Here is a 60,445-nt window from a genome sequence, read left to right on the forward strand (position 1 = left end):
GTTCGGTTTCGGTTTTTGAAATTTGATAACCGAAATTATTTCGGTTATCAAATTTCGGTTATTTCAGTTCGGTTATAACCGATTGAACACCCCTACCTTTCCTTGCTTCTCTCACCCAAGATCGCACACGAGAAATTAAAAAAAAATACCAAGAAAAAGCCCAAGAAGAAACCCCGAGAAGAACCCAAGAAAAACTCACTTTCTCCTTTTCTCTCTTTTCTCCTCTTTTTCTCTCCCTTATCCTCCTCTTTGCAACCGGACACACAAAGAGCCTCTCACCTAAACCCACAAAGGAAACACTGCTCTCTTTTATAAACCTAAGTCATTTCCTCCTCAGCTTCCCATAACAATCAGGAAAACTAGTTATCTAGGAAACAAGACAACTTTCCTATTTCAGCCTTCCCACCATATCATGGGAAATAAGGTAACTTTCCCAACAGAAGCTTTATATGGCGAAGAGCTTGACACTACAATCGTACATAAAGTATGTAGTGGATCCTTCAATGATTGGGAGAAAGGCTGTTTAGAGTCAGCTTCAAGATAACAAAATCTACTATATGATGGGAAGCTTAAACTTGTAGAGAAGCTTTACTTATTCCTCCTTGTGCCATCTTTTTCCAAAGAACAGAAGGAAGTGGGGTCTTCCTGATGATCGATACCTATCTTGCTCATCATGAAAGTCATCTCCTGACGAAAGAAAGTGTGCCTCAACTGAATATTTCTTCAAGATAAAGACGACGATGAATAACAGACCATGAAATGGAGTAGTTAAGGTGGTTGGAGTGGGTCCCGTGGGCCTTTTTGATTTTTTTTCTCCATTTGGATTTTCTTGTCGTCTTCTTCACCTAATCGAATCATTAAACTATTACAGTATCGAAGCAATACTCAACGGCCAGTCCTCCTGTTCGTTATATATATTTTGAGAATACATTGTGAGCCCCAAATTGATTATTGGGTTGTTTGTTTTGTATTTTGTGTCCAAAATTGATTATTGGATTCAAAATTACTCGCAATTTTGAGTCCAATAATAAGTTTTGGACGTGCAATGGGTTCTCAAAATCCAAAACAAACCCAGCCTTTTTTGCGAAAACAGTCTTCTAGTTGGGCGCTGATTTCTTTCCCCCCCCCCCCCCCCGGGAGGTTAGATTCCCTTTATTTTTTCTTTTTTTTTAATGACGAGTGTGTCCCCACCCCCCTTGTATCATGTTAGTGCACGTTTCCCACCTCTCTCTCCACAACGGGAACAGTTAATGGGCCTCCAAAATTCTCCTCCTTGGTGCCCAAATCCAACCCACTAACTATGACAGTGTACCGTCACCATAGGATGATTCAAGCGGTCCATTTGATAGGCCACATCGTAAATAGGTTGTGTCCCAAAAAACCATTCCATATGATGATCCTAGCCCTCAGATATAAAGAGAAATTGCTTATTATGGAAACCTCTATAGATTGGAGGGTTGTGATCATCCTATGCAAATGGCTTTTGGGGCGCAACCCATTACTTTATGGCCCATGAAATGGACGGATCAGATTATCCTATGGTCTGGACGGTACACTTCATTTTCAAAAATATGGGTGGGGCCTAAATTGAACCTTAATGTTACTGTACAAACCACACCCTAGGATGATCCAAACCATGGATGGTTTGGATTATCCTATGTTGTGGACGGTACGCTTCAATTTGAAAAATATTGGTGGGGCCTACGATTGAGCCTTAATGTTACTGTACAACCAACTCCATAGGATAATCCAAACCATTCATTTGATGGGCCACAATGTAAATAGGTTGTGCCCCAAAAATCATTTCCATAGGATGATCACAACCCTACCAATTTATAGAGGTTGCATAAGATGTAGTTTCTATTTAGATCGGAGGGCTAGGATCAGCCTATGGAAATGATATTTTGGGACGCAACCTATTTGCGTTTATCTCCCATCAAATGGACGGTTAGGATTATCCTATGATGTGGTATGGGCGGGGCCTACGTTGTTCAAAGATGGCCCTACCATTCCACCAACGGTTTCTGTTGGGCCCACCAACTGTTTTGTGTGCGGGGAGAGAGAGAGAGAGGTCAAATGATGGGAAGCGTGACATATACGTTAAAGCCTCCGGTCAAATGGGAAACGTGACATATACGTTAAAGCCTAACGTTGAATAGCCTACAAGGGGGCGGGGGGAGGGGGCGGAATATCAGCGCCCTTCTAGTTTGACAATTTACAGATAGAGTTTTTACATTTGAGTGAATTTTGCAAATCCCATCATGCCGTCGATTTTTGACCAAAATACCCATGATAGATTTTTATTTATTTTTAACTTGGAAAAGAACAAAATATCCTTGGACAGACGAAAATTACCCTATAAAGGACCAAAATACACATGCTGCTCAATGAAATGTTTTGAATCAAGGTAGTGAAAATATCATTTCTATAGATATTAGCATTCTTGGGCCATGCTATTCATGGGTGCAAAAAACTGGGCCCCACCCTCTACATGATATGAAGTGGAGTAGAGGGAGCTACCCCATCATATTATGCGGTAAGTAAAATGGTGAGCCCCACCCGATGCATGAGTTTGAGTTGAATTAGTGGGACTCACCCTATCAAAACATTCATTGAGCATCACAGGTATTTTGGTCTTTTATAATGTACTCTTCTTCTTTTCACATATAAGGACATTTTGGTCTTTTTACGAGTCAAACAAATCTAGCATGGGAATTTTGGCCACAAGCTGATGGCATGAGGATTTGCAAAATTCACTCAAATCTGATGACTTCTGTAAATTGTCAAACTAGAAGACCCTTTTTTTCCAAATAAAGCCAAAATAGAAGACTTCGTTTGCAAACCAACCCCCGCCCCCCCTTTTCTAATCCCAAAGGAGAAGAGCACACTGCCATACCTACCATTCCCATAGATGAATGATAGGATGAGCTTGATCCGGGCCCACACAGCTGATGTCTAAAATGATCCACACCTTCATTTAGGGGGCCCACTTATTAAATAACATACTTTGAAAATCTCCTTGATCAAGTGTTCCTCACCAATCAGTGGATGGGATGGCCCTGGGAGATTAAATTATGTTGGATTTACATGGTGGGGTCTACCCGGTGAAGGGTTTCAATCAGAATTATATAACAATGTAGATGATGAAGTATTACAAATCCCTACAAATCGGAGTGTTAGGATCATTCTATGAAGATGGCTTTTAGGGCACTCTATTTTCTTTTCTATAGTTACACTGTTTGTATTTTTTACATATACACTGCCTTTTCTTTACTTTAATATTTTTTCAATGGGTGTTTTAATGTTAAATCCTTAGTTCGAGAGTATCTCTTAATTAGTCCTAAAAAATTATGAAATGGGCAAAAATTTCTACCTTTTAGCTCGCATTTGGATTGTTGGATTAAGGCACTGGAATCGGTGACTGATGATGTTGATTCCACCCAATCCTGGCATTTGGTTAAATAAAAAAGGAACAATTGCAGTGGGGGACACCAAAATGCGAGAATTGCCAATGGGGGGACAACACTCTTTGGAAAAATTATAAATGGGGTCGAAAACCGAATTTGCGGGAAAACCTGATCAAAATGCCCCTACGGGTTATCAAGTCTAAAATGGGATTATCAACTGGTTAACAAGTCTAAATATGATTTAACAACTCTAACTTAAGCAGGGTTATCAATTCTCGCCCGGGGATAATTGAGTCTTACATGGGGTTATCAAGTCTTTATGAACTTGATAATCCCTGTTTACGTACTTGGTAACCCTTTTTTAGACTTGATAACCCCTAGGGGTATTTTGGTCAAGTTTTCACTGTTTCCATTTTTAGACTTGATAAGCTCGTTTTCGACTCCCCTTTATAATTTTTCAAAAGAGTGTCCCCGTTGGCAATTCTCATATTTTGGTGTCAACCATTGGCAATTTTTCCTAAAAAAAAAAAAACAGGTGATTACTTGGGACACCCAGCTACAGTGTATCTATGACTGCTTTGCAAATATCAAAACATTGTCCTGCTGATATCATTTCCTTGTTTGGCCTTGTGGTTGGCTCACAAGACCAACTTCCCAAATCACCAGGCAATGCCACGTATATGGTGGGGCCTCCCCCAAACTACCGAAAACTCTGACTATTGTGGGGCCCGCAGACACGAGTTTCCTAAAAGATAATCTCAGCTGTCCATCTATATATAGGCTCCGTCCGCTGCAAGCATTTATTTCCAATTAAGACGTCCACACCCTTCAAAATCGCACTCGAAAACGAGTCTTGAGACTAGGGGTGTAAAGGGTCGAATTCGAAGCGGATATGGCTATATCCGAATTCGATTACAGTATACACTATCCGAATTCAGATTCGACGGATATTTAATATCTATTACTGAATTCGATTCTGACGGATATTGTTCGAATTCAGATATTATCCGTATCCGTTTATCCGGTAAATTCAAACATTTTATTGCAGCACTTTATCTTTCTTCTCCTTCTTACTCCTCGAATGAATTTTTCAAACCCTAAAACCAGACTGCTACCTTCCCTTCTCAAAATTAACTCTCAACCCCTAAAATATGTGAGATCCTTTTAAAACAAAGGTAGAGACAGAGAGATAGAGATAGAGGCGGTGGGGATGGATGATAGTGTTGGTCGTGGTTTTTGGGTTTTTTCTTGTTATTTTTTTGGTGTATATGAAGTATTGGGTTTGGGCTATTTTTAAGAGGGGAAGTGGGAGTGCTGATGTCGAAGATAAAGAGAAATGGGAATAGATATGGGGATTGGGTTAGAGATGGAGGTGACTGGCGGTGATGGAGGTGACTGTGAGAAGGTGGAGAGGGGCGACGGTGGATTTTGGTGGAGGTTGGGGGCACCGAGGAATGCCGGAGATGGTGTCTCGGCCTCCTCTTTTCTCCTCTCTCTCGCTTCTCCTTACAAACCTTAGAAGTCCCCTCTTTTAATTGCATTTTGGGTTTTTATATAACCCTAAGTTGGAAAATTGATCTGAGCCGTCCATTTACCATCAATGATCTAGATGGCCTTTTTGCTTTAGAATTCTCTAGAAGCTATGCCATCTCCTTTCAATCGTCGTAATCCATTTGTCTCTTTCATCCTACATCCCACATTTGTTGCTTCATAAAGAAGCCATGTCAAACTCCAAGAATGCTCTTAAAATTAGAGATTACTCCATTTCCCACCCAAAACACTTTTTGTTTTTGTTTCTTTTCTAAAAAGAAAATTCAAAACAAAATTCACTTTTTTTTTAGAAACAAAAGATAGTGTGTCATTAATAAAAATAAATATTGATGCTATTATTAATAATAAATAAAAAGATGTACTTCTCGGATTCGGATGTTAAACTGATTGGATATACTATTTACCAGATTCGCATCCGCTAAGAGCCGGATATCTAAAAAACGGATTCGGATAATATCCGCTTGAAACGGATTCGGATAATATTTGCTTTAAACGGATTCGGATGCGGACTGTAATCGAATTTTCGAATATTTATTTACACCGCTACTTGAGACTTCCAAACTAGGAAAGCTAATAGATGTATTTCTCGAACACCACTTTTATTAGCTTCGGAAATGACAGAATTACCCTCAGACTCGTTGGTATTTTTTAAAATTGGGTGAGATTCTTGTCAAAAAAGAATACACGCAACAGTTTTTATATGGTGTCCCCAAATACATGCAAGCATACCAAAAATAACATAGTGGGGCCCACATTATTGGATGATCCAAACCATTGATTTGTTGGGCCCGACTTAAATAGGCCGTGGGAACACCATATCAAAACTCATAGAAGCAAAATCATAGTTTGTTAAATGTACTTTTGTTAATTTCTTCCTGTTTGGATTCCCCAACATTTGGATTTAATTTTCTGTTTGCTACAACTTTTAACGGCTAAAATTTGGATTTGAAACAGATCCTTGATATTTTCAAATCCGCGCTAAAATTAGTAGGGAGATGATATTTTCACCCCTCTGGAGTACGCATTCGCCCCCTTATAACATGAACAGTAGGCAACTTAATGCTTTTTGACGTCAAATCACGTTAAAAGGGGGCGAATGCGCACTGAGGGGTGAAAAATCATCTCCCAATTAGTAAAAAGAGATATTAAGAAATCTATTCGTTAAGTAGTTATTTAAAAATTCAAATACTCACAAATCTCTCTTTTTATTCTCAAAACTTGGTGTGTTGGGAGTTTCTTTAAAAGATTGGAAACTTAGCCCTAAAGTTCCTTTTGGATTTTGAGAAATAATTTTGACTCCAAAACTTATTATTGAATTCAAAATTAAACACAATTTTAAAGCTAATAATCAGTTTTGACTCAAACTCAATTCTCAAAATTCAAAACGCATTAGGGTTGCCCTCTTTTCTTTTTATTTATTTATTAATTTTCACTCAATAGGTTGATAATATGGATGGCTCTGGTTTTTATAAGGGCACTCCCTCTCTCTGACTTGAAAGTATAATGTGAAAATAATAAGGAAATAACACCCCAAAAGGCTCCTAATTAATATGGCAAGCACATCAGAACTCTACCCGGGCTCACCCACATTATGTCAAAGATGCCGACCACAACGCAGAAACTGAGATTAGCTTTGAATATAATTGCCATTTAGTTACTAATCTCTAATCTTCTGATCATGTAACTTATTAATCTCTAGACCAATTTATTTTAGAGAAAACGGGTTCTACACACGTGTAGACAAGTTATCTACACACTAGCTTAAAATACAGTGGGCGGCATATTGTTTGGATGATCCAAACCATTCATTTGATTGGCCCTCACATAGATAGGGTGTCCATAAAAATTCAGCTTCATAGGATTGTCCCAACCCTACGATTTGTGGAGGTAAAATGGACGTGTATAAACCTTCACAAATCTGTCCATTTTTTGCCTCCACGGTTCGAAGGGTTAGGATAATCCTATGGAGCTGATTTTTTGTGGACAACCTATCTATGTGAGGGCCAATCAAATGAATGGTTTGGATCACCCAAACAATGTGGGCCTCCACTGTATTTTAAGCTAGTGTGTAGAAACCGTTTTCTCTTTATTTTATTATGTTGCTCCAAATAATTCAAATACCATATGGTTTTGAAAATGTGGCCTTTAAAAGCACATTTTAGGTCTATTTTTGTTGAGTACAGAAGAGTCCCTTCTAGTTTTCTTGGAAAGATTTTGCGATTCCACGATTCCTAGAATGATTTCCAGAATGGTTACTAAATGCACCCAAGTTTCCAACTTATTTTAAACTTTGAAAACATGAGCAAACCAGTTTTCATAATTAAGCTAGCCATTGAAATGAAATTCGGGCATCATAAAAGAAATGGACGGATCCCCACTTCATAAAATATAATATTGTCACCTGCTTATATAATATAAAGAACTATACAAATCAACGGTTTAGGGGTCAACATCAGGGTTTGGTGTTCATATAAAAGAGATGGGCACGCAAGTGTTCACATAAATTAAGAAGGGGCATCCTTGTCACCTCCCTTGGAAAAGTTTAAGTTGTCAAATAATACCTAGATAAATAGATTAGATTAGATTAGAAAAAATCAATTGTCATGACCCACGTTTTTTCGTTTTTCATGCAAACCCAAGGTTCATCTTCCTAGGAAAAAAAACCTATGTTAATGATTTTTGGGTCACAACCTATTTAGGATCTGGCCCATCTAATGGACGGTTCGGATCATCCTATGGTGCGGGCCATACCGTACTTTTAATAAAGTGAGGAATGCCCTCATCAAAATAGAGTAGTGCTTCATTTTCTCTTGATTTGAGGGGAAAGTCAGACCGAGCATGATGACTTGCATTTGGAAAATTTATGGCCGAGAAGTACTCCCATAGTCCCATGTGAATACTTAATGGCAACTAAATTAAGCGAGGCAATGAAAAATATGTATTTTACTTTTACCTTCCCACTTTTGTGCGGATCCAAAAACGATCCCAAGCGTCCATTTAGTTGCCACAAAAATATTGTGTCCAAAAAAGAAAGTAAAATAATACCAATTTCCATGTCCTATAGTTGTTTGGTTGCCATACATTATTCATCAACTTTCCTTGTTTCTAAAAAAAAGAATTTTTCATATGATAGCTTTTCGAGTTTCCTCCCAAATCAAAGACAGAGGAAAGTAAATAGGATTTTAACTTTTACTTTCTCCTTACTTGTAAAATGATGGCATTTTAATTCTTCTACTTAACCTGCATCCAAACAACCCACCGCTGTACACAGGTACTTAAAACAAGAAGGAAATAAATATGAAAGAGGAATTGCTAGCGTCCATCGCAAAAGGGTTTTCGCGGCTGGTCTGTTGCACTTCAGACCAACAGACCAGCCATCTTGTGAATGGAGTGCAACAGACCAGCCGCGAAAAGCCTTTTGCCACGGACCTTAGCAAATACCATATGAAAGATACATAATAATAATAAAATCACATGCTGCGGAAAGCAAGGAGAGAAACTTAAAACATAGACAGAGAGAAGGGGTGTATCTGTCAAAAAAGCAAGGGTCTAAATTCAGATTTCTGTCTATGTATGTACATACTACATACCCAGTAAGCCTAAAAGTAGACTCTCCAACTCCAATCCACATCCCAGTCCGAAATTAGGCAAGATATACGTCTCCAACCTTCTTAATAGTTACACACAGAGAGACCTTTCTTTCTTCTACTTTATCCTTTTATTCTACTTGATACCCTTTTTCCCATCATCTAGTAACAAACTTCCAAACAAAAAAAAATTTCATCTCTTCGAGAAACCCAGAAATGGCCGGAGGTAATAAACCATATTCTGGTGTACAAACACTCTGTTACCCATATTTGAAAAGGGCCCACATCCTTCGTCTCACAATAATCACCATCCTTTGCTCCCTCTCTTACATCCTCGGCCTCTATCAACACAACACAACGTCCCATCTCCTCACTCGAATCCCCTGCTTGACCGAAACCCAACAATTATCAATTAACCCCCCCTTAATCCTCGATTTCGCCCCCCACCATACCCTCAACATAACACCCACTGCCCCCATTAACCCATTCCCACCCTGTGATATACGATATAGCGAGTACACTCCTTGTGAGGACAAAGACAGGTCTTTAAAATACAATAGGGATAGATTAATCTTCAGAGAGAGACATTGCCCGGAGCAAGGAGAGCTACTCAAGTGTTTGATTCCGGCACCTTACGGGTACCGGAATCCGATTCCGTGGCCGGAAAGTAGGCAATTTGCATGGTTTAATAACGTTCCTCATAAGGAGCTCACGGTGGAAAAAGCTGTTCAGAATTGGGTTCGGGTTGAGGGTGATAAGTTCAGATTTCCCGGTGGTGGGACCATGTTTCCACGTGGGGCTGATGCTTATATTGATGATATTGAGAAGCTTATTCCTCTTAGAGATGGTTCGATCAGGACTGCTCTTGATACGGGTTGTGGGGTAAGAAAAATGTGTAGATATTAGATGGGATTTTGTTTTATTGCATGTATCTTTGAGATTTTTTTTTTTTGATCTGTTCTTTGAGATTGATTTTGCAATGTCTGTAAATTTGTTTCTGAAGATTTCTTTCTTATCGGATTTTTTCGGATGTTTGATTTTGCAAAGCTTTCTTTGATATCAGTTTCTAAGTAACGAGTCAAAGAAAGATCTGGTTTCCGAGTTGACTTGTGCACAGACTCGGGAACAGGCCTTATTGTCAAGGGTGGTCTCACGTGAATTTAGCAGGAGGTGGTTCCCACTCTTCTCACCTCTGAGAACTTAATAGCTAACGGCCTCATGAGTTAATTAATTTATAGACACCGAAAGTTCGGTGCAAGTGATTATGGGATACAATCGTATTGAGGAAAATGGAACAGAAATATATGGCTTTTTTATCCGATTTTCCTTTGATTGTAAGAATTGCCTACCATTTAAGTGCACATGGTTTAAATGTTTTCAACAAAGTACTTTGATTTTGGCAGCTAGAGAAACGAAATCTACTTGCTTTTGGGAAAGAGAAATACCAGAATTCGGCCGGAATTTTGAGATTTCGTCTGAAACATAACTTTTGCACACAAACAATTCATTTTAAGTTATTTCTAAGAAACAACTAAAAATAAAAAGAAAACCAGTAGCAAAGAATTGTACCTAGATTTCGGCCATGATTTTGTACTGAAATGTTTTCGTGATTTTACAAAATTTTGGCTGAAATTTCATACTTATACTGGAAAATTTATGTTTTGCTGATGACCAAAACCAAAAGCTAAATTTAAAATATTGTATGTGATAGGTAGCAAGCTGGGGAGCTTATCTACTGTCCCGAAACATCATCACAATGTCGTTCGCGCCGAGGGACACACATGAAGCGCAAGTTCAATTCGCCCTTGAACGAGGGGTACCCGCCATGATCGGAGTGCTCGCTTCCAACCGGCTTCCATACCCATCCAGGGCTTTTGACATGGCACATTGCTCCCGTTGTCTCATTCCCTGGCACCACTATGGTAATTTATAAATGTGAATTGAATTTAAAATGATGCCTTTTGGTTTTTTTGTAATTTTTTTTTTTGAATTAGCATTGATCATGAATTGAATTTTTTGAAATAGATGGGGCTTTTCTAATTGAAGTTGATCGAATTTTACGGCCTGGTGGGTATTGGATTCTCTCGGGGCCTCCGATTAACTGGAGAGCCCGCTGGAAAGGTTGGGCGAGAACAGAGGAAGACTTGAAAGATGAACAGTCTGCAATTGAAACTGTTGCGAAAAGCCTCTGTTGGAAGAAATTGAAGGAGAAGGCGGAGATTGCAATTTGGCAGAAACCCACTAATCATATCCACTGTAAGATAAATCGTAAGGTCTTCAAGACGCCACAGTTCTGCCCGGCCCAAGATCCTGATGCTGCGTGGTATGCATTTTTGTTGAAGTATAAATGATTAAATAACACCCACTCTTAAAAGCTTAAGCTTTGGAGTAATTGGTTGTTTCACATGGTATTAGGGCAGGTCCTGGGTTCAAAACCCAACAGCTGATTGATATTAAAAAAAGAAAGAAAGAAATTCATTTGTACGGCCAACCCATAACACCAACTCTAACAGCTTAACGTTTTGGAGTAATTGGTTATTTCACATGGTGTTAGAGCTATTGCCTCACGCCAAGTTGAGTTCGAAACCCAACAACTCCTTAATATTAAAAAAAATCCACCTGTATGGCCAACCCACAGCACAAACTCTAATAGCTTAAGCTTTTGAAGTAATTGGTGGTTTCACAGTTTTCCATCAGACTCTAAATTTGCCTACTCAGTAAGAAATTTCACAACTTTGATCATTTGAATCACGGTCTCGCAGGTATACAAAAATGCAAGCTTGCATAACTCCCTTACCTGACGTTGCTGGAATAAAAGAAATTGCAGGTGGAGAATTGTCGAAATGGCCGGAGAGATTAACTGTTGTGCCACCAAGGATCAGTAGGGGGAGCTTGGAGGGAATTGCAGTGGAGGATTTTACACAAGATACAGAGCTATGGAAGAGAAGATTAGGATATTATAAGACTCTGATCAATCAGTTGGGGAATAAAGGGAGGTACCGAAACTTGTTAGACATGAATTCTCATCTGGGAGGATTTGCAGCAGCGCTCATCAACGATCCAGTCTGGGTCATGAATGTTGTCCCGATTGAATCAAAAATCAACACTCTGGGTGTCATCTATGAACGTGGATTGATAGGAACATATCAGAATTGGTAATCTTTGCCTCAATGTTGATGCAGAATTTGAATATTTGGTGCTCATTTTTCGTGCTAATTTAAATTGATTAATCACAGGTGCGAAGCAATGTCTACATATCCGAGGACATACGATCTTCTTCACGCCAGTTCAGTGTTTAGCCTCTACGAGGGAAGGTAATTATGTTGAAGTATAAATGATTAAATAGCACTAACTCTAACAACATAAGGTTTTGGAGTCATTGGTTGTTTCAATGGTTCAGAGCTATTGCCTCACGGCAGGTCCTGGGTTCAAAACCCAACAACTCCTTGATATTAAAAGTCCACGTGAACAAAGAACCCAAAAAAAAAAAAAAAAAAAGAGTGGCCACACGGGAGGGGAGTGTAGAAGTATAAATGATTAAATAAAAACAACTCTAACAGCTTGAGCTTTTGCAGTAATTGGATGTTTCACAAATTACGGACTGAGATTAATCTAATCCTAATAGAGAGCCCCGAGATTTGCACAAATCTAGTTAGTGTATTTTCTTCTCTTCCTTGTTTTGAGTTTGTCTTAAGGGTATCATATGTTCTGCCCTTAGACATTGTTTTAAGGATTGGGCATTGGTCTTGTTCCTAGTACTGTATCATCTTTCTTTATTTAATGTACTGGTCGGGGTCCACTTAACCCCAACTTACCCATCAAAAAAATAATAATAATACTAACGTTTAACTTGAATATCTTCTAACATTTTATTCTTTAAACCAGATGTGAAATGGAAGACATTCTCTTGGAAATGGATAGAATTTTGAGACCAGAAGGAACAGTGATCTTTAGAGAGGATGTTGATGTTTTGGTTAGAATCAAAAGATTAACGGATGGAATGAAATGGGAAACCCAAATCGTAGATCATGAAGATGGGCCTAAGAAGAGGGAGAAGCTTCTTTTGGCCGTTAAGTTGTATTGGACGGCCCCTGCCCCAGTTCAAGAACAATCCAACAGCCCCACTTTGTGAAAGGACCAAAAGAGAGGAAGAGAACAGCATTTGTTTCTGTTTTGCTCCCTCTTATTTGATTTTGATTCTTTCAAATCTCTGATTCTTTTTAATTGCTCAGCAAACAAATTTCAAGATCTCTCAAATGAACTCCTTTTCATAAGAAATGACTTTGATCATTTGAAAATTGAAAATGCTACTGATAACATGTATTTATAGTCATAATAAGATGTTCCTAACCTATCCAAAAAAAAAAGATGTTCCTAGATATAAAAAAAATTCATATTAAGACAATGAAATGGCATGTGGGTTCCATTTAGCTAAGCCAATATTCAAATGAAAATACCCTAATCCTCTTGTTCTAGGGGAAGTGATATAGAAGTGATATATTCGCCTCATTTTCTTACTCGGGACAGGCCCCTACAGTATATATATGGCTACTCTTTTATAGGGGACATTTCCCTTGTATTGGACATTGTTCAGTAATATTTTTCTTTGGGTAGAGAGGTAGATCTTGCAATCAACTAAGAGGAAATAGTGATACTCGTCAAAACAAAACCTGATACTCTTCTTTATCTATGAATCTGATAAAAGCCCTGTTTGTTTTGGATTTTGAGAATTGATTTTGATTTCAAAGCTAATTAGGCCATGTCGGTTTTGGCCCTCCTGGTTTTGGTTCTATTTTGCCTTGGATTTGAGTCCAATAATCAGTTTTAGACTCAAAATCCAAAACGCACAATCAGGCTCAAAATTGCATTTAACTACTGAGTCAGATAATAAGTTTTTGGACAAAATCAATTCTGAAAAGAAGTGGAAATGCTTGATTCTGCGAAAAGAAAAGAAGTATTTAGGCTAATCCTAACTGAATCAACGATAGCACCGAACTCGAATCTTGGGTTGAGTAGGACAACACTAACCCAACCCGTCAAACCCAATTTTTCAAATTGGGTTGAATTGGGTTCGGGTTGACCCGAAGCAAAAATATATTAAAAAAACAAAAAGACAAAAAAATTGATATTGGGTTCAAGGTCGAGTTGGGTCAGGTCGCAATAAAATCACGATAAAATTATAGGAGGTGGTTCGGTGCATTGCCAAAGGCCTCAACCCTAACTCAACTCGGAATTAGATCAAGCTTCCCAACCCTAATCCAAGGGAAGGCAAACCCATGCACAGCCGAAATCAGGTTAAACCCATCAGGTTTAGGTTGGGCCTGCCCAAGTTGCACCCCCAATAGCAACTATTACTACGTATAGGGCAAATTTGGCTACCATAAATTTTTTTTCATGAAGACACTATGAAGGCAGGGGTCTAAAGATGTTCGCAATAAATGTTCTTCCTGGAACTATCCACCTGTTGGAATTAAAAGCAATCCTCCAAGGTCTCATTCCGGCAAGAAAGAACAACATGGCTGATATCTGGGTGGAATCGGACTCTCTAGTAGCTGTAAATGTTGTCCTCAAAAATTATAAATGCCCTTGGAAAGGAATTCCAACTCTTGCCAAGATCTATAAATGTATGGCTGAGTCAAATTCTTGGAGAATAAGTCACACTTGGCGAGAAGCAAACTCTGTTGCAGACTTCTTATCCAAGACTAATTGTGATGTTAATGGAGATGACCTGAGCATAGAATCAGCCCCTCCCATTCTGCTAGACCTCATGGCTCAAGACTCTAGTGGAGCCATATACACTAGGTTGTAATCCTCTACATGATCAAGGTTCTCTTGATTTGGAGTGCTTTTTGGTAGGATTTGGTGCCCTCTCCCTTGCCTTCCTGCTTTTTGTGCTTCATTTGGGAGCATGTTCCTAGTTTGTTGGCTTTTGAGCCCCCTTAGATTGTAATTTCTTTTTTCTTTAATGGTTTCTGGTGGGGGTCTTGCCTAACCCCAGCTTACTCATCAAAAAAAAAAAAAAAAAAAAAAATTCATGATAAATTGGTTTCTCCAAGTGAAGATGAGGAAGATAGTGTCTCCAAGTGATGATAAGTGGCTAAAAATCAGGAAACAAAAATCTTGACTCAAAATAGGATCTACTTCTTCCCTATTTTTAGCCAATTCTCAAGCTCATTTGGATCTTGCCCTCTCAAATCTCTCTCCTTCTCCTACTGAGGGTCCTCTCTTGCACTTGGAGAGACCAATTTATCATGAAAAAAAATATTCTTGGCTTCCATACATGACCATAATATATTAGGTTAAATTGCCAATTGGGACACAAAAAAGCTGGAATTGCCAACGGGAGACACAATTTTGAAAAATTGTTAAAGAGGGTTGATAACCCCCTGGCAGTTTGATAACCCCATTTAGAGGGTTGATAACACCTTTTAAAGACTTGATAACCCCTATTTCGTCCCTTTCTAACAATTTTTCAAAAGAGTTTCCCTGTTGGCAATTCTCATATTTTGGTGTCCTCCATTGGCAATTTTATCAATATATTAAGGCTAATGATATTTGCACTACTATGTTTTAATAATAGGCGAAGTCGCTTGTCTTTTATTATTTCATAAGCTGTCAAAAGGCTGTTACGATTCCCAAAAAAACTCTCAGCACACAGACACCCCTCTATTTATTTTTACCTGTTCACATTGATTCCTACGTACAATCTGAAGGATTAACAACTCTTGACAGGAAATGATATTTCCACCCCTTTTATTCGTATTTTGTTGAAACAAAAATAAAATGTCAAACAAAAGGGTGGTAATAATGCATTCAATTTCAAGAATGGTCAAGCAAAAGGGGGAATTGCCGTCGATCTCACGAAAAGACAAACAAATGGGGTGAAAATATCATTTTCCTTTGATAAATAATAATCAAATTAGTCATCAATAAACATGTTTTTGACAAAGATTTAACTTTTTAAAAAGGGATTTGCTAGGGACCATCGCAGAAGGCATTTCGCAGTGCGGCTGTTGCATGAGAGAGCAGCCAACTCAGATGAATTAAATGATTGAGACAAAATCTGAGCCTATGTGGCTGCTCTCTCATGAAACAGACGCTCCGCGAAATGCCTTCTCAGATGTTCCCTAGCAAATCCCTTTTAAAAAATATTCTACCAGATTTGGACCTCATATTTTGTGGGTTACTCACATATGGGCTCCACATGATTTATGAAGTCCGCCATGTTTAGGGCCCATTTAAATTTGAGGGTTCTACTTTTGGTCCAAAATCTGTGAGCTCGTATAATGTCTTAATGGCCATATATATGTGAGCTCTACATGATGGCTGGGTAGTAGGTGTTCACTTAATTAACTTTTCATCTATTTTCTATTCAACCAAACACACCAGTTCATTTTCCGTTTATTCTCTTTACATTTTTAGTTGACAACTAAACACCCATCCAACAGTTTCTACTTTTCATTTCTTTCACTTTTGCCACATTATATCCCCACACTTTTCTAGTCAAGTGAGCCAACTGAATAGAGACTAAGGGTCAGCCTAAGGTTAAGTTGCATGGGAGAAGACCTCATTAACCTCAGTTGCAGCAACCCTCCTTATGACAGCCCATTTACCATGCTATTAGGGGATGCTTTTCTTGTTATATCGAATATTTATATTCTGTACATGCAGTCTGTGTGTGGAGGGTGTGGAGGATTTAAACAGTTATTATTTCAGGTTCAGGTTCTATAACCCAAAACTTAGAGATAATGAAAATCTTCCCATATCCACTGTGGACACAGGCACATTGCCGAACTACCACATAAATTTTATCATGTTTCAAGTTGTTGACTTATTTTCTTTGTTATTCGGTGATTTCATTTGGATTTTTGTTTGTTGCGGCCAAGAACTGGAATCTGCTGAGATGGCCTCGGAAGTGATGAAGAACCGTTTGCGCATATGAACAAATGGTTAAAAGACCACCTGGAGTTTGCTCACCAAGAACTGGAATCTACTGAGATGGCCTCAGAAGTGATGAAGAACCGTCTGCGCGCATGAACAAATGGTCAAAAGACCACATAGAGTTTGTGTTGGGTATATAATATAACCCTATGTATGTTCTAATATAAGCCCAATAAGATAATTGATTGGTGTAGTGGGCCTACATGGGCTAGAGTTCTTTAACCAGTCAATAACCCTAGTATATCTCTATATATAAGGGCTAGAGGTAGCAGTCTAGGTAATCCAAACTAGATACCTAGGGTGTAATGCTTCAAGCAACCTTGCTTGACTCTAACAGTTTGCTCGTCGGGAAGGCCCTCCGATACTAAAGTCATTGACCAGCAATAGATATGTGATAATAGAGAAAGCTATATTGGCTCTTGGTCCCCTACCTTTGAGTCTTAGGGGGGTTTAAGTAGACAGAGGGCATTAGCTTTGGGATTCTATATACACTAGGGTTTCCACATTTGGGGCGGAGTTACCCTATCGACCCTGCACGTGTGACAACCCGTGGTTGGGCCGTTACTCATTCTAGGGTTTTCACAAATGGGTGGAATTACCCATTACTCATGAACATGTGGCAGCCCGCGATTGGACCGTTATTTTTCCCTCTCCCCCAATGTTCATAGAGATAATATTGACATAGATTTTAAATTGGTGTACGCTATGGACGTGCATTTTTTTTTATTTTTTTGGCAAAATATGTGTGCTTTATGGCTAACTTTTTATGAGGTAAAACGAAATGCAATGCTTAAAAAGAAAGATATTTATCTATATCTATAAAGAATTATACACTCGTAAGGTATTTAATTGCCATAGAGAAACTTATATGTATGATAAAATGGGATCCCGTATAAGATAGTTATAAATAAATTTAAATTTAGAGTGTATTTCATGAGAGCGACTAAGAAGCACAGTCACCCCCATCCTTCGTTACTTCCATCTTTCAAAGGCTACATTTTTATGACAGAAGTAGCCTTATCATTTCATAAAATGACAAACACATCCCCGTTTTGTTCCCCATGTCTTTATGTCCTTTTTCCTGTACTGACCAGTTGAAAAGAAATATATATGATATCTATAAAGTTTTAAATAACTTGGGGACTCAAATTTTCCCATTATTACATAGTAAAACTTCTAATTTCACATATAGATCAACATTCATAAATGAGAAGTGCAATAGCTAACAAACTAGACCCTTGGTTTTGGAATGAGAAGCAAGGGTTGTTCTCTCACTAGAGTTAGACCAAACTTTTCATCCATACTTAGCTCGCTGGGCTCCTCTCCATTTGGAAGAGACCACTCAAAATTGTGGATCAAAGAAGCAACAATCAGCTGAACAACACGAGAAGCCAAGGGCAATCCAGGACAGATTCTCCTCCCTGCACCAAATGGTGTAAACTCAAAGTTGTTCCTTCTATAATCAATATTAGATTCAAGAAACCTTTCTGGAGAAAACTTCAGAGGCTCTTTCCATGTCTCACTATCTCTTCCAATTGCCCACACATTCACAAAAACTCTGCATCCCTTTGGGATTTTGTAGTTCATCACCTCACACCCATCTAAAGCTACACGGGGAAGAAGAAGGGGAACGGGAGGGTGTAAACGATGAGTCTCCTTTATGCCTGCTTGGAGATAGCTGAGATGAACAAGATGTGAATCTCTCACTGTGTTTTCGCCATTTATTTGCTTGCTGACTACCAATTCTAATTCGTCCTTGACTCTTCTCATCACTTGGGGGTTTTTTATGAGCTCCGACACTGTCCACTCGATCGTGGAGGTGCTTGTTTCGGCCCCTGCCACGAACATGTCCTGCCACCCAGATAATGAAGATAACTTATTGTTATTTTACTACATATAAATTAATATTCGTTCCATTTCAAAAATAAAATAAAATTAATATACGTTTTGGCCACTGATTAAATCCCTCACCATAAAGCAAAAAACAGTTGCTATAATTACAGATGGAAAAATGTCCGTCCCAAAAAGGGGTCACTCTGCTCTGATTGGTTGCCAGTAAAAATTTTATCCTATGGAGTTTTTAATCCAAACAGTGAAGTCAATGGAATTTGCTAGGTTTTTTTTTTCTCCTACAATTCTTAAAATTCCCTCCAAAATTTAGAGGTGTCATTACCAAATATGGGAATGGAGGAGAGAGAGAGGGAAGAGAGTGAAAAAGAGAGGACATCATTTCCTAGGAAAGAAAAAGAGGGGACAAGGAGTCAATGTCACCACAGAAGCAATCATTACAAGAGTGGGATTAAAAAATTTGTAGTGCTAAAAGGCAACCAAACATGGGATGGGACAACAATTTTACTAAAAACTTCCTAGGACAAAATTTTTACCGGCAACCAAACAGAGCTTCGTGACGGGTTTTCAGTGAAATTGTGATGGTTTTTTTTTCCGTCGCCAATTGTCGACAATTAACTGAGGAAAAAAACTAAAGCTCTCACGAGCCACAAGCCAATTAAAGAAGCAGACAGGTGGGTTTATGCAAAAATCAAAATAACGTTGTGCTGATAACATTTCCCATCTTTTATTGGGGGAAATAGTGGAAGCATATGGATAGGAGTACATACCAAAAATAAGGCTTTAAGCTGGGGGTCACTAAACCCAGCAGAGAGCAACATGTCTAAGAAATCGTGTTTTGAATCATGAGGGGTCTCCTTCCGTTCCCGGATTAAACCATCCCATACATCATAAATTTTCTTATCAAAAGCCAAGGCCTCCCGATATAGTCCTTGAACATCCAGTCCAGCAAGTATTGGGTAGAAATCAGAGAGATTCGGGGCGATACCCAATTCCATCATTCTCGAAATATTATCCTTCAAACCCCCAAAATTGCCTTCCTTGTCTGCGAGATTGTAAACATCTCTAGAGAAAATCGCATTACCCAAGATGTCGAAAACGGTCTTGAAAGCCAATTCAGCAATATTCACTGCCTTTCCTTGCTGATTTTCCAACAGAGATTTCACCATTTCTGAGACTTTTTCCTCCCTCATCTGGGCTTGCCGATCTAATGTCTTGGTTGTGAATAACTCGGTATGGCAAACTGCTCTCAACTCCTTCCAGTGATCATCGCATTCTAATGCCCAAGCCAGAGAATTTCTGTTGAAATATAAATGATTAAATAACACCAACTATAACAGCTTAAGCTTTTGGAGCAATTGATTTTTTCACATGGTATCAGAGCTATTGCCTAGGTTCAAAACCCGACATCTACTTTACCCACCTGTATGGCCAACCCAAAAGAGGGCTCACACGCGAGGGGGAGTGTTAAAGTATAAATAATTAAATAAAACTAACTCCAACAGCTTAAGCTTTTAGTATCAGAGTTATTGCCTCACGTAAGGTCCTGGTTCAAAACCCAACAACTCCTTAAGAGGGGCTACACGTGGGGTGAATGCTGCAGTATCAAATGATTAACTAACACTAACTCTAACGGCTTAAGCTTTTGGAGTAATTGGTTGATTCACAATACCCAGTATAAATTTTATTTCGGAAGGTCTGCGGAACGTATCGGGCGGAGAGAACTCGGTCATGGGTCTTGAGTATTTCAGCGGCGGCAGCAGGGGATGAGGCCACCACGGCAAGCTGGGTGCCGAGCCTGAGAGAGAGAAGCGGGCCATAGGTTCGGGCCAGGTTAGCTAGCTCCGCGTGAGTATTTCTGCCGAGTTGCAGAAGGTTGCCTACGATCGGCCATGGACGAGGTCCCGGTGGGAGGTTTGCGGATGGCTTTCGAAGAACAAACCACAGGAAGGATGTGAAGAGAAGAAGCACAGGAAGTGCAAATTTCGTCCAAGGGGCATCTTCCATGTTATGGATTTGAATTTCTTCCGAGTACTTTTGCTTTTATATTAGGGTAATGATATCAAAACTCCCTTATTTTGGTTTGGGCAGCAGTTGCTTTAGTCCTCCACATTACGGTTTTGATAACGATTACTTCCTTCCCCGTCCTTGTGCAGTTGTGCTTTTAAGGCAATCGTTGCTTTACCAATTACTTGTCTGCTTGGTCTTTGATGGCATTTGGAGTTTGCTAGTAGTCACTATCATGGTTTAAAATTTCGACCGAAATGACCGACACCGAACCACACAAAACTGAAATGGTCATTTATTCAGGCCGAAATTTTGGTTTTTCCGAAATTTGACCTAAAAAATCTGTTTTTCTTTTTTAATTAATTTAATATTTCACCGAAATTAAATATTGAATAAAATATTGGTTTCGATTTGTGTACCAGATTTCGACCGAAATTTCAAATTTTCAAGGTCCAAAACCGGTACCGAAACCGAAATTTTAAACCTTGGTCACTATGGCAATGTCAGGCAGCCAGGAAATTTATTTCATGATAAATTAGTGTTTCCAAGGGGTGAGAGAGCAGTAGAGCAGGTGGGAGAAGAAGAGAGATGTGAGAGGGTACGACGGCCAGGGCGATGCCAGAAATTTTGCACAAGGGGGGCAAAAATTATAGTAATTTTTTTCTATCTTAAAATTAAGATAGAAAACCTATCTGAAATTTTGCACATGGGGGCAAAAATTATAGTAAATTATAAAAATGGTAAAGTTAAAATTTTAAACTTACTTTCTATCGTGGGGATGATTGGAAAGGGGGGCATATTTTTTTAAAAAGGGAGTAAAGGTATTATTTTTTTCCAAAAAATTAAGGGGGGCAATTGTCCCCCTTTCCTGTCAAGTGCCATCGCCTAAGTTGAGTAGTGGATAAAAATATGGAAAAAGTTGATCCTATTTTGAGTAGAGTTTTGTATTTCCTAATTCTGGCTTTTCTTGTACTATCCTCACTCAGTGAGTCAGTTCCTCTGGCATCTATCCCATTCCCTCTATCCCTCACCACTGGGTAAGCTATGGAAAAAACAATTCATGGTAGCCAAGCATGTCCTAAATGTCTACTTTTCATTAACATATCCAAGTAGTTAACATCAGTGGATCACTACTTGGTTAAAAGTATCCATCAACAACCGACTCTAGGGAACTGATCCCCCTCCCCACCCCTCCTTTAAACGGATAAAATCCCCCACTTTAATGGTTTCAGGATAAATTCACCCACGGGGGGGGGGGGGGGGGGTGATATCATCCCGCCAACTCTAACATAACCAACATTTAATAAAATCATGCATGAATAAACAATGACATTTCTATAAAAATTAACCCGACCGGACCCAAGAAACTATCTCAAGTAGGTCATGTTACAAAAAACAATGCCCGTTTTCTATCCATGTGAATAAGAGAAGAGAAGCAAAGTCTCAACTTTCAACCCTTTGTGAGAATGACATAAAGGCATTGGGATGTAGAATTGGTTATGGGATGTAGAATTGGTTATTCCAAAATTGATTCTACAATTACGAACCAAATGCCCAATTTTGCCAAGAATAGGTTTTGGACTCGATCAATTTTCAAAATGCAAAACAAATAATGCTGATGTGCTTTGCCGGTTCTAGTGTTCTCCTCTTCTTTTTCAAGGCCAGTTGGCCACCACTTTTGAACCCCTTTTGATAACCTTTCTACTTATCGATTAACAAGTAATAAATGCATAATATCCCTTTTTTAGACAAGAAGAAAGTCTAGTTGAAAAGGTGACAGTTGTAGCTTTTTTTCAAACCAGTACAAATGCACGATTAAAATTATCCATTTAAAATTGTACACACCACGTCATAGGTTTATCTAAACCGTCTATGTGTTGGAACACAACTATCAATATGTTGTGCCCGTAAAATCATTTCCATAGGCTGATCCTAGCCCTCCAATCTATAGAGGTTTCCATGATTGTTGTTCCTCTTAATATGCCTAGAATTCGTCAATATTTTTACAGGTATCATGCATTCGTAATATCAACATTTCTATAAGTTGACTCGCACATAGTGAATAAGGAAAAGTAGTTTTTTCGTCATCGTTAGGGGTGCAACTTGGGTGTCAACCCGAACCAATTCGGGTTGGGTTGGGTTGGGTTGACCCAATTTGAGATGGTACCAATTGTTGACCACCTCAACTCAAGCCGGGTTGTTTTGGATTTTGAGAACCAATAGTGAGTCACCAATAATCAGTTTTTAACTCACAATCGGTTCTCAAAACCAAACCAAATAGGGACTAATAATTAACAAAGGGAAATATTATCCGCACTACTATATTTTAATGATCACACTCCTCACTTTATTCAAGTATGGTATGGCCCGCACCATAGGATTATCCAAACCGTCAATTGTGGACTGTGGAGACTATTTCAATATTAAAAAAGAAAAACACAAATATACAGAACTTCTTCAGATGGAACCCAAATTCGGATTTCGGGTCAGGTCGGGTTGCCCGACTGCCCAACCAGACCCAACCCGATTTCCAATTGGGGTTGATTTTTCGCAACCCAAACGAACCCGATTTGCGAAAAAGCTTAACCAGACCCAACCCAAATTCGGGTTGAACCCGACCTGCGTGGGAACATCCAAGTAAAAACGACGGTTTGAAATTATATATACTGCTAATGTCCTCACTACCATATTTTATAATGGCACTACTCACCGTATTTTGATTATCGCACTCCTCACTCTATTAAAATGTACGTTATGGCCCGTACCCTGTGTCGGTACTTTTCGTATGTAGATTACAATTTTACCCTGAAATAATTTCTCATAGAGATAGATGTTAGATATCAGCAAAGGGGTTAATGGTAAAAGAGTAATGCTGACGTGTAAATCCCAGATAAAAAGAAAAGAAATTTCTTTTGGATGGGCCACTTCCTACATAGGTTGTGCCCCAAAAATAATTTTCATAGGTTGATCCGAACCCTCCGATCTATAGAGGGTTAGAGGTTGATCTAAACTGTCCATGTGATGGAACACAACATCAATCGGTTGTGCCCGTAAAACCATTTCCATAGGTTGATCCTAGCCCTCCAATCGATATAGGCTGATCGTAGCCCTCCAATCGATAGGGGTTTCCATAATTGTTGTTCCTCTTCAGGTGCCCGGAATCCATCAATATTTTGCAAGTGTCCTACATGAGTAATATAAATTAGTTCTTTCGTCATTGTTATATGTCTTTGCCTCTTCTTGGTAGTTTTTTGCCGTAATTGTCATAGACAGGTACCTTGTGTCGGTACTTTTTGTATGTAGATTACGATTTTACCCTCAAATAATTTCTCAGAGGCAGATGTTAGATATCAACAAAGGGCTTAATGGTAAAAGAGTAATGCTGACGTGTGTATCAAAAAGTGGAACACAAGCGGAAATAACGGCAAATGACACAAATGCCCTTACATGTGGGATACAATTGGAATTATGGCCATGAGACACAAGCAGAAATAACGGGAAAGGGTGGAACACATTAACTCATCATTTTGCCTTTATATATAGTAGTTAGATTAGATTGAGAAAGGTCTACTTAGAGCATAGTTAGCAAAACTTGATTCGGCTAAAAAAAAAAAGGACGGGAAATATTTGAGTTTGATGCACTGTTGGTTCAAAAAACAGAAAAGTACGGAATGAGGGCTAATGTTTGGGGAAATTATAGATTATGGGCACCTTTTAAAACAAGAATGAAACATGGGCTAATCTTCAAAATCGGGTGGTCAAAAGACCCTGATACCCTTCTGACATGGACAAGTCGTCATTTTTCATTATTGCCTCTTAAATTAGCACACTTCACGAGGCGTCTTTTGGTTCATTTGACTCTGTATTTGAACCGAAAGAACCTTGGGTTCGTTTCTATCTTGGCCGTCGGAAATAAATAGAGACGGATGGATGCTTGACACGTGTTGAAAAACTTTTTGGAACGCTGACAACCCAAAGTCAATCATTATCTCTTCTCACTTCTCTTTTGGCTTAGAACGGTAATTGAATACGTCTCTTTTGACTTAGAATCATTTCACTTCTCTTTTGGTCGTCACTTCTCTTTTGGCTTATAATGGTGTTATTGAATACACCTTTTTGGCTTAAAACGACGACGTTATTGAATATTTTATTATTTCTCACATCTCCTTTGGCTGAGAACGCTGCCAGATTCAGGAGTACGCCACCAGAATATTAATGGGTACGCCAACAGAAATAGGGTGTAAGCAGAAATAGGGTATACGCCGGCGGAAATAAAAGAGTACGCTGGCGGAAAGCGTAAATAATGGGGTAAGCTGGCGTAAATAATGAGGACAGAGAAGGGAAAAGATTCTAGGCCAAAAGAGAAATAGGGTGTACGCGGCGGAATTTATGGGTACGCCGGCGGAAAGCGTAAATAATGGGGTAAGCCGGCGTAAATAATGGGGACCAAAAGAGAAGGAAAAATATTCAAAGCCAAAAGAGAAATAATGGATATGCCGGCGAAAGCGTAAATAATGGGGTAAGGCGACGTAAATAACGAGGACCAAAAGAGAAGGAAAAAGCCAAAAGAGAAATAATGGGTACGCTAGCGTAAATAAGGTGTACGCCGATGAAAATAATGGGTACGCCAGCATAATTAATGGGTAAGCCAGCGTTAAATAATGGCGGTAAGCCGGCGTAAATAATGATGACTAAAAGAGAAGGGAAAAGATTTTAAGCCAAAAAAGAAATAATGGGTACGCAGGCAGAAATAATGGGGTACACCGGCGGGAAAGCGTAAATAATGGGGTAAGCCGGAGTAAATAATGAGGATCAAAAGAGAAGGAAAAATATTCTAAGCCAAAAGAGAAATAATGGATATACCGGCGAAAGCGTAAATAATGGGGTAAGCCGACGTAAATAACGATGACCAAAAGAGAAGGGAAAATATTCTAAACCAAAAGAGAAATAATTGGTACGCAAGCGTAAATAAGGTGTACGCCGATGAAAATAATGGGTACGCCAGCGTAATTAATGGGTAAGCCGGCGTTAAATAATGAGGGTAAGTCGGCGTAAATAATGAGGACTAAAAGATAAGGGAAAAGATTTTAAGCCAAAAGAGACGTATTCAATAATGTTGCCGTTCTAAGCCAAAAGAGAAATGAGAAAAGATAACGCTGCTCACTAAAGTATTCAATAACGTGTGGACCCCGATCCGAGAGAGGCGGGGGGACGTGCCCCCACGCGAGTCTCGGGATCATCCACGTGAAGGAGAGCTCCGCCAAGGAACTCTCGAAAGAGTGCCCCTCACAGCATGAGCGGCGATGTGAAGTGAGATACCTCTCGATTCGGGGACCAGCCCGGATTCGAGACGCACCTCGAACAAAGAAAGAGTCGCCATCCAAGGAAGTGGGCCCTGGATCCCATGCTGTGCTCTGTCGAAACAGATAACCAGAGATATAAAAGGTCCGTGCCTGATGACGAATAGGGAAGGGGTTAGGCGCCCCCAATTCGCCCAAGTGCGAGCACCTGGTCTCTTATGCCATTTTTAATTAACTTTGAAGAGTTTTGGGCTAAAATCATGTGAAATGGGAACAAGTATCCCCGAGAAAACGTCTATCTAAGCATGCATGACCCGGGGATGGGCAAAAGAAAGTAAACATCCAAATCCTAACTCACTGCATCTAATCCTAACTCATCACATCTAGGAAAGCAATAACATTCACATGCACAGCTACAACTAAGCAAGTAATAGCAGAGATGGTAAGCAGAAAAGCAGAAAATATCTACAGCTAAGCATGTGAGACTAAACGCACAAAGAATAAGCACGCTGAAAGTAAACACACGAGGAACCAAAGACAAACACACACTAAGCTAAAAGATGTGAGGCAAGGAAGGGATCAGAAAATAGACGGTGTGCGTAAATCCAAAATGCCAGGGAAAAGAAAATGGGACATACGATAGACTCAGGGAGCGATTCTAAAGGAATCGAGCTCAGTGATCCTGATCCGCTGAAGATCGGATAGGTCTCACGATCGTCATAGCCTATCGTTGGGCTCAGCGAGGACAATCCCTGTGAAGGGGGCCACGCTACGTCATCGCCCGTCCCAAAACCCGATAAAACATCAGAAAACCGATGGAAACCGAAAATCACGATGAAAACCGAAAATGGAATGAAAAGAGGGCTCCGAGTGACCGGGCAATCACCATCCTTGCCCATTTTTGCTTTTGTTTTGAAATGTTTGAAGATATTTATTAAAAATGTTTGACTGAACTTGGGTGGACGAAAAGATGAGAAATATTTGTAAAATGGTGATTTAAAAAATGGTGAAAGGGTGCAAAAATGGTGTGTGAAAATAGTGTAAAAAGAAAGGGTGTAAAAATGGTGACTGAACTCAGGGTGCCAGCAGCACGCCTGAGCTGCCTACGTACCCCTCAGCTAGGGATCAAGCCATCCGTAGTTCGGACTAGATTTTCCTAACTACACTCTAATGACTCGAGATTTTTGAGATTTTTTATTTTTCAGATGTTTTTGATTTTTTCGACATAAGAGGACAAAATCCTATCATCACAAGGGGAGGACAGACTCCGGATATCCCGCAAAGGTTGGACAGCATCCTATGCTTTGCGGGGGGGAATGAACAGAATCACGACTCTGCAAGGGTTGGACAGCATCCTATACCCTGCAGGAGTGGATAGAAAAAAATGCGGAATGAGCAGAATAACAACTCTGCAAGGGTTGGACAGCATCCTATACCTTGCAGGAGTGGGTAGAAAAAACGCACGACTTGATGAGAGGGTGGACAGAATCCTAACCCCTATGATGATAGGACAGACCCCTGAAAGACTGAAGGACTGACTCCTAAGCTGAAGACTGACTCTGAAAGATTGAAGGACGAAATCCTAAATTTTATGAAGGGATAGGACAGAATCCTAAACTCTACAGGGGTAGGACAGACACCTAAACCCTAAGATGGTAAGACTGACTCCTAAACTCTCTAAGACTGACTCTAAAGAGGAAGAAATCCCTTAACCTGCGAAGACTCTAAGGCAGGAAGGGAGGGGGTTAAGGGTGCGGGTTGAGACACGGGTTTGGGTAAGAGCTGAGTTGGACTGGGCTCGCTCGGATTGGGTCGGGTTACGGGTCCGAGTTGGGGCTGAATTGGATTAAGGCTGAACCGAGTTAGATTGGGGATGGAACTGGGCTCACTCGGGGTGGACATTGCAGTAGTTTGAACCACAGTTTGGTTGCTGGGCCTAGGTACAACCTGGACTCTGAGAGGCTGAAAAGTGAAATCACCAGAGCTTGGATGTTTAGATTTTGGAGCAGCAATGGGTTGAACACTCGCTGAACTTGTCATTGGCGGTTTTATGGGAGAGAAACTTGGTGGTGATGCAGATTGCACTTGTGGTGGCACTGGTACTGATGGCTGACCTGGGTTTGGTGATGGAATTGATAATTGTGGACGTGCCATTATTGGCTGCGCCGGTGCCATGGATAAAGAAGATTGGACTGGTGGTGGTGTACTTACCAGAACTGGGGCTTGAGAAAATGCTTGTAGAGGAGCCTGTGTAGGTCCTGGGACCGATGCCGGTATATGCAATGGTCTTGGTGCTGGTGAAGGTAGTGTTTGTCCAGGTGAGGGTCCAATAGAAATTGACACCATCACTGGTGCAGAAATGGATGGAGATGTTAATGGTGGTGCAGGACGAACTCCAACAAGCGGTGGGGCATAAGGAAAAGCAGCTGAATGGTTAACTGGTGGTGTAGTAGGTAATTGGGGAGTAGAAGGCTAAGGAGGAAAGGATGGTTTTTTTGGATTTTTTTTGAAATGGGTGGTGCGGTTGGTGGTGGCAATCGGTGAAGAAGGTGGCGGCTGACGGTGGAGGACCGGTGATGGCCGCCGGGGGAGACGGGCCCAACACCCTCTTTCCCTTCTCCCTCTCTCTCTGTTTCTCTCTGTTATTCTTCCCCTCTCTGTTTTACAGAGAAATGGGTTTTTGTGATTGGGGATTGGTGGGTGTGGCCGGCCGAATATGGGGTTGGCCGGTGGTAGAGATGGGTTTTTGGTGGGGTTTCGGTGGTATAAGAGATGGGGATCGCGGCCGATGGGGGTGGAGGAAGAAATGGGGGTGGTGGCCGACGGTGGTGGTGAGTTTGGGTTTTTGAAAATGGGTTTTGGGGGAAAGGGAGTTGCAGCAAGTGGGTTCGGCTTTAGGGTGGAGATGGTGGATGGGCGGCGGCTTGGGAGGATTTTCGAAGGGTTTTTGGTGGCTAGAGGTGGCGGTGGCCGGTGGCGATGAGGGGTGGCCGGTTTGCAGGTTCTGTGGAGGTGATGGTGGAGGTGTGGGAGGTTGGCCGGAGATGGGAGATGGTGGCCTGGAGAGGTGGCTGCAAAGGTGGTGGTAGTGCCGGCGGGGAGAGAACTGGCGGCAGAGAGGGTGGCTGGTAGGGATGGTGGTGGTTGTTGAAGGAGAAATGGTGATTGTGGAGGAGGTAAGGTGGTGGTTGGGAGGTTGATGGTGGCTGTTGAAGGAGAAATGGTGTTGGAGGAGGTGTAGTGGTGGCCGGATTTCCACAGGGGTTTGGGTGGTGGGATTTCGGTGGAAGTTGGAGGAGATGGAGAAGATGGAGTGGATTTTTGGTGGGTTGCTGGCCGGAGATGGGTTTGGCCTCGCCAGATTCTGGCTGACGGTGGAGGTGGAGAAAAGAAGGAGAAGAGGAAGAAAGCAAGGTGGAGGGGAATCGGCTTGCCGGAATCCGGCAAGCCTGCCGGAGAAGAAGATGAAATTTTTTTGTTTTTTTTTTTTGTTTTTGAAATGGGTTTTGCTGATGGAGGCTAGGTGGAGCTGAGTTTGTTCTTCTCTCCCTCACTCTTTTTCTTCCTCCCTCTGTTGCAAGAGAAAAAAAATGAAAAACCCTCCTCAAACCCTAATCAATTTGGGTTTTTTAAAGGAAATGGGTGATAAATTTGTACCCCTCTTCTTTACCTGGACAGCCCTTCCTAATGTATTTGTGAAGAAATTTTAACCAAAAGGGGGGGGGGGCAAGTAGAAAACAGGGTGAAGATTCTTCTTTCTCCAAATGATCCTCACCCTTAGATTTGATCCAAGGGTCCCTAAGGATTGCTTACACCCTAAGTATTATGAGAATTCCCAAAAATACCCTTCTAAAAGTGACAAACCACCATTTTACCAACAAAAATATCTTGTCTTTTTTGAAAAAAAAGGGGGGGATATCCACACAACCATGCTTTGATAATTCACCCTACCACAGCCCAACTTTAATTATCGCACATACTTCGCTTGTCTTATTCTTCATTTTTCGCCCGATTGCCCTGAAATTTTACAGGGGGATTCTCGAGAATACTAACAACCTCCTGGGGAATTTGTACACAGGAATATGTGTAATAAGGTGCTCCAAGACTCAAACCTTCTTCTCATTCTGGGCCCAGTCCCCAGGAATTTTTGAGATTAACTTCGGAATACTTGGGACTCGGAATTTGGGAATTTTATTCAATTTTGGGGATTTTTAGGGCCTTGTCAAAATGGGGTGTCTACATAACGTCAGCGTTCCAAAAAGTTTAAGTTTTCCAACACGTGTCAAGCATCCATCCGTTTTTAGTTATTTCCGACCAGGGCTGGCAACGGGGCGGGTCGGGGCCAGATGTTGGGGTCCCCTAACCCTTCCCCTCTGCGGGGAATTTTCCCCCTCCCCTTCCCCTTCCCCTTTGCGGGGATGGTGGGGAATCCCCCTCCCCTCCCCGCGGGGAATATCTATTCCCCTTCCCCTCCCCGCATCCTTCGGGGACAAAATCCCCTCCCCGCCCCGCCCCGCCCCGCCCCGCCCCGCATCCTTCAGAAACAAAGGGAATTCTCCTGAAAGACTGTTATTGTTAAGCCTCCTGATGTTTCAACTTTCAAATCAAATATCCAATGTCAGAATCAGGCCAAGAACACAATTGCAAATACAAAATCATCTATGTTTTTACTTGTCAATTCAGAGAAAGAAGTCAAAGAACTTGAAATAATTCAATGGTTCAAAAAATTGATATATTTTTCTTTATGGGTTTCTGTTCAAGAACTAAAACAATCGAACTTCAGAAGCACTTTTCTCTTCATCAACAAGGTACTTACAAGTATTCAAGGCTTTTCAGGTGGCTTAAAGAAGAGGGAATTTCGCCAGTGAAGAAATTGTTAGACAGATCAAGTGTATGAAGTCTTGAAGGGTTAGGATGATCCGATGGAGCTGGATTTTTGGGCACACCTTATCTATGTCAGGACCTATCAAATGAACGCTTTGGATCATCCAAATAATGTGGGCCTATACCCGAATCCAAACACTACCAAAAAATCATCCAAATAATGTGGGCCCACATTGTTTGGATGATCCAAAGCGTTCATTTGATGGGCCCTGACATAGATAGGGTGTGCCCAAAAAATCAGCTCCATCGGATCATCCTAACCCTTCAATCTTTGGACGAACCTTCAGCAGTTCAGCTGAGGGGGCCTACCTTAAACAAATTGAAACTACAGGGGTGTATTTGTCACATTTTAAACTATAGGGGTGGAAGTGGATGTGTCAGAAACTAGAGGGTGTGTAAATGTAATTATCCCTATTATTTTAGTGTCCATTTGATATTCTATGTGTTGTGTCTCTCAGTCTCTGTGAAGGCCGTTCAATACCATAGTCATACCATCTAATTACTGATTTACTGGGGAGTGGGGAAATGATACATCTCAATCTAATTACTGGGGAAATGATAGAACCATCTAATTTGGGATGATTTTTGGCCGTTCAATACCATACCAAATTAGGGACTAGCAAATGAACAATCCATATCATCCGAAGCGAGTCATGTTCTGGGTTGTTGTTTTTTATGATCTAATGTAGTAATGTGGTACGTGGCACACACGCAAGGTGATCCGAGCTGTTGGTATGGTTTGGCAATTGGCACTTTGGGCCTTTGGCCACCGCCTGCTAGATTTGAGATTAGCTGATCCACAACTAGGGGGCGAAAAATCATCTCCCACAAATAAATCGTACATTTTTATTGTGGGGCTAGGATCGTTCAGATCAGTTTTAAGCCGTTTCTTTCGTGGGAAGGAATTAAGGAAACCCTAACTCCCTAAGTCCCTAACCAAAATAAAAATGCAATTTATTATTTTATTTTCGCCACCGATATTGGGCCTGTTGGCACTACGATTTTTTGATAATTGCATACACTCAGCGTCTCAGCTTGTCTTTATTATTTCAACATCTGTGAAAAGGTTATTATAGTTCCCAAAATGCTCTCAGAAGCTAATTAAAAGGAAAAGACAAGCTAAGTTTATGTTTGGGGAAATCTTGTAGCCGATCCACAGAGTTTCTAGTAGTTTTCCTTAAAAAAAAAAACTTAAAAATTTACAAAAAAAAATGGCATTGATTATTTGATTAGCGGGGCGGGGCGGGGCGGGGACAACTCCATCCCCTTCCCCTTCCCCTCCCCGCACCGGGGAATTTTTATATTCCCCTTCCCCTTCCCCTCTCAAATAGGGGAATCCCCTCCCCAAACGGGGCGGGGCGGGGCGGATCCCCGCTTTTTCGGGTGAAATTGCCAGCCCTATTTCCGACAGCCAAGATAGAAACGAACCCAAGGTTCTTTCGGTTCAAATACACATTCAAATGAACCAAAAGAATCCTCGTGAAGTGCGCCAATTTAATAAGCAGTAATGAAAAGGGAGGACTCTGTCGATGTCAGAAGGGTATCAGGGTCTTTTGACCACCCGATTTTGAAGATTAGCCGATGTTTCTTTCTTGTTTTAAAAGGTGCCCCTAATCCGTAATTTCCCCAAACATCAGCCCACATTCCGTACTTTTCTCTTCAAAAAATTTTAGTAAAAAAACATAAAATTTTGTCATTTACAAAATATAGCGGGGTGAATGATGAAAGTTATCGACATAAATGCATTTAACACGGTTAAAAAGCATTTTAAACATTTTCTTTAAAAACGGAGTTTTGCTATAAAAATTTTAAACGGAGTATTAAACGAGGAACCTACAAAATACGTTTAAAACGCATTTTAAACATTTTCTTAAAAAAGGAGTTTTGCTATAAAAGTTTTAAAAAGAGTATTAAACGAGGAACCTACAAAACATGCCTTTTCCAACGCCAATTTAAACAACCTATGTCGATGGGAATTCCTAAATTTTGGGCTATCTCTAGGTAGGGATTCTGTTTTAAGATTGAAAGTCCTAATCTTGTTTCCCTCCTCTCCCTCCCATCTGTCATACGATGGATTCCCTAATGTTATTAAGATTGAAAGTCCTCAATCTCATTAGTTGTAGAAGTTCACTCTCTTTGAAAATTACTGACATGAGTACCCGGTATATTGGGACAATTTACAGGATTTCAAGTAACTATATGCAGATGAAATTACATATGCAGTTGAAATTCCTGAAAATAACAAACAAGCCCTGTATTACATATGCAAATGAAACTCAAAAATTAATGCCCCATCTCTTAATGATAGGGATTCTGATATAAAATGGAATCCCTAATCTCCATAGGAGTCTGCAATCTAGTTAGCTGTTTGTAATTCACTCACTATGAAAATTACTGAGATGAGTACCTATTTGATGGGATTTTTTTTTTTTTTTTTTTTTGTGAACGACTTAGATGGGATTTGAAGTAAAGCAACAAGCAAGCTCTGCCTTATACACAGCTCCATGTAGGTGGAATTCCCAAATTTCTTGCCCATCTCTTGCTATATGTCTGTTACAAGATGCTTGTTGCCAAGCTCTTGATAATTGTCCATTATAAGATGCTTGTTGCCAAGCTCTTGATAATTGCCCATCTCTTGCTATATGTCTGTTACAAGATGCTTGTTGCCAAGCTCTTGATAATTGTCCATTATAAGATGGAATACCAAATGTTGTTTCCAATCTCTTGATAGGCTGTTACAAGATGAAATTCCTAATATTTTTGCCCATCTTTTGATAGGGATTCAGCAAATCTCATTTGCCTCACAGTACACGCGTGTAAGGGAGTGGAGGGTGGTGAGGACTAAGGACTGCCAGTCTCACTAAAATGTAGAGAAAAACCTACTAGTAATAGAATTCATAATAAAAGGAAAAGCTTCTATGGATTGACCCCCATTACAATTCCCAAACATCTAAATGCTGTTTTGTTTGAGCCATCCATAAATCCTGTAAGATTACAGTAAAAAATAATGCATTCAAAAGAAACACTACTGGAATAATTAGAAGATGGAATCCATAAAAGTAATCAGTATGATTTGAATCGACGGATAAAGCATCCCATAGATCCTGGCTAACAAATCAATCACATGTGCAAAGAAGCTGAATAGGAGAAGATTATTACATATAGTCACTGAAATGATTCACATATACATTGAAGAAGCTGACCAGAATAAGATTGATAAAGTATAACCAATGACATTATTTCATATATATGTGTGTGATCCATGTCTCAACAACGTGGTAATCAACAATAGTACTATCAGCAAAACGCAAAACAGTACAATAAAGAATCCCAACATATGGATAAAAAATGACACCTAATTTTGCTCTTTCCTTCTAGGAAGAAAAGAATCAAAGAATACCCAAAAGAAAGAAAAAGAACTACTCCAAATGCTGCTGAAAGTGAGACTTCACATTTGACCTCTACAGAACTAAGATGGGTAAAAGTAGTACTTTTCTTCAAATGGTTTTAGAGGTTTCTGATGATAAGGCCAACAACAGAAAAAGAATGAAAGAATAGAAAAAACTTAACTCTCCCTAACTAGAAAGAATTTACTATCTAAACTTTCTGTGATGAGGTAGAATTTTAAGAGAAGTTTTTGAAAGAATAAATAAACCTTGGCAAAGCACATCATCAACCTGGCTGAGACACAGATGAACTGCCTGCAAAATCTATGGGAGCCCATGCAGAAACAGTGTATAGAGGGTGATCTAACCAGCTAACCGTTAGTCCAGCACCATCCTCGCCTTGCTTTCCCACACTAAATCTATCATTGGAGAACATTTTCAACAACATTTGGCTCTGAAGAGTCTCCCTCTCTCCAATGCCCACACTTTTGAACCCTCCATTTTCCATCAGTCTCCTCCACCTTTCGAAACTTTCGTGCCTTTCGACCCTCTCACTTCCTTCACAAGCAACTATATTTCTGATCTCCCTTGCAAACATCTCCTCTACCTTTACCCTAGCCGGGCTATCTAATGGTAAACTCGAATCGATCGAATCAAATATAGCAGAGTAGTATCTCAATGAATTTGAAAACCTTGTTTCCCATCTGGGTTCATTATGATCAGCCTCTTGCTCAGCCATAAGAACCAAAATTGGGTTAGTACTCCGTATCAAACCCAACAAGTCCCTTAGAGCCCCGCCATTGTCATCGTAAAGTGCTTTGTGTAGTTGGAGAATACAATTCACCACAACACTCTCCTTCTCCTTCACATGAAGCATCCACAGCCTCACATCCTCCAACCTGTCCACAACCACATGGAATTCAAACCGTAGATTCAAAGCCTCGGCAAATCCCGCAAGTCTATCTCCTGTGTCTTGTAGCTCTTTTTTCGACTCACCAATCCCCGTAATCCTTACATGGCTTGGGGGATTAGGCCTAGAAGCCAAGCTCTGAAACAAACTAGGCCATTGTAGCCCTTGTTTGATATCGAAATCTATGATATGAACCCGGTCTTTTCCATCCAAAGCCCTCAATATCATCTCGTTCGAAGTGAAATGAAGGAACTTCGGAATTGGACTAATGTGGTTGAGAAGCCTGAATGCAGTCGCCACATCATCGTCTGTTCGATCAAACTCTCGAGGGATGGAAACATGGAAAATATGAGGCCAAACCTTCGCAATTCGAATTGCTAAACCTTCTGTAAAGTAAGCTACCACACGGTGAATTGCGGTTCCTTGTGGAGAAGCAAGCTCGCCCAATCTAGATAAATATTGACTGATAGCTGAGAAATTTTTCGAACTGATTGATTCGACACAGTCGATCAGTATGCTCAAGAGCTCGAGACACTGATGTTCTGTTTGAATATTTTCATTACCCGTAACTCTCGCTACTCTGGCTCCTTCTAAGTAAGGAATTCGAGACCCGTTGCCCGTTTCATTATCAGATGATTTCTCATGTAACTTAATACTCAAGCTATGAGTCTCCGATGAGGTACTTGAACTAGACTTTGTCTTCTTCGGCTCTTGGCTCGTGTCCACGTCCTTGTCACCGCTATCTGCGATCCCCGTTACAACGGATTTCACCCAAGGATTGTTAGACAGTGGCAAAGGTGGTAAGATATCATCTAAAGGCACAAAATGAACTCTTTCTCCCTCAGATGAAATTGAAAAAGAAAACTCGGGGTCGAGTCTTGTGATTCCCAACATAGATTGAGACTCCTCAATAGTTTGAAGCCAAAAATCTCCTCCACCCAATTGGGTTACGCTTAGTCTTTCACCTTCTGATGAATCATCTGAGTTATTACAGCTGCTCCTTTTTCTTTTAGCTCTGTTTATGCACGATTCCTCAGACGAACTCTGCTCGAAAAACCTCTTCAAACTCTTTCCTTTCTCCCAAAACTCATCTTCAATGTCTCTTCTTCCTTCCCAAAATGATGTTTGGGTGGTAATGGAAGTCGGGATTCGAACATTTCGTCTAAGAGAGCAATTTGCCTTTGTCTCGACCAATTGAGGGGCTTCTTTTCGGGTGAAATTGCAAGGGAGATCCAATCTTTGTGTACCCATGGAGTCCAATTTCTGATGAGAAGAGTGAAAATTCTCCTTCAATTGGTGCCTTGGTGACAACAAGGTTGGAAACCCAGCCAACATCCTCTAACTCTTCCAATTTTTATTTTTTTTCCAAAATCAATTCTAACCCCTTTCTCTCTTCCCCTCCCTATCTCTCTCTCTCTTCTCTTTAGTATTTTCCCCAATATATGTTCTGTATAATTTTTCTAAAATTTCAAATGAATTTTTGCATTCTAAAAGAATGAGGGAAGGACAGGATAGGGAAAAAATATAAATAATGTGATACCCAAATGGGACAGGAAAGTAATTAACAGAAATAGTGTAAGATAGATAAATCAAGCTGTAAAAGATGAGAATAAATTGAATTTGGGTAATTGGGTAATCTATATTTTGGAATTTCAAGAAAGAAAGCTTCAAAAAATTCCAAAAAAATTAAAGAATATAATATAATTCTCTACACCTACCAGAAAAGAACCAAAACATGGCCTGAAAATTCATACTAGAGAGTTGCATTTCTTCTGCAGAATGCCACTTAAATGATGCCCAAAAACCCTAAGAAAAACTCGCTGGCCTTCGCATTTGAAATTCTGAGGAAATTCAACACCCAAATCAGCATCTGGAATTTGTAAACAATCCATAATGGAGAAGAAATCTTCAAGAAATGATGGAAGAAAATCCCTAGAGGGTTTTCGCAGACGCGAAAAACCCTAAACCCTTGCTTGTTTGGTTTTTAAACTAGGGTTCTACTCTTCCATTTTGCCACTCTTTGGTTCTTGATTTGATATCAGGGAGCATGAACAAATGCTGACTGTAAAAAGGGGCGAATCTCAAGATTTTGCAAACTTTGTTTCCTGGTCGTTAGATGGAGATCGTAAGGTGGTGGATGGAAGTCAACATGACCGTTGGCATATGGTCAATATGACCGTTGGAAGAGGGTGTACGGTTCAGAGCTCCCCTTCCCTCAGGGTTCGCACGTGCTGGCAGTCTGCGCAGATATCCGTTAATGTGACCGTTGGCCTCCCATGCCGATTCCCTCATGATTTTTACCTATACTCACCCCTGTTTCTTATTTGGGACAGCCTCCTCTAGTATATTTATGAGTACTGTTTTACACTAGAAGGGGCTGTCTAAAGTAAAGATTGGGGGTGAATACATCATTCCCCTAAAAACTATAGATGGGAGCTTTTTCTGAGATTTTATATGCTGTGTGTGCTTGAAATCCATTAATTTTCAAACAGTATAGTGGGACCCACTTTATATGATGTAACCGTTCATTTGTTAGGATGATCCTAACCGTCCGATATGTCGAAATGTAGAGGAACTGCACATTAAAGGATCATCTACAGATCGGAGGGTTAGGATCGTCCTGTGAAGAAGATTTCAGGGGTAGTACAAGTACAACCTATTTACGTTGTGGGCCAACAAATGAACGGTTTGGATCATCCTATAGAGTGGGCCCCACTTTACTTTTTTGAAAAATACTAGACCTCACGGACACAAAGCATATAAAATCTTGCTTTTTCTTTACATTTTTTTAGCTCAAATGAAAGTGACTTCAATTCCTGTGAGTCTGAACTCGCATAAAACACATCCATTTTAGTTGAGTTTCTTCACCAAAAAGGTGAGTGGTTGAGCAGCCAATAAACGGTTGATCTTTAATTAGAGGCTTCTAAATCAAGCCTATATCTCCCGCAGATTACGCTTCGTGTAGGTGTGAGAAGGCCACCGATTGAGGAAGCAGGGAGATGGTACCAAACAAAATCTAGAGCTTATTTTTCAAAAATCGTAAGGGGGACCCCACCTTGTTCGAAGATCCAAACTGTTCATTTGGATTGCCCCAATGCAAATAGGTTGACCTTCAAAAAATTTCTCCAGGGGATGATCTTAACCCTCGATCTGTTGAGTTTCTATAATGTGCCGTCCTTCTGCATATTGGAGGGTTAGGATCGCCTTTGGGGATGATTTTTGTGCCCGGCCTATTATTGGGACCATGGTTTTAAATTTTGGACTTATCCGAATCCGAAATTTCGGGTAAACCAGCTATCGAAATGCTGGTTTTTAGGGACGAAATTTCGACCGAACCGAAATTTTGGCAATTTCGTACGAAATTCCTGAAATTTGGTAAATTTGGTTAGTTTCTGTTTCGGTCCTCACCAAAATCCAAAATTTCAAATTTCAGTTGAAATTTAAAACCATGGTTGGGACTATCCAAATGAATGGTTTGGATCTTCAAACAAGGTGGACCCCACTAGTACATCGGATAAGTATCCTCTCGAGCAATATTTTTCTGTGCTTTTGTTTCTTTCGACGTAAAATTTGTTTTATGTTGTAAAAATAGACATAAAACAAATTTTACGGTCATTTCTATGTCCAGAGGAACAGAGCCTAAATGGAAAATGGTATAGGATCCAAAACTTAAGAGGAATGTGTCATCAAGGCCCAACCAATTAATGTTTTTTCTTTTTCTTTTTTCGCAGAAGAAAACCTTTAGCAATTAAGCTAGAGGCTCAACCTCGTTTTCCTTTCTTTAGCTGAACATGAATGGTTAAAAACTATAGATGACCAAGGCCAATTGCTCACATTCAAGAATTAAAAAAATGCACATTTTTAGATGTTAAGGCAACGTTTGGTTCAGTTTCTCGGCGTAGGGCGGGTGGGAGGAGGTGATTTTTGAGAGGGCACAAATGAGTAGAGGGTAAAAAGTGTCTAAAAACAAAGAAAAGAGTCGATCATATTTTGAGTAGAGTTTTTCGTTTTCTTCGTTTTTTAGGCTTTTCTGTCCTCTCAAATCTCTCCTCTCACCACTTCAGAAACTAAATTTATCATGAAGAAAAATTTCATTGCAAAAGCCTAAGATTTTAGGTTTGATGTTATTTTTTTGGATCATAGGAGATCCAAATTAAGGAAGACGTACCAGATGGACGGTTCATATCAATCAAAGGTGGGACCCACTATGTTATATTGTTGTTGGCCCATTGCATTAGATTGAGGTCATGCCCAACTGAAGCATCCCTTGATGCTCTCTTGGGATGACCCGTGTTTTTGCCTACATGTGTAGGTTGCTTTAATGAGCAATTGGGTGAGTTGGGCTCCATTTGCTCAATAAAGCAACAACATATTGTTAGAAAAGGGGAAAGATAGATTCACCCCTTTCCTTCCTCATGCCAACTCCTTGTAGTGTAAAAAGATGGTCATAAATACAGTAGAGGAAGTTGGCTCGGGAAGAAAAGGGGGTGAATATAACACTTCCCTTAGAAAATGTTGTACATCTTAAGATTTTGTGCATACTTTGTGTCGCCCTATCATATCACTTAATGAATAGCCATCTCTTAAATTATAGTTTCTCCTTAATATTGATTTAAGAGAGATGAGAAAGAGGCAGCACCAAATGTGATATGAATTTTGGATTCTACCTAAATGACCCAAACAACCCTATTTCAGTTGAAAATCTTTGAATTACAACCTGTAGAAAATCAAGATCAATGCACAAAGGCTTCGATACCACTTGTTGTAAACAAGATCAAATCAAGAACCAAAAACCCTAATAACACAAATCACACAAGCCCAACGTGAGAGAGAGAGAGAGAGTCTCTTTTAATATTTCTTCTATAACTAGAACAATACACACCACTCTGTTCACTTCATTCACATCCATACAACGTATTGTGGTTTTCTCTTTTTTATCTGCTAATGTTTTTGACACCTATGCTCTATTTATAACAAACATCAAATTCCTCTAACCGAGACGGCCTCATCTCTTCAGACGTTCTTGTCTCATGAACACCAATTTTCCATGGACTCCGTTGCTACTTTTAGGACTCTCTTGTTCAAGAACCACCTCCTCCCGATATTTTGTTGATTCAACATCATCTTCACTTGGAACGTCGGCTTTTAATTTCTCTTGCAAATTAGACTCTAACTCTAGAATATTCAGAAGACTAACTCGATCAGATGACCACCACGATAAAGCTTTGTCAAACACCACATTTCTTAAAATGTGGACACGGCCAATTCTGAGCTCACTCATCTCCAACCCTTTTTTTAGAGTTGTACCCAGTAAAGACACACCGAATCGCCTTTTAATCGAATTTGCTGCGCATATGATCAGGCATAAAGGCATAGCATACTGAACCAAAAGCTCTAAAATGACTTACAGTGGGTTTGGTCACGTTCATGTTGTGAGATAAACCCAAGCTTTGGCTGTAGAAGACGATTTGTCCCTTAAGTGACAGTTCTCATACACTCGGCCCAAAACTGGGATGGTATATTCTTCGCATACATCATACTTTGTGAAACTTCTGCCAAGTGCAGATTCTTTTTCTCAGCCACGGGCCACCCCATTCTGCTGAGCTGCATAGCTATGGATCCCATGCTTACGTAAGTAAGTTGTGAATTCAATGTGTACTCGCAGCCGTTATCGGTTCTCAGACACTTGATCTTGCAACCAAGATCATTCTCCACTTGTTCTTGGAACTGCTTGAACTTTCCAACAACTTCTGACTTTTCTTGTAGAAAATAAACCTATACATTATGCGAGAAATCATCAATGAATGTCAGCAAATAGTTCGTACCTTTAATGGATGGTATTCTCTCTTTTCCAAAGACATTAGAGTGCACTAGTTCGAGTGGCTTCTTTTGTTGAAACGTTGAATCAGTGTAGGGAAGTTGATGTGCCTTTCCATATTGACATCCGGCACATACTGTGCCATTCCGAACTTCTAGATCAGGAATTCCCTTCACCAATTGCTTTTTCTTCATCACCTTGAATTTTGAGTACCCAACATGCACCAATCTCGGATGCCATAGATCAGCAATTTCATTCTTTCATATTCTTTGTATATACGCTTCTTGAGCCAAAATCACGTAGATCGAGTCTACTCTTTTTCCTTCCATAGGAGGAGTACCCGAAACATATAACTCCTTGTAGATCTTTACATCTTTGGGGCCAAAGATAACACAATTTTCTGCTCTCGTAATCTGAGTTACAAGCATTAAGGTCCTCTCCATGTCTGGAACATGGTAGACGTCCTTCAACAATTCGTGCTCTCCACTAGATCAGGAAACATTGCCTATGTGGGTGATAGGCAATTTCACATTATTCGTCATTAGCACCATCTAACTGCCTTTATCACAAACTTTCGCCCGTTCCTGATCATGTGATTCGAATAGCCTAAATCAACTATCTAGTCTCCAGAATAGTCTATTCAATCACATTTGTTTGTGTCTGCTGAACTAGTGACATCCACAACTTCTGTAGTCGTAAGAGCAACTTCACAGGCATCGGCTAGCTCTTTTGTGATAGAGAGAAGAGAACTCCACTCCTCATCGCTATCAACCTTCTTGGGATCTTCAGATGTTGTAGAGTTACCTTCCTCGTTCTTCTTCTTTGGTTAATGACAATCTCTAGCAGAGTGGCCCGGCTTACCACAATTAAGGCACACCCATCTTTGGACCGAGTTCCGATTTTGTTTCTCAGAACCACGATCGCCTGAGGCTCCCCTTGACCAGGACTTTCTTGCCTTTGATCTGATCTAGCCTTCGACTTACTTTTTTAATTCTTGGAATTCTAAAACTTTCTTCTTTGGCTAGCAAAGAGAACCTCCTCATTCTCTTTTATCGTAGATCTAGCCATCTGCTAAGCTAGACTCTATTGATTCGCCAAGAGACTCTCCAATTCTATTAACGTTAGTTGATTCGGCCATCCTTGGATTGCTGTGATGAAACCACTATACTCATGTTTCAATCCTCGGATTATAATCCTCCGCATCCGTGACTCTATAATCTTGGACTCTTCGTCGATTTGTAATATTTCATGACAGATCTTCTTCAACTTCATGAAACATTTGGGAATTATCAAATTTCCTTGAGATATGGAACCTATCTCATTTTCAAGTCTGTAGTCTTGCGTCATTTGTTTTTTAAAACAAAGTGGCAAAAATCCCATGCTTCCTTCAGAGTCTTGGCCTCCCAAATATAATCGAGACAATTCCTCTAAATGGTTACCTTCCACACAAACATGGCTTTACTGGCTTTGATCTTCCACTTTCTCAAAACCTCTGCGGTTTCAACACCTCCATTAAGAGAAGTGGTTTTCAAACCACTCACTATCTCCCATAAATCTTGCCCTTGGATATACGATTCTATGAAAGATTTCCAAAAGTAATAATCTGTGTTGTCCAGCTTCTCAATCTCGTTGACTGAATTGGCAAAATCCATCTCCTTGATCGAGATTTTGACGAGTGACAAACTTGAAGTTGGATCCCAGATCTACAACTTCTACGTCTGGTCCCTAAGCACATACGTGTCAGATCTCATCCCTGGAGGCCTGATCAACCTTCAATCATCTACGTTTACCAATCCCTGACCGATGGTTCTAATACCACTTGTAGAAAATCAAGATCAAATCACAAAGGCTTTGATACCACTTGTTGTAAACAAGATCAAATCAAGAAGCAAAAACCCAAAGAACACAAATCACACAAGCCCAACCCGAGAGAGAGAGAGAGAGAGAGAGAGAGAGTCTCTTTTAATATTTCTTCAATAACTTGAACAATATACACCACTCTCTTCCCTTCATTCACTTCCAAACAATATATTGCATTTTTCTCTTTTTTTCTGCTAACGTTTTTGACGCCTCTGCGCTATTGATAATACCACCATTCAAATTTTTGAGCTTTTGGCAACTTGCCTCTCTATTATCGTTTTGGGCACTTGATGCCTTTTATATAAAGCAACAACTAAAACATAATAAAACTAATACTCTAACTCTTAACAACTTTTGAAAATCCAAAAACAAACACAAAACCACTAACACAAATTAGAAACTAATTATATCTCAAGCAATTCTTCTAGAAACCACAATTAAGGTCCTAGTTTAACTAGGAAAAGCCCATGCAGGCCCGCACTTGCCCACCCGTGTCTCGTCCGCACTAACCCGTCCCCGTGGAGAGTCGGCGATGACTCTTAACACAACCAACTAATTTCTAGTGGCCTGATGTACCAACGCCGGCAAATACAGTATCAGAGAGAAGTCAGAACTACATATAGTAGTCTCTAGTCGAAAAATAGATATCTACGGAATGAGGGTTGGTTGGACTAATTGTTTCATAGTAAGGGACACACGGGCACGATCCAGTGTGGAATAGTCGGATAATTTGATCTAAGCCATGAGTGAGGGGACACACAAGCTCGATCAATCGCGGAATCGACGTGACAACATTCTTGTATTCAAGAAGAAAATGATAAATGAAAGATATGGAACTAAGATTAGAATACTAGTCTCCAAATCCCATAATCCTAAGAGAAAAGATAAGGATAAAGAGAAGAGCTATGCTCTATCTCGAATTTCTCTCTAAGGAGAATCTATACAAAAAATTTAATTCAAAAAAAGGCAATAAAAAGACAAAGAAATAGGCCTTATATAGGTAGCCCCTAATGCAACATAAAATTTCTAAACTTTGATGAAACAAAAAGACCATTAAGGACAATTAGAAGAAGTAAAATAACTAAATAAGAAATCACATGAACAAGCAAAGACACTTCCACTAAGGGGCCATTGAAGAGCTGATGTGTGTCAAAGGGTTTGCATCAACTTTTACACAAGGGGTGCTCCTCACACTAGGCTATGTAGGGTATTGCCCAAAAAACAACGTACAAACAACATATTTCGTAGAGTGCATAACAATTTTGAGTTACTTTCTGAGCTTAGGAATGAGGAGGAGAGGGTGTTCCTTCTGTAATGTGACACCAAACTTCTCATTCACGTCTATCTGACTTGGGTGCATGCCATGGGGAAGAGACCAGTCAAAGTAATGAATCAAACAAGCTAGAATCAAGTGAACCTGCTTATCAGCCATGGGTAATCCAGGGCAAATTCTTCTTCCAGCACCAAAGGGTATGAACCTGAAATCATTCCCTTTGTAATCCAGTTCAGAGTTGAGAAAACGCTCTGGTTTGAACTTTAATGGATCTTCCCACACGGTGGAGTCTCTTCCAATGGCCCATACATTGACCTGAACTTGGGTGTTTATTGGGATAGTGTAATCCTTCAACTTGCATGTGTCACTAGCTCTGTGAGGAAGGAGAAGAGGAACTGGAGGGTGTAATCTCAAGGTCTCCTTTACACATGCATGTAGATGAGGGAGGTGAGGTAGAGTTGACTCCCTGACTATATTTTCTTTGATCTCTCTTTTGAGTTCTTCACGAACTTTGTTCATGTCTTCTGGGTTTTTTATAAGCTCAGCCATAGCCCATTCAATTGTTGAGCTGCTAGTGTCTGTACCAGCAGTGAACAGTTCCTGTCATTATATGATCGACTGTTAGAAAATGTTGAATCTGCTGGTAAATATTATTTCAATACTGTTGGGAGTGACAATTATGAATGAGAGAGAGAGAGAGAGAGAGAGAGAGAGTATTATTTTCCTTTACATATTTTATGCCTCTCCAGGATCATAACCCTTCGATTGTGACATGAAAATGGAAAGTTGAAGCATATAGGCCAATAGTTCACATTCAATGGGAAAAGCTCTAATAGAGTTAGGACTATCATAATTAATGCTCTGTAAATTAAAAATCTCTTATTTTACAAAGGAAACATTCCATACTCTCTTCAATAGTATTCATTGTGGTAGTCAAAACAATCATGAAATTTGACATGGCAGGAGTAGCAGCACTACTGATAAATGTGAGCAAGGCAACAACACCGAAGATCCACCTAGCAATGGCAGTAGGAGGTGGCCAAATTTTTTCCTTACTAGACAAATAGGTATAAAGCCTGGTGCACCAAATAAGTGGGCAGTGAAAGGAGAAAGAGTTGAACGAAGAAAGTATCACATGACTCTGCTCAGATGAAGGGTGGTGATGGAGTACACCTGTATGATAATTAATATTCTCTACTAGCTTATATAAAATGTAGCCACCGAAAATATTAATTACTAGAGCCCCAACTGTATTTGAAGGGGCTATGGCCGACTGTTGGGAGTTCCACACAAAAGCAAAGATCCCACATCAGAAAAGTGAATTGATGTGCGTGGGCTTATAATGCAAGTGTTTGTGGAAGCGAATTACCAGAAATCTTGTGGATTGGATCTCTGATTGCGCCGAAATGAAAGTTTCGAACTTATCTTTGAAATTTTTGTGTTTACTTCACTAATTTGATAAAGGATCTTGCAAGCTTACAATCCTCCAATCTCCATGAAAATACAAGCAAGAAGCAAGAAGAAAACTTTCCCTCCAAATTTCCCAAGGATGGGATTCCTTTTCAAATTTCAAATTTAAATCCCAAAAACTTTTACAAACGTAGGGTAAAGTCCCTTTTATAGACCACTTACGTGAATGACCAAACTACGCCTAAGAGAAGGAAATGACCAAAAAGTACATAAGTGACCACAAAATAACCAAACTATCCCTAGTGAAGTAAAATGACATAAAATGACTCACGAAACTAGTCTAATGACGAAACCACCCTACTACATAAGAAGGTGGCACAGAACAAACAATGAAAAACTACACAAGGGAGGAATGTGAGCCGATGTAGTAAATTCAGGAGATGCTCCTGCATCAGCTTATAAGGACTTGGGCAGCCTCCCCTTAACGGCTAGCTTCTAAGGGTGTGTTCTACCCAGGCCCCAACAAGTGCTATGAGAGTCGAACTGAGGCATGGTAACTCCAGTTAACCTCCAGGATGGAGAAAAACCTTCGGGATGGAGATCTAATAGTTCCCACGTTGCTTTCATGTGTAGAGGGAGATTGTTGGGAGTTCCACACAAAAGCAAAGATCTCACATTGGAAAAGTGAATTGATGTGGATGGGCTAATAAGGACTTGGGCATCCTCCCCTACTCAACTAGTTTTAAGGGTGAGTTCTACCCGGGTTCCAACACCATCCAAAGGGGGGAAATTTTAGGGTGCATTTGGATTGCTAGTTAGAATCATAATCCTATTTTGATTCCACTCGATTCTGATGTTTGATTCAAAAAATGAATGGAATCAGAGGGGAGAAAATGACACCTGGACCGAATTAAATACGATAAAATAATGTCAAAATCTGTTTCCTGCCCAAGATGGGGTATTTCGATTCCGTCACAATCGGAATGGAATTTTTTTAGATTTTTTATTTTATTTTTCTATTATATTCCGTTTTACAGGGGAATCAGAATAGGAATAAAAAAAGGATGCTAATCCTGATCCCTGATTATGGCACTTGAAATGTAGCCTTACGGTTAGGCTGCATTTGAATTACCAGAATCAAGAATCGGTCTCGTATTCACATTCCATTCCTTTTCGCAGACTAAAAATGTGTTTGGGTTACCGTAATCATAAGAATCGGTATTGATATCCCATTCCATTCCTTTTCCAATTCCCTTTGTAAACGGAATGATGATTCCTATTATATCTCATTTATGTTGTACCTGAATGAATTGTGTAATGGCCTATTTGGATGGATGGCTACTTGAATGGATGGCTCCAAAATTGGTCCTTTATTTAAGCTTCTTTATATATATATATATATATATATATATATATATATATATATATATATATATATATATATATGAGGAAACTGTTGGTGAGCTTAAGCTCACCAAACTTATGGTGAGCTAGCTTGCCCAATCACATGGGGGCCACTTTGTTAGGATGATCCAAACCATTCATTTGAAAGTCCCTTACATAGATGGGGGGTGTACCAAAAATCAGCTCCATAGGATCATCCTAACCCCTCCATTTGTGGAGGACAAAAATGGACAGACACAAATTTGCCCCATTTTTGTCCTCCACAAATGGAGGGGTTAGGATGATCCTATGGAGCTGATTTTTGGTACACCCCCCATCTATGTAAGGGACTTTCAAATGAATGGTTTGGATCATCCTAACAAAGTGGGCCCCCATGTGATTGGGCAAGCTAGCTCACCATAAGTTTGGTGAGCTTAAGCTCACCAACACTTTCCTCATATATATATATATAGACCCATGTGATTGGGCAAGCTAGCTCACCATAAGTTTGGTGAGCTTAAGCTCACCAACACTTTCCTCATATATATACATTGGGGCCTACTTTGTTAGGATAATCCAAAGCATTCATTTGAAAGGCCCTTTACATAGATGGGGTGTGTACCAAAAATCAGCTCCATAGGATCATCCTAACCCATCCATTTGTGGAGGTCAAAATGGACAGACATTATTTGTCCACAAATCTGCCCATTTTTGTCCTCCACAAATGGAGGGGTTAGGATGATCCTATGGAGCTGATTTTTTGTACACACCCTATCTATGATAGGGCCTTGCAAATGAATGGTTTGGATCACCACAGAAAATGTGAGACCCATGTGATTGGGGCGCTTAAGCTCACCAACACTTTCCTCTATATATATATATATATATATATATATATATATATATATATATATATATATATATATATATATAGAGAGAGAGAGAGAGAGAGAGAGAGAGAGAGAGAGAGATAGAGAGAGGTAGGTGGGGGGAGAGCGCTTCCATACCAGAAGCAAGTTGTTGATCTGACCATTGGTGAACCCATTGTCAAGTAGAGAATCCAAGAAATCTCTTTCCCTCAAAACACCACCATCATCTTTACCATCTCTTCTTTGCTTAATGAAAACTTCCCATATAGCACTCACCTTCTCAACACACTCCACAGCCTTCTTGTTTAGGCCCTGCAGATCTAAACCAGACAATATTGGATAAAAGTCACCAATATTTGGAGTAGTCCCCAGCTCCATCATCCTCCAAATAAGCCCTTTCATTCCTCCAACAACTCCCCCATCATCCAAATCAATAAAATTTTGTGACAAAAAAATGGTACCCAATATATTGAACACTGTAGCAAAAACCAATTCTGCCACCTTCACCACTTGATTTTCCTTCTTAACCAAAAAATCCACCATTTCCGTAACTTTCTTCTCTCTTAAAGGCGCTTGTGTTTCGATGGCTTTGGACGCGAAAAGTTCAGTTCTACATAGAGTACGTAGAAACTTCCACTCATCCCCGCACACAGGTGCCCAAACCATTGATAGGTCACTCCGATCGGGCCTGTTTTTCGGAGTTATGGTCGGGACATGTCGGGCGGAGAGTAGCCGGTCGTGGGTCTTGAGAATTTCGGCCGCTATGGCCGGAGAGGAGCCCACGGCGAGGAGCTGAGTTCCAAGCCTCAATGAGAGAAGTGGGCCATGGGCTTGGGCTAAGTGGGCTAGCTCAATATGGGGCTTTTTACCCATGTTGAGAAGGTTCCCTATGATGGGCCATGGATATGGGCCTGGTGGAAGGGAGGATTTGGATGAAGCTATTCTTTTTAAGTGGTTGTAGATGAGGAAAAGGACTGGTAGTATAAGAAGGATGAGAGGTAAGAGATTGGTCTTCTGAGCTAAAGGCAATACATCCATGATTTTAAGAGATAGAAGCTCTACAATGAAGAAGGTGAATGGAGTTGAACTCTTTAATAAAGGGCGTGGAGAATCTGGTTGAACAAGTATAAATTATTGGGATAACATCTTATAACAGACAGGCTTTGTTTGTTGTATAATTTTTATTTTTTTTAGGTAGGTTTGTTGTATAAATTATATCAAGTAAACAAAAGGTCGTCCTTTCAAATAGTATACTTGATATAAACATCTTACGAAGACCCATCAAAAAAAAAAAAAACCAACAACAACTCACGAGTGGGAGTTAAAGAAATATCTTACCTGACATAGTGGAGTAAAGAAATCTCTCTCTCTCTCTCTCTCTCTTGAATATTCTCACTTCCCCAACGGTTACTTGCCAACCCCTGGGAGAGAGAGAGAGAGAGAGAGGCCCAACAACTGAACTTATTCTCACAGCCACTCTCTCTATTATTTCTTTGAATAAGAACCCTTGGTGGGACCAGCAATGAATGGTTTTTATCTTTGAAGAAGGTGGACACCATAAAAAGGGATTTTAAAAAAAATCACTTGGCCCCTTGGTTAGAAGATCCAACCGTTCATTTGTTGCGACCCAATGTTAATAGGGAGATGATTTTTGGGGCATGACTAATTTACATCGAGGCTAAACAAATGAGCAGTTTGGATTTTCGAACCAAGTGGCTACAATAAATTTTCAAAAAAAAAAAAAATGCAATATATGATGTGTGAACGTAGGTGACATATAATAAGTGGCCCCCACTTCATATTGTGTCCATACAAAGGTGAGCATCTATTTTGAAAAGGATAATGATATTTCACCCCTCAAACGGATAAACCCCCCCCCCCCCCCCCCCCCCAGTTTATGTGAGAATGGTTCCCTGCTTGAGGATAAATTCACCCTTTAACGTTTTTCTTTGCCTTTAAAACTTAACGAATAACGTTATTGGGGGGGGGGGGGGGAAGGGAAGGGATGAAGGATTTTATCCGTCATAACGGGGGGAATAAAGCCCCAATGTTACTAGACTGTGCCCCGAAAATCATCTCCATTGGATGATCCTAACCCTTTATTAAGTAGATAAACTACACCATATAGAAATTTCGTACGGGTGGAATGGTAAGGATCATCCTATGGAGATGATTTTTGTGGTACGGTGTATTTACATTGGGGCCTAACAACTAAATGTTTTAGATCTTTGAATAAGGTAGACCCCACTCTATTTTTATTTTTTTTAAATACGTCCACGTGCGTACAGACAACACATAACACATGGGAAATGACATTTTCCCCCCTTAAACCGATAAAATCCTCTCCTTTAACGGTTTCTGTGAGAATGGTTCACTGCTTGAGAATAAATTCACCCCCTTAACGTTTTTCTTCGCCTTTAAAACTTATCGAATGACGTTAAAGTGGGGGATTTTATCCGCAAGAGAGAATGGTTCTTCGCCTTAAACCGATAAAATCCCCTCCTTTAACGGTTTCTGTGAGAATGGTTCACTGCTTGAGAATAAATTCACCCCCCTTAACGTTTTTCTTCGCCTTTAAAACTTATCGAATGACGTTAAAGTGTGGGATTTGATCCGCAAGAGAGGTGGGGGTATCATTTCCCTAACACATTTATTAGAAAAATCATTGGGGCTCACTTTATTCCAATATCCATTGGGCCCCAATGTAAATAGTGCCCCCAAAAGTAAACTCAACTGTGTCACAGAGTTGAGAGGCGATTTTGGCTTAAAAACATGTAAAAGGGGGCAATTTTATCCTTCGGGGCGGGGGTATTAGTGCCCCCAAAGTAACTCAAGTGGGTCACAGAGTCCTGGGAGGTGAAAAAACAGATTCCAGCAAGGAGTTCAATATCTCATTCAACTTGGGAGATTGCAGTCCAGGTAGCACAGGATGTAGCAAAAGAAAAAAAAACAGTGTTTAAAAATGCGGATGTGACGCGGAACGCGGCCAAGAAAAATCCTTGTCTACTCGGCGCGGATGTGGCCAAGAACGCAGTTGGCGCAGTCATAACTCGGAAGAGTCAAAAGAGTTTATTGACTTTGTAGGGCAAAACGCAGAATGCAGATGTGGTGCAACGCGGAACACAGCCGAGGCAAAAAGAAGTCGACTCAGGCAAGTTCCTTGTCGAGTCAAGGAGTTTTTAAACACTGAAAGAAAATAAGGGGTTTTCCTAGCTTTGGAAATTCCCAGTTTGAAGGTATATGCTCTTCGTTGGAGCAATGAGTAGTCTGAATATAACCCTCTTTGATAGAAGATGCATGGTAGCTAACTGTGCGGACATGAAAAGGTAGAAAATTTTGTTCGACTGATCTATCAAAAGTTGGGAGTCTTAATGTCCCTAAATTTATCTTGGCATTATCATGTTTCGATAATGAGGCCAAGTCAACCTATGGAAATGATTATCGGGGCACAAGCTATTTAGGATGTGGCTCATCTAATGGACGGTTTGGATCATCCTATAGTGCGGGCCATACTGTAATTTTTAATAAAGTGAGGAGTGTGATCATCAAAATACGATAGTGGTGATATCATTTCGCTTAGGGTCCGTTTGGATACCTCATATTTTGTATTTGGATTTGGAATTGAGTTTTGAATACAAAATGAATAGATCTGCCAGCTCTGTGGATTTTCAATTTCTTATTTCCACAACATATTTGGAAATTTGCTTTTTTTCACTGTGAGTCGCTAATTTGGAAATTGAAGGATTTGATCCAGATCCAAATCACAGTGCAAAGAGGGCTACAATAGATACTTTTTTTCCTATGGGATTTGCTAGGGTCCATCTTAAAAGGCTTTTCGCGGCTGGTCTGTCGCATGTCGGACCAGCCACCTCGTGAATGGAGACAAAAGCTGTTGTCTTCATTCGCGAGGTGGCTGGTTTGAAGTGCGACAAATCAGCCGCAAAATGCCTTTTGCAATGATGGACGCTAGCAATTCCCTTTTCCTATACGGGCTTTCAAGTAGCTATGTTTAATGTTTTTACCTTTTGCGGAGGATTACGGAGGGGTCCTTTCCTCGCTTTCCTAACTCTCCACCAACATAGTTATATATATACCTCAAAGTTCAAAGAAGGACATGAATATGGGTGAGACTTGAGATGATTTTCTCCTCTCTCAGTTACTACTCTTTGCTATCTTTCCAATAGGAGCTGAAAACCCTTTTTTTTCTTTTATTTTTTTTTCTGGGTCTTTTAGTTTTCTGTGTTCTCTGTTTGAAATTTCTGCTGTTATGTACAAGTGAGGTTGTCAGAGAGTGATCTTTGCATAATTCAGCATACCCATTGAAGCTATCTTTAGATTTATGTATAAACAGTCTTTAAACTTATGTATACCCATGGATTCTGAGTTAGGATGATGTTATCTTTTGTGAATTTTGAATTTTTGAGTTGCTTAGGATTGAGCTAAGATGTGACTTTTCAAAACAGATTGATACTTATTAAGATAATATTGGCATCCCTTGTGTAGTCAAAGAGAGTTTAGTGGGAATTTATCTTGTAGATCTTTCTCTCGGGTTCACCAAGATCAGATATTATTTGCTTGCTGTCTTTAATCATTCAATACTAAATAGAGAGACAATATAATATGGTGAAATTAGCATCTTTCTGTCTGGCCTGGTGTGCTTAAAAGGGTTAAGAATTGGAGCCTGATTGGATTTCAAGAATTTAACTTAATCCATGCTATGTTTGGTTATAATTTATTAGGCAAGTATCTTTTAGATGGAACGTGTCCAACATCCTATCTTCTATATGGGAAAAATGTCCAAAGATAACTTGTGCCTTGCCTCATTCTCTTGGGGGTGCTTTTGGATTGTTGGAATCGTTAGTTTCTGTCACCCCTACCTCTGTGCTTCTGGGCGAAACCCAGGTCGGTGCTCTCTCTCAGTCTTAATTTGAATTTATTCATTGGTTAGATGCCTGATTTATTTAAGAAGTGCTTGAACATTGAAAAAATTCAAGTTAAACAATCGGTTTTCTAGAGATTTCTGACATGATTTATGGACACAGCCATAGCTAAAGCTCATCAAGGCTGAATCCAAGAGGTTGCAAATGAAATGCCCGAGAAAGATTTGGTTGCTTGAGAAAGATGTTTTAGGTCTCTTTGACTGCATGCAATGGATCATTATCAGAAGAAAAAGTTTACAATGAAAAAGTTTACCCCATAAACATTTAACATGGAAAGTAATTTTACAACGGTTTTACAACTATTGGAACGGTCCATCTAGTTTTAGTCTGGATGGTACCAAACGCTAGAATTGCAATCACAATGGATTCCCTAGATAAATTCCAGTACTTACACAAACACTAGAATTAGAATTGTTATCCGTTTACGAGAATTGTAATTGGATTAAAATTTGATACCGACACTGATTAATGATTCCGGCAATCCGAACGCACCCTTGATCCCAAGATTGGAAAATTCCCTTTAATCACTATATGTAACCGTTGTAGCTTATGGAATCATTGCTTTGTATATATTTAGCCGTTTTATACCATTATATATATGGCACTTGTACACAGAGGTAAAATAGAGAATTACATACAGACTTCTTCTTTTTTGAAATAGCGATTTGCATTAATAAGAAAAAATGACAAGGGAGCACCCGAGAAGGGGCAACCCAGAGAACAAAAACAAGAAAGAAGAAACAAAGAAGAAGAAGAAAAGATACAATAAAAATAACAAAATTACATACAGACTTCTTATCTCCTTTGTTTTCTTATCATGGTATCAGAGCATAAACGCTCCTTTTCTATTCTCTTTTGATGATCTTTTGATGTTCAATCCTTCGTTTTATTAAACATCTTCTTCAGTACAATCGTTCCGAAGGCAACACAAGTTATCTTTGGTCATGTTTCCAATATAGGAGATAGGATCTTTGGACACGTTCCATCTAAAAGATAGCTTCCTAATTTAATTTGGCTGAAAGTTTAGGTTTTGGTAGAATGAGCAAGACCATGTTAGGCTTCTAAGTTTCTTTTTATGGACTAGTGATCCATGCAAATTTAAGTCAGTTATGGCCCTAATGGGTAGTTGATGCATAACCGGTGTTTTAGTTTATGTTGTATGTACTAGCAGCCCCATCAAAGATTCAATTTTTTGCTTGAGATCTACATTAAGGAAGCAGAGCCAGTGGATTGTGGTACTCATGGGAAGAATTATGGGGTTTAGCCTTAATAATATTTAAAAGCCAGTCGCGAAATGCCTTTCTTGGAAAATCGCTAGCAAATCCCTTATTATTATTATAATTAATCCCTCAAATCGCCATTCATACTCACCTCCTGGTCCAGATAAGCCACCGTTTTTTTAATTTCAGAAAGTGAGTTCATATCTGCACTCCAGCCTCCAGGATTTCATACCGTGACTCTTTTCTGGATTGTGCCTACTTTCTTCTTTACAATCATTGTGTGTGAGCTCGATCAGATATTGTTATTTTAGGTAAGAGGCTGTGATGTGAAAGTGCTTCCTACATTTAAGACAAATCTAAATTCCCAAGGCGACATTGTTCTTGACTTTTTTCTTCCCAATATTCCTTAATCTTATTTGCTTATTCAATAGCAAGGCTTTGGTAGTAGTCTTTATCTATAAGAAGTTTCTAATTTGGAAATCACTTAATAAGAATATAATCTTAAACTTTTTTCGTCTGCAAAAGAAAGTTGTCCTGATTCAATAGCGAGGCAAAAGAAAGTTGTCCATAGATACTATTAAAAAAAAAATTGACAATAAATGTTACAATTTTATGGAAAATTTCTTCAATTATCTTTTATCAAAATTTTCTTTGTTTTTTCGTTCCGTGCAACTAGTGCTTATGTATTTTGGATATTAATCTAAAAAACAATTGTGGCAATTTCATACATGTAACCTAATTGTTTTAACTTATCTCTGCAGTTTTTATTAATCTCATCTTGATGCTTCTTTTGAGATTCCTTAAAGTAGGGTTGTAGATATTGCTTTCACATACCCCTGGCAAAATTCTTGGATTTGACATCAATTTTGATATTTTGAACCTTTTAAGAGTCCCCTCAATGGTGTCTGAATCATAGAAAGTTTTAACATCTCAACTCTTCTTTTGTAGTATTGAACTCCTTTGAGTCCACAAAGAATGTTGATAACTTCTCTCTCTGTTTTTTTTTTTGGTTAAAAGAGTCCTCCTTGGAGAACTCCTTTAAGTCATGGAGAATGTTAACAATTTGACTTTTCTTTCGTAAAAGAGTCCTCCCGGAATAGGAAGTCCTCTGAGTGATAGAGAATGTTAATAATTTGACTCTTCTTTAATAAAGGGTTCCTCCCATGAAAGGAATTCCTTTGAGTCGTACAGAATGTTACTAATTTAACTCCTTTTTGTAAAAGAATCCTCTCAAGAGGGGAAATCCTTTGAGTCCTAGAGAATATTATTAACAATTTCGCTCTTCTTTTGTAAAAAAAAATAAAGAAAGAAAGAAAAGGTATTCCTAGGAGATGAATGCATTTGAATCATAGAGAATGTTAACAACTTGAATATTTTTTGTAAGTCTTCATGGGGGACTCCTTTGATTCATTTATAATTTGATTCTTCTTTGGTAAGCTTTTCCTCCTGAGAGAGGAACTTCTTTGAGTCGTACGAATGTTAACGAATTGACTCTTCTTTTGGAAAACACATGGAATTTTGTAACAGAAACGTAAGGAATCCAAATTGATAACACCCCTTGATCGAGAAGACTCAAATGTAGACTTACCCAAGCTAGCAACTAGTAATTGCAATTACAGTATATGTCATGTACAATGCTTGAATTGAAGATGACCTACACTTACACAAATTATGGCATTAGCTCAAGCTGGCCATTATCCTGATTCCTAATAACACCTATCAAGTATGAAATAATTGCAATGTGAACCAAGTTTCAATCTGGAAAAACATAACTGAAATGACATGTAAAATGACCATAACATGACAACCCAGTTGCTGATTAATTAAATTAGGTGCCAACTGAATAGTTTTGTAGCAATTGAAATGATTATGAGCCAGTTATTCAGGTTCACTTATCACTGAGACATTTCTATTCTCATTTGTTAAGAAAATGGCTATTGTTTGACTACAAATGAACCTAACACCTATGGATGTGTTTGTTTTGAATCAGGCATGCCCAGTTTGTCAGAAGGATGTATTTGGGTCCCGAAAAAGCATTACACGACAGAATGGACCTGACGAGGATCGTAGGCCCAGTAAGTGGCATATTTGCCCATTAGGACTTTTAGGGATTTATCTCTATGTTATTTAGTTGCTAGGATTCTTATTTTCGTGTTATTTAGTTTATAGGATTTTATTCTATATTTTTAGTTTTTGCGGCTTTTATTTTCATGATATTTTATTGCCTATATATAGGCCAGCTGTAGTGGACTTTAATGAAAGTCGAAAGCAAATATCGGTTCTGCCACAGAAATAAGTGTCTTAAAGTGCCTAAAACCAAATGTAAAAGGCAGGCAAAAATGCTATCCGAAAGTTTTGTGTTACAGCACTTTAGTGCGAAGGAATTTGAAGAAACCGAGCCTCAAATTTGAACTTATTCACTATTGAGGACAAATTTTCGTTCATACTCCATAGTTGTAGATTCTGTACATGATCAGAACAACCACACACTGGATCTTACAAAATTGAATTCGTTACATGAGACTCGAACTAGCCTCTTATAACAGCGTTTAATGCTCTTACAGTCCAAGATCATAATCAATGCACGATCAGATAGCATGCAAGGTGTTATGTGATCAAATTTTGTTATTTTATGATATGCTCTCTAGTTGTTTAGTATATGTAGGAGTCTTAGAGATAAGAGTTATCTGGATTAGGGGTTTTCTATAAATAACATGTGCCTAGCCTTTCTTAACTTCAATGAAGGAACTTGTTACAGAAAGTGTGTTTTTGTGCATAAAAGAGGACTTATCCTTCCCTCGCAGTAGATCAAGAGTCTGATCTTCCCTCTAAGAAGATCAATCGAGTTGCAAACCGATTCGGGTTCGTAACACAAGGCATCTCGTTCGAGAAAAATCATCAAGACAGAGAGACATTGCAGATTGCTTGAAAGATGATGTTCCGAGGTTGAAACTAGTTAGAATTTCGTGATCCTTAGGAACGAAATGATAGCAACTGGTGAGAAGAACATCCAGAAGAATTGTCCATGGAAAACAACACTAATATTGCAGCTTATAGTAAAGGAAAAAACAATTTCTTCCAGATTCTTCAATGATGCTTAGAATTGAAGATACAAGAATCCACTCACTAAACTAATGATCAATTAGGGTTCTCAATCAAGAAGAAATATCCAATTTTGCTGATTCAAGTACTCGGTGTGGACGGTTCTTCACAATGAAATCCAAGGACATGCAATTTGCATCCTTCTTTTCTTAATTCGAATAATTGTCATCTAATCTATAAAACTTCGACTCATAGGTGAGGTAAATGATTTCACTTACAGAGGTGAATACCTAGCCAAATTTCACAAAGAAATCATTGATTCTTTTGTTAGGATTCCGAAAATCTCTCATCTCTTTCACTTATCTAATCATTTTAGATATTTATGTTTCTTTTTCTAGAGAATTCTTTTATGTTTTGCTAGGCTAGATTTTAGTTATTTTAAATTTGGACAGTTTTCGCCTTCTCTCGAATTTAGGCAATCATATTTTTCCTGTTATTTTCTTCTTCAAGGCTCGGGAATCCTAACAACGGGTATCACATCAAGGTTTTCCACTCCTTCAACATGGCAACTGCATCTAACAACAACAAGAGACCAGCGTGTAGGGAGCTTGACTAGGCACTTCAAGTGGTTCAACCGACTGTTGACGGACAAGGTCAGTTCCTCCACAATCTCCAACAATTCATAGCAGAAATCGGCATCCAGTTGCAGAGCATCCACACTGCCGTCAAAAGCTTCAAGGTTCTTCCCGCCAAGAACAACAATTGAACAACGGAGAACGTCAGCTCACCCGAAGAGCTTCACCTTCAACTAAATTAAGGTGTGTCTAGTAGGAACAATCATCCCTTTAGTCTCGGTCTTGTCAAGATCAATCTGCCCAAATTTGACAGTACAAACAAACCCAGTCGAGTGGGTTTATGTTGCCAATCAATTCCAAGCCATACATAAGCTCTCTGATAAAAGTATGATGGCTATAGCTGCCATCCATATTATTTGGGATGTGATTCCTTGGTATCAATGGCTTCTCAAAATGACGGGACCAATATCATCAAGAAGAAGCTTTAGAAGCAAGCAAAAAATCCAATGCTTGTCTCCTTCCTGTTGACTACTTTTTCCACTACTCTCCGAGTCTATGCCATGTGACCAAACAGACCGGTATTCATGCATCCACCACAGGTAGTCGTATATTCTTAGGGCACCAATCTTCTCTTTTGCTGCTCTAATAAACAACCAACGGTATCCTGTTCAAGCACAAGCAAGGTGGCCGAATATTGCACGTCCGCATCCACCACCGTTGGCTTATGTTGGCTCTAGTACATTATCCGCTAATGGGTCTGTTTATTTCATCACTGTGAATATCAGTAGAACTTAAATATAACAAGTACAATAAGAATTGGGATTGTTACGTGGGCCCTTTTTTTTTTTTTTTTTTTTTTTTTTTTTTTTTTCAGATTTTGAGATATCGATTGTGGATTATAGGACTCAAAATTAAGGTCATGTTCGTTATGGATTTTGAGGCCCAATTATCAGTATAAGACTGATCATTGGACTCAGATTTTCGTCCATGCCCTTTTTGTTTTGGATTTTGAGAACCGACTGAGTCCAAAACTGATTGTTGGACTCAAATGCAAAACAAATAGTCTTAGGAAAAACAATTAGAGTGATTTAGCATAAAACATTAGAGGGGGGCCGGTATGGGCTAGTACTTTTGGGCTCATGCATATAAAAAATGGTTGGAACCCACCTTAATGCATAGGCTTGGGCAGTGATGGTGGCCCGACCCATAAAAAACATGACCTGTAAAATGGTGGCCCCATCCATCACATCAATAACAAGAGTTGTAAAATGGTGAGGCACACATAAAATTTGGTCCTGTTTGTATTAGATTATGACAACTGGTTGTGGAGTCCCTGACCGACTCTATTGGACTGGAAATTACACTAAATTTCAGTCCAATAATCGGTTGGGGACTCCACAATCAGTTGTCATAATCTAAAACAAACAGGCCGGTAGACCAAATTCCTGGAGATAAAAAATTTTCTTGGAAAGAAAACGAATTACAATTAAAAGAAACATGATTAGGAGATATTACGGATAGACAGGAGATTTGCTAAGGAATTTTGCATAAGAGTCATTTCATGGCTGACTTTTGCATGAGAGAGTAGCCACCTCGGAAGAATTATATAAGACAAAATCTGCTTAAAAGTGAGCCTGTGCGGCAGTTAACTCATGCAATATTCAAAACCTTACTGTTGCATTTAAGTTGTGGAATCCTAAGATCCTTCGCCCAATTCACTCAATCCGGCAGTGTCCAATCAGATTAGGCGTGCAACTAGGGTCAGGTTCACTCGGGTTGGGTTCAACCTGAACCAGTCGGGTTCAAACCGAAAAAATCATGGTCAGGTTGTGTATTGAGCAGGGCCGGGTTAAGGTTGTGGAAGTTGAACCTGAGTTGGGTCCGGTTTGGGTTCAGGTTGAGGTGTTAGGTTGACCGGACAGCATCAAAACCCGACAGGTAAAAAAAAATTACTATTTTTCTTTTCTTTTTTTTTAAACCACCATAACTGGCCAACCCGACCCAAATTTGGAAATTGTGTTCGGTTCGAGCTAGGCTCTGGTTGAGATATTAATTTTTCAAGCTGGGTCAAGTTAGCCTCGGGTCGGGTTCAAGTTGACAGCTTAGAGTTTCGGGTTGGGTTCAGATTGGCTTCAACCTGACCCAACCCGACCTAAGTTGCACCCCTAAATCCGATCCGATCACCTACACCAACTAAGGAGGTGTAAGATGCTGATTTTGCTATTGGGAGAAAGATAGTTCTGTCCTCCATTATTTTAAGGGATTTGCTAGGGACCATTGCAGAAGACATTTTGCAGAACGGCTAACGCACGAGAGTGCAGGTACATAGTCACAGATTTTGTATTATTCATTTAATTCATCCGAGGTGGCTGCACTCTCCTGCAACAGCTGTTCCCCGAAATGCCTCCTGTAATATATGATCCCTAGCAAATCCCTTATTTTAAACCAATTCTATAATCTCCATGGCTTTCTAACTTATTCTTTAAAATTTCCGGCAAAGGTTTTGTCCTCCTTTGACGGAGACTTCTGATTGTTTAATGACCCGCCAATGGCGACTAACTTCTTTTAATTTTAGAAAAATATGCTAAACCAATCCGATTTCTCAATAGCTCAGTTATGAAATTGTTAACAGAATTTAATCCAAATTGCTAGTATTAAAGCCATAATTTGCCAGCTAATGATACCTTTCCTTCTCTTGCTGACTGTGTGACAGGTGGTTGGATAGGGAAAGGTAGGATATGTGATGCTGACTTGGATCCACGTACGTTCCCTAACGTGGATTTTTTTCTTATTAAGAGTCTTTCGGTTGTATGCCGACAGTATCATTCCAAAAGCCATGGATTCTATCTATGTGCATGACATCAAAACTAGCCAAAGAACGAAGGTTCTTATAAAGAGAAGCAAGAAAGTTACCATTTCTTTTATAATTACACTACTTGTTTTTCACCTTTTAATTAATTTTCATGATTGCCGTTATCACAATATGGTACTAATCAAAAGGGCAGTGATAAATCGACTCTCCAAATGGATAAATCGACTCCCCATGTGTCTATCTCTCTCCTCTCTCTCTGACCTAGAGGAGAGAAAGACACATGGGGGAGTCGATTTATCGATCCGGGGAGTGGATTTATCACTCCCTTTATCAAAATATGGTACTGATTCAACCATTCATTTGTTGGGCCCAATGCAAATAGGTTGTGCCCTCTATATCATCTGAAAAGGGACCACACAATT

General features: G+C 39.7%; 5 protein-coding genes across 5 annotated transcripts; 2 read left to right on the forward strand and 3 right to left on the reverse strand.

Moving 5' to 3' along the window:
- Positions 1-8,550: 8,550 nt before the first annotated feature.
- LOC143886404 (putative methyltransferase PMT15) lies at positions 8,551-13,028 on the forward strand. The gene is made up of 6 exons (XM_077390371.1): positions 8,551-9,427; positions 10,257-10,467; positions 10,571-10,868; positions 11,308-11,700; positions 11,782-11,859; positions 12,431-13,028. Exons 1-6 carry the CDS (start codon positions 8,762-8,764, stop codon positions 12,675-12,677), a joined length of 1,893 nt encoding a protein of 630 aa, XP_077246486.1. The 5' UTR covers positions 8,551-8,761; the 3' UTR covers positions 12,678-13,028.
- Positions 13,029-13,970: 942 nt separating this feature from the next.
- On the forward strand, positions 13,971-14,354 carry LOC143892719 (uncharacterized). The gene has a single exon (XM_077397562.1). The coding sequence runs from the start codon at positions 13,971-13,973 to the stop codon at positions 14,352-14,354; it is 384 nt and encodes a 127-aa protein (XP_077253677.1).
- Positions 14,355-17,580: 3,226 nt separating this feature from the next.
- On the reverse strand, positions 17,581-20,368 carry LOC143876827 (putative (S)-N-methylcoclaurine 3'-hydroxylase isozyme 2). The gene is made up of 3 exons (XM_077378523.1): positions 20,007-20,368; positions 19,105-19,633; positions 17,581-18,337 (listed from the first exon to the last, which is right to left on the reverse strand). Exons 1-3 carry the CDS (start codon positions 20,339-20,341, stop codon positions 17,717-17,719), a joined length of 1,485 nt encoding a protein of 494 aa, XP_077234638.1. The 5' UTR covers positions 20,342-20,368; the 3' UTR covers positions 17,581-17,716.
- Positions 20,369-33,636: 13,268 nt separating this feature from the next.
- On the reverse strand, positions 33,637-36,865 carry LOC143886410 (scarecrow-like protein 28). The gene has a single exon (XM_077390385.1). The coding sequence runs from the start codon at positions 36,154-36,156 to the stop codon at positions 34,198-34,200; it is 1,959 nt and encodes a 652-aa protein (XP_077246500.1). The 5' UTR covers positions 36,157-36,865; the 3' UTR covers positions 33,637-34,197.
- Positions 36,866-43,597: 6,732 nt separating this feature from the next.
- Positions 43,598-48,735, reverse strand: LOC143886420 (putative (S)-N-methylcoclaurine 3'-hydroxylase isozyme 2). Its single transcript, XM_077390392.1, has 2 exons — positions 47,573-48,735; positions 43,598-44,372 (listed from the first exon to the last, which is right to left on the reverse strand). Exons 1-2 carry the CDS (start codon positions 48,470-48,472, stop codon positions 43,767-43,769), a joined length of 1,506 nt encoding a protein of 501 aa, XP_077246507.1. The 5' UTR covers positions 48,473-48,735; the 3' UTR covers positions 43,598-43,766.
- Between the last annotated feature and the right edge of the window lie 11,710 nt (positions 48,736-60,445).

The sequence above is a fragment of the Tasmannia lanceolata genome, unplaced genomic scaffold, assembly GCF_043159265.1.
Source record: "Tasmannia lanceolata isolate RefF3 unplaced genomic scaffold, GAP_Taslan_0.1 ptg000002l, whole genome shotgun sequence".
Lineage (NCBI taxonomy): Eukaryota > Viridiplantae > Streptophyta > Magnoliopsida > Canellales > Winteraceae > Tasmannia > Tasmannia lanceolata.

Bases quoted from the DNA above. Each gene is read 5' to 3' on its own strand.
- LOC143886404 (XM_077390371.1), top strand. From the start codon at position 8,762: ATGGCCGGAGGTAATAAACCATATTCTGGTGTACAAACACTCTGTTAC. The intron at 10,869-11,307 runs GTATGCATTTTT...ACGGTCTCGCAG, and splicing joins CAAGATCCTGATGCTGCGTG to GTATACAAAAATGCAAGCTT. The intron at 11,860-12,430 runs GTAATTATGTTG...TCTTTAAACCAG, and splicing joins TTTAGCCTCTACGAGGGAAG to ATGTGAAATGGAAGACATTC.
- LOC143892719 (XM_077397562.1), top strand. From the start codon at position 13,971: ATGTTCGCAATAAATGTTCTTCCTGGAACTATCCACCTGTTGGAATTA.
- LOC143876827 (XM_077378523.1), bottom strand. From the start codon at position 20,341: ATGGAAGATGCCCCTTGGACGAAATTTGCACTTCCTGTGCTTCTTCTC. The intron at 19,634-20,006 runs GTATTGTGAATC...ATATTTCAACAG, and splicing joins CGAAATAAAATTTATACTGG to AAATTCTCTGGCTTGGGCAT. The intron at 18,338-19,104 runs GTATGTACTCCT...TCTGGGTGGCAG, and splicing joins AGCTTAAAGCCTTATTTTTG to GACATGTTCGTGGCAGGGGC.
- LOC143886410 (XM_077390385.1), bottom strand. From the start codon at position 36,156: ATGTTGGCTGGGTTTCCAACCTTGTTGTCACCAAGGCACCAATTGAAG.
- LOC143886420 (XM_077390392.1), bottom strand. From the start codon at position 48,472: ATGGATGTATTGCCTTTAGCTCAGAAGACCAATCTCTTACCTCTCATC. The intron at 44,373-47,572 runs GTATGGAAGCGC...ATATAATGACAG, and splicing joins AGATCAACAACTTGCTTCTG to GAACTGTTCACTGCTGGTAC.